The sequence below is a fragment of the Telmatherina bonti genome (genome assembly GCF_933228915.1).
Source record: "Telmatherina bonti genome assembly, chromosome: 10".
Taxonomy (NCBI): Eukaryota; Metazoa; Chordata; class Actinopteri; order Atheriniformes; family Telmatherinidae; genus Telmatherina; species Telmatherina bonti.
In genome coordinates, this window is record NC_136628.1 from 28,257,999 (window position 1) to 28,313,322 (window position 55,324).

The 55,324-nt window shown below is 39.0% G+C and overlaps 1 protein-coding gene across 1 annotated transcript; it reads right to left on the bottom strand.

Moving 5' to 3' along the window:
* Positions 1-25,659: 25,659 nt before the first annotated feature.
* slc8a4a (solute carrier family 8 member 4a) lies at positions 25,660-45,361 on the bottom strand (the record flags this gene model as incomplete). The annotated part of the gene is made up of 7 exons (XM_079247557.1): positions 25,660-26,039; positions 28,774-29,046; positions 31,025-31,124; positions 32,655-32,773; positions 33,297-33,403; positions 43,337-43,854; positions 44,018-45,361. The coding sequence occupies 7 exons, from the start codon at positions 45,359-45,361 to the stop codon at positions 25,660-25,662; spliced, it is 2,841 nt and encodes a 946-aa protein (XP_079103683.1).
* Between the last annotated feature and the right edge of the window lie 9,963 nt (positions 45,362-55,324).

The following is a 55,324-nucleotide window of genomic DNA, read 5'->3' on the forward strand; positions in this document are numbered from 1 at the left end:
GGAAAGCCCTGTGATTATCTGAAATTAAACAACTACTGCCCCCATCAGTTCAGTTTGTTCATTCTGCCTCTGGTGCAAACAGAATTAACCTAATCCTTTGGGCCAATTAGAAGCAAGCATTTGTCCAGGCTGTGGCATAAACAGAAGGTCACCACATACACAACAATACAACAGAGCTGGAGAGAAAAGGTTCACATCATGATCCTGCAAAAAGAGATACCTATTTATAAGTAAATTATACAAGCACTTGAACAATGAATGTTAGTATTATTAAATTATTTCTTTTACTTTTGCTATGATTAAAAGTTATAAAAAAAAAAAAAAAACAGGTTCCTGCAAAATATTGTTGTCATTACTGGGCTGTTCTATAAAATTAAAATATTTATTTATTTATTGTTGCTAGGATAAAAATCCACCCTTTGGTACAAGTTTTATTATTTTCAATCAATCTGAAATGTTTGGTTGGCCAAAAGTGTGTTTTAATCCTCATTTCACTGTTGGGAAGCTGCTGGTATGCTAATGTTAGAATTAAATTAGGCTAGCAGGGTACTTTGTTAAATAGTGTAATTTTCCTTTTTTCTGTCGCTATTTTTGTTTATTGTCAGAATACATTTAATTTCTGTTTTTCTTTCAAGGTCATGTACTCAATGGTCTACACCGTCTGTAATGCTTTTAATGTTTTATGTAAAGCATCTTAAATTTTCTTGCAAGAAAGGCGCTATACAAATAAAAATGCCTTGCCTATAGTCCTACAAACTAATTTAGGGTTCAGGTATCCAAATAAAACTTTATTGTTACATCATTAATTTTAACTTGAGAAGACACTAATTTGACTAGAAGAACTCTATAAGAGGGTTGAATATCAGCAAAATATTGAACTGAGAAATATAGCACCCATAAATATTGAACCTTGGTATATATTTCTAATATTATTGGGATATAATAGTGAAAAAAATATTTTTTCTTAAAATTGACTTATTTCAAAATCAAACACTTAAAAAAAATTACCTTTAAACTACTGTAGCAGAAAACACATTTCAGGATGGCAGTCAGTATTTTAGTCCAGGATAAAACAAAAAGTGACTGCTGATTCTTAAAACATTTTGTGAAAACATCCATGGCCCTAAAAGTGTTAAATCATTGTAAAATATGGTATTTCCACCATTCCTTACAGCTGTAATTTGCATTCAGTGTACAACATAAGTATGCTTTGGAAACAAAGCATACTTATGCCGGCATTAGAGCAATACAAGTGTGAACATGTTAGCATGCTAGCACTAGCATATTGCTCATAGCCTTCCTGCTAATTTAAACAGCTAACATTAAGGATTAATTCTCAATGCATTTATGCACTTATTCAAATTAATTTATACATTTTATGTTATTTTAGTTGCATGGGATGCCATTATTTAAGTATTACACTTTAACTTTTATACAGCTACTTGCCCCAAAGACCTCAATAAGACTCCATTGTCTTCACTTAGATTTTACTGAAAGCCAGTTGTTTACATTAAAAATGAGAAAAATGGCACACCATATTTTTTTATTTGAAACAGTATGTCAAGGTGAATTTTCATTTTTAACTTGCATTTTTGTGGACATACTTTTAAGGAATATTGAAGGGAGTGGGAGACCACTATATAAAAACCAGATACTCGTGACAACACTGGCTGACAGAAACAAAAATGGGTAGAGATAAAATACATTGGGACAGTATATAACATGACTCTGCAAACCACAGGCTACAGGGGAGGAAGGATCACGTCAAAACAATCTCAAGATGCCTTTAGTCTTAACACAACACAGTTACCAACCCTTCGAGAAAGAGCACCACGCTCCAGTGTCCCCATGCTTATTTCCACGCACAGAGTCTGGTGATGGAATCCTCATCTTTTTTTTTCCTTTTTCAGCTTTGCCTGTGGTGGAGGGGGTGGGGGTTACATTGACCCAGTTTTATCATGGTGGAAGTCACTATCACTCTGATCACTTTTCTCTCACACACAGTCTGTGACACAAAGTGCAGGCTGGCCACTGGCATAGCCAGTCACCCATAGTCATAGCTTAGGCCAAAGAGAGACGTGGAAAACATTCAAAAAGTGATAATTTCACTGTTTAATATTGACATGGTACTTTGCAGTAAGAAAATAAACATGCACTGAAGTGAAAAGTTGAATCCCTACTATGGGGATGTCTGATGGTTGATCTGTTTTGTTAATTTATCTTAGAGATGTTCAAGTTACAGATTACGCCTGATATCAATCAATATAATTTTTACTAGTAAAAATTCTTAAGAATAACAAACATTATTTATAAAGTTATAATTTTTTCCCCCCATGCATGTGTCTGCCTAAACTGTAACTATTTGTGTAACAAGTTAACGCAAAAACTGAAAAAGCAATTTCAGAGCAAATTAAAAAAAAAAAAAAAGTACAGTAATAACATTTATGAAGCTATAAAATAGAATAATTAATTTTACTTGTGATTTTGAGCACTACTGCAACTGGCTGTTATGTTGGCAGATCTTTTGCTTCACAGCACTTAAATAAGTAGAGTTATTAATCTAAATATCCTCTTCCCTGTGCATTTATTCTCTGGATTTCATAACAACCTGCTTTGAAATTAAAATGGTCAAATGCTCTCTGATCAGAAAGTGAATAAAAAACATGCTTAATTAAATTAAGCATGGTGTCATTTCAGGTATGCAACATAGTCAAGCTCCGTCCACACATCAGCCGGCCCTTTGGCTGTTTCCCCTTTTCACATTCACTTGGTAAATTTCATGCATTTAAATCCTCCTCCTTATTTATGAAGTTTATGAAGTTTCTGCTTGTTTCCCAGCCTTACCTTTAGAGTTTTTATCAGTTATTATATGTCCAGAAACTTGCCATTATATTGGCCAACTTTATATACTAAGATCTTATTGAGCATCTGCCATTTGAGAGTAGGCTCACTTTTGGAAGGAAAAGGTCAATCACTAACTTCTATGATTCTATACTGGATTAATTCAGTTTGAGCGGAAACAAATCAATGAAGCAGTTTTATTTTAACCCAGCGTGAACTCTTAGTTTTTGCCTTAGGAGCTTGTAAGGATGTATCAGTGAGTACATGGGGGTGTAACCGTCTTATTCTAATGCAACAAACCTTTTCTCAACAACTAACTGGCACAACTTAGCCTGTTTACCTTTCCATTGTTCAAGGGGTTAAAATTAGGATGTAAACATATTACGTATTTACAGGACTCTAAATTAGCATTCACCAAGCCACCAAATTAAGTCCAAATGAATCTTCACAAGTATTAAATAAAAACTTATTGGCCAATTTGACAGGCAATGAATAACTAATTCTGATTGTTTGTCTTGACAGCACCATCACTTCATCTTTCATTAACATTGTTCCATGACGTATCAGACTTCCATTGGGTGTGTCCCTGGTGCCATTTATTGTGACTGCCCGCCTGAACAAAGTGCCGCTGAACGATGAGGGAAATTTACACGATGTAAATGACGTGAGGAACAATAAAACTAAATTGAGGGGGTGGTTGAACAGTGTTAAGGATGAAGCAGGTTATGAGAACAGAAAAGAGCGAGGGAAGAATGCCAACAAAAATTTAAAAAATGTGGGACTGCTTTAACATTTAAGTAATATCATAAATATGTACTAAGCTGAAATTGAAAGTAAAGCATTTAATATCTGTTAAGAGAAAAGGTTACTGTGTTCCTTGTTGGAAAAAATAATGTTATTGTTGGTCATTTTCATTCAAAAAAAAAAAAGAAGAAGAAGAAAAACAGCTAAAGAAATATATTTAATTCAGATTCTACCCCCAAAAACAAAACAAAACAAAATAAAACTTAAAGAGTCTACAGATCTGCAGATCCAAAAAAATTATTTTTGGACCATTTAGTGTTTCCCAATCCAGGTCCTCGGGGCCCCCTGTCCTGCATGTTTTAGTTCCTCACCCAAAACACCTGAGTCAGATTATTGAACTTTCTTTGCAGCCTGTTATTGAACCCTTTACTTCATTCAGGTGTGTTAAAGTAGGTTTACCTATACAACATGCAGTGCAGGGGGTTCCGATGGACCTGGAATGGGAAAAGCTGATTTAAAGAATGAACTATTAATGGTGAAAAGTTCCTATCATAAACACTACCCTTTAACATACTGAAGGACTACAGAATATAAAACTATCTTAAGCCGTTAAATGCAACAAAAAGTATCTTTTACATGTCTTATGATTAAACCTGAGTCTTAACTGAGTCAAAGTAAAAGACTATAAATTTCTGCCATGATTGCACATAGATATAATCATAATTCTGACATAAGTAGTCCAGCTTGAACTGTTTATATGAAATCCCTCCTGTTGGTCATGTAATCTAACACATTACAGTAATCAAATAAAAGGCTTTGTGCCTTGCACTGTCTGACCAGCCACAGTGCTTCGTGCTGCTGCTGTTACACGGCACATTTTCACTTGGAAGCCACATCCGGACAGCAGAGTGTACAAACTCTGTGAGGCCTGTTTGATACTTGTCAAATGAGGAAACTGTGACTGTTCTGATCAAAGAACCATCTCATTGTTTTTAGTTTGTGATTTGACAGTGTATCATTGTTTAACAGTTTAAGCTGCCAGATACCAGATTGCCTCTGAGGAGGCAGCCAAAAAAGAAAAACCAAAACAAGGCTTGCTCACATAACAGATCAGTGTGTTACTGCAAAGTGGCAGAAAACAAACCGAACTAGCTCAATGCTGATGGTGAAATATGGACCCACATCGATGTGTTACTAACTCAAGCCCACCAGACCATCTTTAAGGCTTACTCTCCTATCTATTGTAACTCCTTGCAGCTAGGCAACTCCTGATAATATATGAGAGGTCATAAAATAGCTTCTGCACATTCACTAACTTTCTTAGCCACTTAGTCCAATTAAGGGTTGCAGGGAAGCTGGAGCCTATCCCTGCAATCATTGGGCGAGAGGCAAGGTACACCCTGGACATCTCACTAGTCCATCGCAGGGCCAAAACAGAAAGTCAAACAACCATTCACGCTCACACACTCCTAGGGACAAAAGAGAGTAACCAATTAACCTCACACGCCTGTCTTTGGACTGTGTAGTTCTTCTGCACAAATCACATACAATATAATAAAACTAACTGTGGATCATGAAAGAGTTTTGAGCTTCTTTTCGAGTCACTAAGGAACCAACATTCCTTTAACATTATGACAGCGAGCTAATGGATGTGACAGGCTGGATCAAGGGGTGTGAAAGCAGATGAAAATGTATGCGTATGATCAGGTACAAATATTTAAAGGAAAAAATAAAAGTCTGCTATGCTTTGCAATCACATTAGCTGCTTTGGAACTGGAGCTCATGAAAGTGTGATGATTTCAAATCCAAACTCCCAGAGATTAAAAAACCGAAGAAGAGTGGTCCTCAGTTGCATTTAGTGAGAGCCTGCATAAGCCTGCAGGGAAGACGATGACGCCCTCCCTTGGCTCACACTCCACCAGTAGAAGAAAGATAACAGCTTTAGTGAGCCCGAAGGAAGTACAGCAATGTTTTTCCAGGAGATTTAACTCTCCAAAACACCTGAGCAAGACCTGTAATATCATGCATAATTAGGCTCTGCTTGACGTAAGTATGTATATAGATATCGAGAACTTTCAATAATTAAAACAGAGTCTGGCGTTAGTGATTCAGACATTTTACATAAAATAAAGAGCCAAAATAAAGTGTCATGCTAGGACCTAACAGTCACAACATAGGACTGTGTAAAATGTATCGTAGATCGGCAATCATTTAGATGCATGCTACAGTAATCAGTCACAGTGCTTGTTTATGCTGTGTGGTACATGTTCCTTTTCCAGATGCAGAGGCGGCGCAGTGAGTGTTTCAGGGACAAGCCATTGAGGGGGCTGGTGTTTTTGAGAGCAGATGGTTGTCTGGCTGTACAAGATTGATGGTAGTTCCTCCACTCCCTCTCCCGCCCCACTTCTATGCAGCTACTTCATCAAAAAACACCTCACAGCCAAAAAACGCCCACACAGCAGAGCGGACAACAGCACATAAAGCCCAGGCAATGATGTAGAGATGCTCAACTACAGCTTTGTCAAATTATTTGAATTGAAGAGTCTTTTCTCTCTGCATGGTAAAAAAAAAAAAAAAAACCTAACACAAAACACAATTTTTTTTTTTAGCTGTATTGCAGAAAGCCAAGGGTTCTCAAGCGTGCAGATGGCAGAAAAATTAGTCATCAGAGTGTCTTATTTCTACAGGCTGATGAGCAGAGCCCTTCAGTGAGAGGACAAGCCACATCTCTCTGTTTTTGTGGAGAAAGTACAAAAAAAGTAAATAAAAATATGTTTACACTTTCCTTCAGGTGCTACAAATGTTTGCATTTTGCAGCTGTTTTAGGTCAAATTTGACCGAAGCCGATTTGGATGGATTTTAGATCTAACACTCCAGGCCAAATCAGAGGAAATGGCTCTTTTAGGATCAGTGAAACTATCCAAATCATGTTAAATCATGTTGCATTAAATGTTGCGTTGGGGAGTGGTGACAGAGTACAAAAAAAGACCCTGACTCTGTCATGGGAACTGTCCTACCACATTAGCTCAGGTTCCTGCAGAGCCAGATCTGCTGATATTTGAAGGTTTTGGGGGAAATCTTGAGGCAGTGAAATGTTAAAACAGCATGGAAGTCATCATGTATGCTGTCCATAAGGAACAGAAGTCATCCAGAGGTTAGAGAATGCCCTGATACAGACACAAGATCTGCACAAAGGATATAAAAAATAGGGCTTTATCTAATTAATCAATTATACTGGTGGTGTGGGGTTCATAAAATTATAAGGGTAACATCAAATCAGCAAGAATTAATGCAGAACAAATCCTGAATCTGCTCTATCACGATGAAGGAGGTAGAAAACTGTTTAAAGAAGATGCACGTTCCAGTAATGTAAATTAATTATAACTTCCAAAGGTTTGAAAGTCTTCCTGTAGTTTTCAAATGCATTGATATGTGCATTCAAATCAGTACTGCTTTTATGTTTTATGTCTTTAAAAAAACAGGACATGATATTGTGTGATGGAAGATGTTTTTCTCCAAAAAAAAAAAACCCAAAACAAAACTCATTCAGCCACTTAGTCCGAAAAAAGGGTAAACTGGAGCCTACACCAGCTATCACTGGGGGAGAGGCAGGGTGCATCCTGGACATGTTGCCAGTTCATCACATGGGCCTAGACAAAAGTGGCTTCGTAAAAAATATATTAAAAAATAATCATAATCTATTGTTGTGAAATAGGTTACTTAGACATATGTTTTGAGACTTAAAAAAGCAGATTGCTGTAGAGATTATGTCTGAACCATGTGGGAAGTTCCGTAAAACCGCCACACAAAACGAAAACAAAGTTGCACAACATCCGCATGTTGCTGCCCATGTTGCTTTGTTTTGCTTCCATGCAAGTTGGAGAAGAGGCACGTCGGAGCAGGAAGAGCAATTCCTTCTAAACAAATGGATGAACTCATCCTTATCAGCTCTTTTTAATAGTTTTGCTGTTTAAACATAAATGACTTGGCATGATATTAATGCCTTTTAGTCGTCAGTGTGCAGGGGCCTGTAAAGAAAACCTTTTTTAATTCCAAATATATGGTCATGTTTATTTTCATTGTTCTAGTTTATTTTATGTCTCAAACAGCAATTATTCTGCTAAAGAGCAGCTGGAATCCTAGCTTTGTTTTTCCCTGTCTTTTAAAATACTCTACCCAGGTTGAGAAAAAAAATTCAAAAACATTATTATAATGTAATTAAAGAAAAACCCTTTCATGTCCAGGTATAAAGTCTTGTTGCATTTCCATCTGTTTTCACTAAGAGAATCCAGAGTTAATATTTTGTTTATTTTATGTTTATTTACTGTTTAAAGAGCAAAGATTATGGTTACATTGTTGATAAATAATTTTGTGAATCAGATTAAACTGTTAGACCCACAAGGAGTAATTTTACACATTCATATCATTGTGAAATAAGAACATAATAATCCTGATAACAGTAAAATTATAATTACTTCTTTGACAATAAACATACCAAATTAATCTATAATTCTGAGGCCCGGCACATAATAGACAGGACTCAATTACCTGTAGCTTAAAGCCTCCGTAGCCCTGTTTGCACCAAGCGGTAAATCATTTTAACCCTATAAAGCTAAATGTATCATATTTGATACAAACAGCTTCAGAGACATTTTGCACCACGGGAAAAACTTTACTCAAAATCCTGTTGAACAAAAATCTGTGTTCTGCCCCTAATAGATACCAGGAAGCTGGAGATGCTATCATAGTTTTTACACACACACACACACACACACACACACACACACACACACACACACACACACACACATGCGTACACACACACACATGCGTACACACACAAAGAAAATTCTATTTTTTAAAAAATCTTGTTTAAAAGACCTCAAACTACAAAAAAACAAAAAAAAAACAAAAAAAACCCAAAACAAAACAAAAAAATAGACTTTTCTTACCATTTTTTCATGGATTGGGCCTTAAAGGGTTAAAGCCTGGGATGAGATGAATTAAAGACTTATACTTGCATAAAAGACAACATTGCACACGCTCCAAATCAACCATATAAAAACTGACATGAAACAGATTACATCCTTGAAGTGAAAACTAGAAAACGTAGGAAAAAACTGATTTAAGTTGCACTTAAAGGCTGAGCCCACTGTACAGATACATTATCGTTGACACAGAGCAGAGGATGCTTTGGCTATGAGAAAATGTTGGCCTAATGAATCCACAGGAAAAACTCTCTGGCTTGCACAGATGATTTAGTAAATGACTAAATCATCACACAAAATAGCCACACTTGTGAAGATTTAGGCACTTAAATTTGCATCATTTGACAATCCAAACAGCAGTGAAATACCTCTTGGATGTGTTGCTCCTCTCTGAAAATGCATTTGGCTGAGCCTTGTGGTTAGCCAAGCGCGAGTCACACAAATTAGGTTCAAGTCTACTTGTAAGAAAAACAGATACTCAGCACAGCATCAGAGTGAGGCCCGACACTGATGTCACATCCCTCAGGGTGGAAATGTTAATTGTGGCCGTGGCAGAGTGGGTCATAGATGGTGGGAGGCAGCAGAGAGCTAAGCTGTACACTGTAAATATGATAAGAATGATAATGACAACTAAACCCCCATGTACGGTTAAATCATTCTCAAAATGGCTTAAAACACATCCTAATAAATTGATCAACCTAAACTAAACTAAACTAAAACTCATGAGAAAGTCCACATGAGGCTGTTTAAGCAAGATCCATTATGAGTTTACAAACCAGGTTTTTCATTATTACTTAAAGCAGTGTAAGCTTATAGCTTAAAGCAGATGAGTGTTAAAAACATAAAACGAGATGTTTAATTGTTATACTACATGCAAAACCAGTGTTCAGTATTGCAAACCAGCTCATAAAGCTTGTTGTGTAAATAATAATCAGCTTGAGCTGAGGTGTTCTGCATTCTCCATTCTGTCAGGATCGGTAGGCTGGACACTCATTCAATTTCTGACCAAACAGAACTTAATTCCCCCCCGGATCACATTGATATGTTGAGTAGATGAAAGCAGAAATGTTTTAATTCATCTTTCTTGTGTTTTATTTACATTTTGTTTTATTTCCTGTTCATCAGCTCACATGGTTTTCACTCCACCCCTCACACCTTAGCTGTCTTCCATTTATCATTAATATACCGCTTGGTGTCGGCCGGTGTTTTGTCCAATCAGCTGTTGGGTTTTCTCAGTTTCCTTCTGTGTAGTCTCTTGGTTTTGTTTTCATTAAACTTGCACCCGTGTTGTGTCTGACACTGGGTTGTGCTATTTATCACGACGCTCTCGTAACAGTTTAGGATTTTTCTGGGTTACCAGCCTGAGAAACACTCACCGTTTATTCATGACATTATGACTCACAGTCTAATCAGGCTGAAGTCCCACGTTTAACCATGCAAAATTAATGCCAGACAAAGGAAACAACAACTCGGTTTGATGCGATAATTTTGTCATAAAGTGTTGCCACAGTGAATAGCAAATTATTGTTTTTATCTGATTGCTTCACGTCTAAAACAATGTGCACTACTCTTTTTTTTATTTTTTTATTTTTTTTTTTTTATTAGCTGAAAAGGCAAATAAAAATGCAGGTTTACTGCTAGTCTGTCGTAGTCATTATGAATTTGCTTTTTTCTGCAATCTGTCTCATCAGAGCTCACGCCAGGGCAGGCTAGTAAGGAGAAGTCAAAACAATTCCATCACTTTATCTCCGCAGTCAGCGGACAGAAAGTGATGGGAGCTCCAGCACGCACTGGCCAATCAGTGAGCAGTGTGATAACAGCAAACATTCAGTCATTTCATCTCCCAACAGTTCAGTCAAACTGATTTAACGGGAGGACGAAGGGCTGACAGTGTCGTAATCCTCATCATCTGCAGAGAAGCAGTTCTTGTTTTTAGTTTTGTTTACTGGACTGGCTGTAGATTAAGATTTCTGACCGTTTTTTTTTTTTTTTTTAAAAGATGAGCTGGTATAAATAGCATGTTTATCAGCCTGCTGGCTTGGGTGACTGTTCATACAACGAACCATGCCTGGACAAAGTGATAGCTCACTATGATGCTGAAATAACGAATAATGTGCAGCTAAAGGCAGGCAAATAAAATGGCATCCAAAAATAGAAAACTCAGAATAGAAGCTGACAAATGCAATCTCACAGGAAACTTCCTAAAATATGTCTGATAAAAAAAAAAGAAAGAAAAATACAGTTAAAGCAAAAGCTGAACACACGTGGTGTAATTTTTTTGTTAACATGCCTTTATTTTTTAAATGTACATTTATGTAAGCTGGTTTGACAAACGTCTTTCATCTTTATCTTGAAGGCTCAGAGACACAAGAACCTCAAAGCCAACTGGTTTCCTGCAGGCTGTCCCACTTTGAAAGAAAACACCAAAACTTATCTGACACCATGCAACTATTATTTTCCAGGAAACTGCTCAACTCAAATAAAAAAAAAGAAAAAAAAAAAAAGGAAAGCAGCAACAGCAACATCTGTTAGTTTTAGGGCGCCAACAACAACCCGTTCCTTTTTCCCCTCTGGAGTTTGTGCCAGACCGTCCTTATCTTCGAAGAAAATCTCTGAGAAAAAAAAGTCTGTGTGCTTGAAAACAACAACACTGAACAACACCCCCCCCCCCCAGCTCAAAAACACAATCTCTCTCAGTCGCAGCAGGCCTGAGGCATCAACATTAAGAAGAACTTAATGACTTTATTATCATTAACAGTGGGAGTGACTCGAGGGTTATTTTTTGACTAAACTCAATCAAAGTTGAAACAACAAAACCTGAGCACACGATTAAATCATCGATCCGTCTGTTGCAGTTTTTTTTTCTTTAAACTGGACAATCTGGCGCATTATTACCTCATCTTATTCTTCGGCTTTGTTTTCTTGGTTTGCCACAACAAATGATATATATCCAGCATAAATTGACCTCACCTGCAATCACAATTTCTATCCAAAAACATGTGTGCGATTAAAGTGAATCTTTAATCGCACCACAACAACATTAACAAGTAACTCCCACACTGCCTACCTGCTGGTTCTGCTCAGCAACTGGCTCCAAACTCATCCAGTCCTCTCAGCAGCAGGGCTGCAGAGACTATTTATGCCTCAACACCAGCGACAGCCAGAGGCACTTTGTTTTCAAGTTGTCCTTCTGTGCATCAGTCTGTTACCTTCATATGAGCACAACATGGGTGGGAAGGTGGGTGGGGGTGTTGCAAACTTCCACTTGGATTCACAGGGTGAAGTGATTAGTTAAGCTGTGAAAGGTCAAAGTGGCTGAGACCTCACAGAACTAGCAAAAGGTCAGCTTCATGGTGACATCGTCATATTCAGCAAAAAAAACCCCACCTCTCTGGTCATCATCCAACACTACGATTCAGTCACAGAAACACGAAGCCGTCGCCATGTCTCACGTGTGGCCATAAACTTACTTGGTGACAGTAAAATTAATTGCCCACATATATAATAATTCTGACAGATGTGGACATAAACTGTAGCTTATCTCCATTTAAAACATTCATAGATTTTAAACTTAGCTGTTGGTTTACTATTTCTCGTCTATGACAACATTAAACTGTGTTACAGATTGTTGGAAGGCCTGATTAGTCTCATTTAAAACGGTGTCTGACTTGTGAAGATGATGATGCTCGCCCCTTAGAGCAAGGATCATTACTAAGGCTGTGACTATATGCTTTTCTTCCGATTCGATTCCGATCTTTTGGGTGCCGATTTGATTTAAATTGCGATTCTCACAATTCTTCAATATTACTGATTTTTGTAGATAAAAACAAAATAAATAAATAAAACTTTTTTCTTTTTTTTTTGCTTGTCAGTTTTCTTGATTTCAATTAGGAAAAAAACAACACAGTAGCCAGACCATCATTCTGCTGCTATAATGCCCAAGAAGACGAGTAAAAAGATCAATGAAAACACTAAAAATGACAAAAAAAATTATAATGGATTATTTTATTTATCTGGAAAAAAACAACAACTATTTTTTAACAAAAAAAAAAAAATTGATTTTAAAATTGTGAAGCAAAAAAAAAAATCCAGATTTTTTATTCTTTGATTTGTTGTTCCCACCACTAATCATTGCAGATAACCTCCAGAGTTTGGGAGTGAAGAGAAGGGGAAACCATGAGCCTAGACCGCAGTTACGGGTGGAGCTTGACCTGGATGTGCTATATTGTCAAACAAAACCACGCTGCTTGACCTCCAATAACTCCTGGTTGAGGAAAGGGATACTTGGTACTGCTTAATTTTTAGTTGTCTAATCAAATAATAACAGCTGGTTGCGCTTTTCTTTCATTTGTACGCACAAAAGGTAGGTTTGAAATATTAAGAACAATAAGTCATCTCAAATTCGGGCTGGCAGCTCAGATATTGACGGTTACACATATGTAGTGCAGTACAAATGAGATAAATAGGATTGATTTTGGACCCACTATGTGGAACAGGCTATCCCTGCGTGCACTGGGTAAGAAGGAGGGAAGCATTACAGCATCGTGTGAGCTACTAAAGGAAGATCAAAGCAAAACCATGAGAAAATCAATGCTAATTCCTCTTTCACCTTTTTCACTGTGACAACACTTTTCTTTGATGTTGGGTGCTGTCACTTCAACATCTCTAGTTAATATTGTCTATTAGTAACCGAAACTTTATATTTCATAAATACAGAGTCAAAAACAGTCTAACATCTAAAACACGCAGCAGGTCTACGTAGGTCTACAGCAGGTGTATCTAGCTCCGGTCCTTGAGGGCAACAAACCTGCAGGTTTTCCATGTATCCCTCCTTTAAAACACCACACTCAAATGAGTCACTCTTTGTGCAGAACTTCATTGGCTGTTGGATCCGTTTAACAGAAGCCAGGTGTGTTGGAACAGAGATGCAATAAAAACCTGCAGGATCGACTTTGGACATTCCTGGTCTCCAGTATAAGACTTAAAACCACAATTAAATTAAAAAAATGACAGAATTTTCTCAATTTCTGGGATAGTTTGCGCCCACATACAACTGTTTATGTTTTGGCAAGACATGTAATAATCGCTGTCATGTTATTAAGTTTTAACAATATAATCGTGGAGAAAGGTATTCTCTGTAAAGGTTTTATTCTGGTATCATGAGAATATTGTGTATTATTGTATACATAATTACATGTTCTTTTAAAAAGTGCAACTGACTTTCCTTTTCCTGCTCACTGTTCTTTAAATTTCACTATACGCATAGGATTAAATAATTATTTGACTGAAATAAGACAGTAGGAGGAAGTGGACAGTGGCATCACACAATGGGTTTGGACACCAGAGAATGAAAGTGTTTCCCATCCTAATAATTTCCAAAAACATCACACACTTCCACTGTGCGGTCACTTGCACTTGTTTAGGTTTAGGCATTAAAAATAAACACACGGTTTGGGTTAAAAGAGAACGACTGTGTCATGTGAATTGAACACCTTCCCCACACACAAAACAGGAGAAGTCTTCCATGTTTAATGTAAGGCCTCATTATATGCTCAACATTTACTGAGAGCATCACTGTCATTTTTAGCTTCATTTAAGTGAGACGTTGCATGTTCTCCGGAAATGGCTGCCCGTGGTTTTATATAAGCACTCAATCAACCCTATAGTGTGTAAAGGCAGCTTCAAACTGTGACCAGCCTGGCAGAATGATGACTCTCACTGGACTGATCAATACAAGTGACCCAGTCACATTAAAGACTCATATTAACATCTAAAATACTGCCTGCAGGAAATTTACAGTTGAAATGGGTTTGTCCCTATAAATCAGGCGGCCATGGCACTGCAGTCGTTCTTCTTTTGCATCAGAAAAAGCTGCACAAACCTGTTTAAAAGCCTTCAATCTTTGCATTTTCAAACAACTAATTAGCTTCAGGCAAACACCATGTGTGAGTTCCGAATGAACCATCTAAATACTTCTTCTTTGTTTAATTACATATCCTTTATCTGTGCAGCTGACTCCCAAATCACTGACTACTGCTGAGTCCAACAGCAGGCCCACATGCTGCACTCCTCTCCTCAGCACCAGCACAGGGGGAATAAATAAGCTAAGCATTCAGACATTCTTCCTATACTGCTGCTGATAAGGCTTTTTAGGCTGTCCTGCAGGTCAGTAAATGGAAAATCCTGTTTATAGAGTCGCTAGATGGCGCATTGCTTAATTTCCCCGTGTATTTCAACGCATCTTGGTATTCTTTGAACCTTTACCAAGATGACAAATAAAGCTGATATGGGCGATAGGCCCCCACGCCAGCAGGCCTGTCCCTTCACATCTTCACTTTGATTAGATGAGGACTTGTGTAATTATACTCCACCAGTTATGCTACACTTGGCACAATCACATGGTTGCAGTTGTTTATCTGTAGAAACGCCGCTTCTTGTGGGAAACACACTGCTGACATCCGCTCAGGCAGCAGAGGATAACAGGAGGCTTTGCTTTGTCGCTGCCTATGTTTAATTCGTTTATTGATGGAGCATCAACACAGACAAAGAGGATATTTCTCTGTTTTCGTTGCTGAACCTGACCAACACGTAGTGCTGCAAGCGGCTGCGCTCCATCTGATGAGGGGGGGGGGGGGAATCATCACTGGCTGCAGGCCGACCCGGACCGAGCGCCACCGTGAGTAACATCACCCAAAACAAACATCACTTACATCAAGAGTGGCAGTTCCGTGGTGAATTCATCCCTTTATGCACAGCGGAGATGACAAATCCTCGTGTCTGCGGCGTGGGCCGAGTCGCGCGAGCCGATGCGCTGGTATGATCCAGATGTGGAGGACCTTGCCGTGCCTGCTACATGTAGGCTTTTAGAGAAAAACATGGGAAAGCGAAAATAAATAAATAAAAGTAAAAAGAAAAAAAATGGAGGAGACCGGTTTGGAGTGACGTGGGTCCGCAGCTCGGAGTGAACACAGAGAAGAAGTGCTTGGCCAACTCAGCTGGCGTCACGTCCAAGCGTGTGTCACTCTGAGCTGCGATGCGTGTGTGAGGACACACTGACGGGGAGGTGGGCTCTATTGTCTCTGTGGATGACATCATCCCAGGCCAATGGCGAAACGCACGGGATGCAAGACTCAGGGGCGAGCACGCTGCACGTGCGGGCTGGTGGGGGAGGAGGAAGACAATATATCATAAAGTAGCCTAATATAGAAAGAAACAGCGAACAATTTGAGGGGAAATTGAAAAAAAAAACCCCAAAAAACTACAGACACAAGACCCACATGTTGTTTCATTCTGTCTATTTAAGCACCTTCATTGTGCATAGCACAAAATATGAATTAACTCTAAATTCAAATCCAGCAACATTTAAAGAAAATACATTTTGACCAGAAAACTATTAATAAGGTGCAAAAAAAAAAAAAGAATGATTACAAATAATGATTTACACATCCTAATAGAGTTAACCATATTTGATCCAAACAGTATCTGGGACATTTTGCATAATTTTATTTATTCAACTTTATTCAGTACACCATATTATGCTGGTCTGCACCCTGGTGGATTCCAAAAAGGACTACACTACAATAAATTTGAGCTATCCCATGGTAAGAAATGGTAAAAAAAAAAAAAACAAAAAAAAAAAAAAACAATGTAGGACGGTATATATATATATATATATATATATATATATATATATATATATATATATATATATATATATATATATATATATATATATATATATAATTGAAGAGTCAAATACTGGATGAAAAGAGTCTGGGAAAATCTTAAAATGACATGTTCACATGTGTCTTTCATGATATGTGCGCAACACGTAGTGCTGCAATACCATTTTCCAGGCAAACAGAGTTTTTCCTTGGTAACGTTGTAATTTTTGTTTGTTGAATTATTGTGCTTTTTTATTCTAGTCATTGTCTAAACAAATAAGTACACTATAATGCTAATTCTAGGCTCATTACATAAAATATGTTTTATGTTGTTGTTTATGATGTTGTTTGCATGTGTAAATGTAAGTGTGACTTCTTGTCTTCATACCAACTAACGCTGTTAGCAATATGTTGCTTCTTTTTCTTCCTTATTTTCCACAATTTACCTCTGACAAATATCACTGACTAGAATAACATGCAATGGTGCCTTTCTACAGTGCACGTGAATGTGCTACAAATATGGATATTTATATTGACCTATTTTCTTTTTGTTTGATCTGAAGTAACCCTTTTGCTGTTTTGCAGTCAGTTTTTTCCAGTTTTAATAGTCTTTCTGACCTTGCATTTTTTCCCTTCTGAAGATTTGAAATCACATGTACATCGAAGACCTTTTAGACATGTGGCTTTGTGTTGCCACCACTTTCAAACACAAAGTGACACTCTTGTATAAGGTTTACTTTTATTTTTACTTGACTTTATTGATTGCTGTTTGTAATTTAAAGTTAGCTTATTAGTGAACCATCTGTAGAGGAAAAGCTCTTTAGATACAGTACGGTTACAATTAATTCAGTCATATTCATTGATTCTTAGGAGAATTGCTTAAGCAAAATAAATAGTAATAAAGCAAACATTAAATTGTGATATTCTGTCAGCAACATATTTGTACATACTTATATAATCAGTAATGATTTCCAATTATGGATTGTATTTTCTTTGTATCCAGAGAGAAAAAATGTTGATGATGAAATACCAAAATGAACTTCTCGAAGATGTTCATGCATAGAATTACTCATCTTTGTTATTGCTCGACTTAAGCTCTCCATTAGCCTGAACAGAAAAATATAAATTTTCTCTGACAAAAGAATGGATGATTGACATGGATGTCATGCTTGCCAGGAAATTATCCTTTCATAATAGGAAATCATAAAGTCGAATGGAGCCACCAGTTCCAGACTAATTTTAGCTGTTAAAGCCTTTTTAGCCGTCACGGCTGCTGAGAAAGGCTGAGAGCAGCGACACTAAGCTGCGTCACGAGTTACACTTTCCATCTTTAACATAAGCTCACTTTTGTGCCACATGCTCCCCACTCCCAACTTGACTACAGCCATCACTCCTCTTTTTATTTACAATAATTGTGGAGATTTACATAAAAAGTCAATGTTAAAACTTTTAAACTACCCCCTCTGGTCTAAATGCACACCGTCAGCACTGGTATGGACCCCCTTTCCCCTTCTGAACTGTTAATTATTGATGTCATTGACTTAGCAAGATTATGAAAACGCCCTGCGATGGACTGGCGAGCTGTCCAGGGTGTACCCTGCCTGTCGCCCAAAGCCGGCTGGGATAGGCTCCAGCTTCCCCGCAACCCTGAATTGGAATAAGCGGTTCGGAAAATGAATGAATGAATGAATGATTATGAAAACATTCTTCTGATTTTGCTCCTTAGCATCACACAGTTGTTGCTGACTCGTCGACTTTATATCTACAATGAGACTCTGGTGAAGGTGAAGGCTACTGGAGTGCAATGAACTTCTTGTCATGTTCAAGAAACCAGTTGGAGATGATCTGAGCTTTATGATATGGTGCATTATTTTGCCGGAAGTAGCCAGAAGATGCTACTTTGTGACCATAAAGGGATGGACAAAGACCCTTTTTCAAACCATTCTATGTAAACTCAGTTGTGTGGGGAAAATCCCAGTAGATCAGCTGTCTCTAGAATATTCAAACAATTTATTATGCCACATTCAGAGTCGCTCAATATCCCCCCCTTTTTTTTTTTCACAAATTTTGAACTTCCAAAAATCATTTTGTTCAAGTCCATCCATCCATCCATCTATTTTCTTAGACGCCTAGCCCAATTAAGGGTTGTGGTGGAAAATACTCTGGTCTTGAGAAGTTGTAATACATCTAAGAGTCAACTGTCTTCTTACAATGAACATTTTATTATAAACTAATACAAGCACACGCTGGAGCTTGGAGAGAGAACCCTCTCTGCAGATGCTGAAGTAACACCCAATTATAAACCATGCTTAACTCCTCCTAGTTGCTGGGCAGACCATATGAAACAATCATTATCTCTTATTTAAGACTAAACTGAACTCACTAAGCATCAATCACTCACTATATTACTTTATTACCTTTAACCTCTAACCTTTAGACAACTGGTCAACCAAGCAGTTGACAAAAACAGATGCCCTACATGAAACTCTTCCTGTCTCAGACTTTGTCTGCACATTCCAGACAAGGATCATATAACTTAAAGAAAGCTTTGTGCATAGACACAAAACACAGCAGGATCACAGCAAATCAATGCATATATGTCTAATACTTAATTCAAACCAAACTCATAACAATTTTCCCCAACAGGGTCACTGGGAAGCTGGAGCCTAACCCAGCAATCATTGGGCGAGAGGCATGGTACACCCAGGACAGCTCACCTGTCCATCACAGAACCAAGACAAAGAGACAAACAACCATTTACACTTACAGTCACTCCAAGGGAGAATTTAGAGTAACCAGTTAACCTAACGTGCATGTGTTTGGACGGTGGGAGGAAGCTGGAGTACCTGGAAAGAACCCATACAGTGGGAGAACATGCAAACTCAAACCTCCCCTAAGCTGAGGCTCGAACCAGCAACCATCTAAACCAAGTCTACATGCCTATATGCATGATGTTGCTGCCACATGTTTGACTAATCAGTTATTTGCATTAACCAGAGGTGGTAATTCCTGGTTCAAAAAGTAAAAGTCCTGTCCGGCAGCTGTTCCGACCAGTCACCAAACAAGCTGAATTTAAAGAGGAGAGTTTATTCGCCAGGGAAAAGAGCCTGTTAGTGAAAACATCTGTTCTAAATGTACAGGTAGATCCAAAAATATGGCGGGACTTTTACTTTCTGGACCAGGAATTGCCACCTCTGGTGTTAACAAGTAATTGAAAAGGTATGTGTTGGCAGGTTCATATCTACCAACTTATTTTGCCCATTTAGAGAATTGGAGCGAAATCTCAGAGTATTGTATCGTACCACTACTATAACTTCATCATGCATCTTCTCTCAACACTGGAATCACTTCCCCCAGCAGCCTGCTTTCACAGCTGTGCTTGTAATGACTAAAGTCTGTCAGATTAACAGCATGAACCAGACAAGAGTTCGCATCCCAGTTGGAAAAGATTCTGCACCTGCTGCCCATGGTACAATTATGAGGTGTTAATCTGATAAATGAGAAGATTCACACTACAGAGTTTTTTTTTCGCATCTACATTCCAAATTACACAATGTGAGACAATCGTTTAAATGTTTTAAAGAGTTCTTGTGAAATACTTTAGCCTTCAGTTAGTTTCTGTAAACCTGTTATATTTACAATACACTATTGAATGATCCAAGTGAAGCTTGTTGGATCTGAGTCAATCTGTAAATGTAAATATAAATGAAAGGTAATGTATCCTTATGTAATGAGGGTACCGAAGTTACATTACTTACATTCATATATTGCTGAATGTAATGAATAATTGCTGCAGAATTGTTCACATCTGCATTGTAGAAATGATTAAATTCAACACCCCCAGTATCTCTACGCTCTGTCAGCAGTTTGATTGCTACCAGTGACTCTTCTTCTTCTGTTGTCTCCAGTTCAGACTGGACACTAAGGTGACTTATGTGCCATCTAATGGCACAAAATGGTATTACAGGTCTCCCCTTGTAAAATAAAGGGCTGATAATGTGGCAAACTTTGATTAGTAAGCTACTAGCTAAGGTACTATCAATAGCTTAGCTTAGCACAAATATTTGAATAATGTAAAATAATCTCCATTCAGCCCTCGAGCTATGAAAATGGTCAAACTCTATAATTCTCCATCCAGAATGTCAAATATACAAAACATAACATGCCATTTAGTGCCATTTTCAGGAAAAAAAGTTTTTTTTTAGTTTTTTTTTATAGAACAGAAATATAAGAATTTACCTTATTTAGACTTCAAGCTAATTAAAGTCAACTGCTGACTGATAATAGCTTTGTACTTTTGGTATATTAAGCCTCATATGGATTTGCTTATCAAACTTTCTGCAACAAAGGAAATAAAAGTATTTGACAAAATTTTGTGGAGAATTTTTTTTAGCAAACAGATACCATATCAACTTACTGGAAATGTTTCAGTTTAATAATCCTTCCAAACATAAACCTAATTGCATACATTCATTCATTATCATTGCTCAATCCAATGAAGGGTTGTGGGAAAGCTGGAGCCTATCCCAGCAGTTTTCGGGCAAAAGGCAGGGTTCACCCTGGACAGCTCGCCAGTCCAACTCAAGGCCACACAGAAACAAATAACCACTCACATTCACTCCTACGGGCAATTTAGAGTAACCAATTAACCCAACATTCATGTCTTTAGACAGTGGGAGGAAGCCGGAGTACCCGGAGAGAACATGTACACTCCACACAGAAAGGCCAATGTCCAAGCCTCACCCCAGTCGAGGATCAAACCAGCGACCTTCTTGCTGTGAGGTCACAGTGCTAACAACAATGCCACCACTAATTGCACACAGATAAAAATAATCTTTTGGACACTTACAAGAATATGGGACTAGGAGCTGTTGTAGTGGTAATAGTAGTTCCAAAATAACCACATTTGAGTAGACATCCATGATATGCAGTTTGGAGGGCAGAAAAAGGGGGGTCTTATTGACAGATATATAAATATTGCGTATAATCTGCCATAAACAACTTAACTTTAAAACTATATATTCAAACAAAGTCTAATAGCAAAACATTATCCATATGTTTGTTTTCTAATGACTGAGTTGCTATACCATAAGCCTGACAAAATTAGCAGATGCTCTGAAAAGTGAAGCTTGGAGAGAATAGCTGACGTGTCTCAATAATACTAGCATTATAAAAGGACCTCATTAGTTATTTTTGCTCCTGTTGTTTTACTGTATATGGAAATATTCTTGTTTGACTATATACAATATATCGATTTAACACATTAACTATAAAGTACTGTTAAAAAAACTATAAAGTACTGGTTGGAAAAGTGTGATAGCAACTTATTATGTCTGTTTATGGACATGAAATCTGATAACATTTTAATGAGGTGCCAGAAAACAAAGAGCAACATGAGAATTATAAACATCATTTATCATATTTCTAGCATCCTGGTCTCATGGGCTCTGTTTACTCCTGAGGGAAATTTCTTGGTCTTTAGCTCTAAACTGCTCTCCTCTCCTCTACAGCTATTGGAAATAATGTTGATATGAGCGTATGCATCTTTACCATTTTCTTTACCTGATTACTCCCTCTGAGGCAGCTGGAATATAGCCCAGTATAGTGTTGGCAGAAAGTAAAAAGCAAACAAACAAAAAATATGTAGCCTCAGGATGTGTCTGTATATTAGGTCCATGGCTCATTTCCTGCACAAAACATAAAAATAATAGAGCTGGGAAATATGGAAGGCAAGCAGTAATGCAATATTTGTAAGCATTGACGAAAGAAACGGTTATACAATTAGATTTTGGAGCACAGAAAATGATTGAGGCGCATAATCATATCACTGAGAATTAAGCTTATTTTGAGAAATAATCTCGGAAATATATTTAAAATAATCTTGTTTAGTGTGTCCTGTACTATCTCTGCTATGGTACAGATATTTATTGTTCAGCAGATGGGCCTACTCCTCCAGCTCAAACCAGCGTTTGGTCCATAGACCTTTGTTTTACACAGCAGGTATGAGCTTTTATATGGGCTTCATTAGCGAACTGGCAGCAAACTGTATTTTTTGTTGAGTACACAACATGAAAAATATCTTTATTTCTTTCTTCAGTCACTGAACAAAGAAATGAGTAATCTCAATGTATGCACCCACTCAAAATGATCATCTTTATTTATTTATTTTATCACATCGCAGGTTCATTTCTCAGTTAATTTGTTTACAATTAGTGGATCTTAACACAGCTATTAAGATGCAGTGTGAGCTGCAGTGAGGAAAGTGATAATGTTATTTTCAAACACTAAATCCTCTTTCCTCCTGCTTCTTTTATAAGATTTCTGCATTTCACTGTTCTAATGGCTAATTCTGAGCATCAGGCAATTATCATCATGATAAAATCTAAGTACTAATGCTGGTCCCCTTAAAAACCTAAATGAACCTCGCAGCTTAGGTCTTCTGAGAAGCAGCTGAGCTTCTCCACTTGCCTGGGAGGGGAGCTCTATAAAATATGAAATAGTCCACTTTCACATTATATTTTGTTGTATTTTTCATAAGATGCCGAATGTTTCTTCACTTAAAAGAATAAGGTTATTTATTACCTTTTTGTTCTATTCATTTATTAAACAAGTTTTCATGCAAATGCACTACTCTCTTAGTATTTCATTAACAGTGCCACCCATGCAACCCATTTGTGGCGTTCTGTTGAATGGATCAGAGCATATTTACTACTGTGGACAACTGTGATGAAGTAGTTTTACAGTCTAGGATGCTGTAGTCATTCCCAATTTAGGCTAACAAACAAGATTGATCTTAGTCATGTTTAACATTAGTGTATGTTATGATGTTGAGGGTCTTGGAAGCGTGTTCCGAACAAAGATGCAGGCCATTCTTTCTATTTCAAGAGACTGACTCATTACAAGAGCTGTTGTTTCAGCAGAAATGTTTGTTGTGTGCAGTGAGCCACCCAAGCAGTGAGTATTTAATTTGTTTGCTTTTTGTGGCTAAAAGAACTTTGCTGACCCTTATTTAGTTTTTTCTTTGTTGTTTTTGTTAAACTCAGCAGCTAAAAATTAAATGTCAAATGAAATAAATGAAGGGATAAGAACATTGAACAGCAAAGCAACAAAGAAAAAGAGTAAACCAAACCAACGACAGCTGTTTAATTGTGTGGTTTCATTTAGTTAACAAGTGTTCAGCTTTTTTATTCAAGGGATTTGTTGCTCTTGAAGGAAGAAAGTGTTAGACTGAATGTGTATCTGCTCTATTTCTTTATGTTTGCTCTTATTATTCTTTCATTCATAATCTGAACTGCTTAATCCAATCAAGGGTCGCGGGGGAGTTGGAGCCTTTCCCAGCAGCCTTCAGGCTAGAGGCAGGGTACAACCTGGATAGGTTGCCAGTCCATTGAAGGGTTTGCTCATATTAGACTATTAAAATTCTTGCATAATTTTTGCACTATTATCATACCTATCTGATCATATCAGCTGCATGCAGAGGTAGCCGAAATGTGTGTTAGGAACCGCTGCTCTGCACAAAATATGTGTGTGTGCCTGATTTGGAAAGGTGTGGTACGCTACTGACAATGAGGCTTCCCTAAAAGCCCTACTATAGTGTCATTTGATAGAAAAATACAGATTCAACATAACAGGGTAATTTGATTTGCTTTTTTTTTTTTTTGCAAGGAAGGACACTGTAATAATGGCTGAATCTGCTCCAAAAAGCAACTATTATATGATACCCATGCTATCCTGTATTTAAAATGAAATCCCATACTGCCATATATTAAAATGAAGCTTATTTTAGTTATTTAAAATAAAGTAAACAGAGTGGTCTTAAAGCCATCTGAACAAAGTGATTGAAAATAGTTGGAAAAAAAATCAAATTGTAGTGATTTTTGTACCATCAGGGAGAAGAAGAAGACTGCAGCTGTTACACAAACACTGTTTCTTACCAGAAAAAGAAATTACAGAAAAAAAAGACTTCTTTGGCATCATAAATGAGCAATATTTATTTCCACTTTTTATACATTAAACGTGCATATCAATAAAAGTAAAATCGATCATATAAATACTTCTACTGTTATACAGTTACAATAAATATGGCTATACACATTCGAGATTAAATAAAAAACATCCTCAGTCTTGTTTTTTTTCCCCCTTTTTTTTACACAAAGAGACACTCAAGAAATACTTTGTCTTCTCTCGCTGCACATTTTTCCAGGTTGAGCGATGGACCTGCGTGGTGATTGTGCTATAACAGATTCAACCTTGTCTCATTCACAATGCGTCCCCCTTGCTTGGTGCTGTGCTTTGTCTAAAAGCGATTCTGCTGAAAAGTGTTCACAGTGTCAGCATGACAGAAGTAAACAGGCTTCCTCTTTATATCTGCACACAGACGTCAACTTTGTTTTTTTTGCCATGAACAGCCCTGTACCATTTGTAGCATCAAAGAAGAGACAGTGCCAAGCATTTTTACTAATTTGTGCCGGAGTGAGGAGGCACACTCACTCACTATACACACTCACTCACATCCAGAAGTCAAATTAATAAATGTAATCAAAGAATATGTACAATTAGAAGTGAGCATCCTGGTCTGGGTTGACTGTCTTTAAGAAAAACAGAAACGTGGCTATCTCAAACTGATTGAGAAGGCTTTGTGGGTAAGGGCAGTGAAGAGTGTATGATACAGCTGTTTTCTCACATGTACAGGAACACGTCAACACTTCAACAGCCATGTCAAGATATTACAAACAGCACTTTAAAATAGATTACCAAGAAACTGTTAATCTGAGAACGTGCAAAAAAAAAAAAAAATTAACACACCTAGTCTTTCACTAAACTCTCACGCACAATGTTCATCTTTTACATGATATACAATGAATAATTAATGTATAGACTGAGTACTAAATATCATCACGCAAATGTTTTACCTTCCACATCAGTCTTTCATCTTACAATACGTACGATACAATGTCATCCCATGCACCATCTTCCATTGTTTTTCTTTCTTTCACATCAATACTTACTACAATCTTGTGCTTTCTCAACACCTCAAACCCTAAACAACTGCTCACGCAAAGAGAGGAGGTGATGTCAGAAGTTGTATTTGTCACATGAACGTTGACAAATGGGTGTTGATGCAATTTGTGCTGACAGCAATAATTAGATAAATGTCCTGTGCAACACAGTGTCTCAAAATATGGAAAACAAAGCTGAGAAAGGTTCAGTTTCATTGGCCAAAGCTAACTTTCACAGCATGAGTGGTAACAAAGTTCCAAAGTCTTTAGATTCATAATCAATTAGATATTGTGCTGTATTAATAATAATTAATGGTACAAATAGTTATAAACTTTGTGAAAATAGACAAAAACAGAGAAAAAACATGTTCATTGAACTGTAAAAACAAGGAGAGGAGTTGTTTCTGTGCACTTTCCTCGCTCTCAGAAGCCAGGCACATGACAGTACGCCTCCAAGGAGGACAACAGGATGTAGATGAACCAGAGGGAGAGGAACAGGAAGAAGGTGAGGAGCTTGGCTGTCCGTGGGCCCCCGAGCTCTCCGCCTGATATGCCGGGACGTCGGCGGTAGAGCAGCACCAGCACACAAACCAGCGCCATGATGGTGAAGAGGGTGACAGAGAAGGCCAGCGAGCCTGGGTCCACCTTGAACGCCTTGCCTTTGGTGTGCCAGAAAATTGCTGCAATGGTCCACGCCACCCCGATGCCCAGGAAGACGTTCACTGCATTGCTGCCTGTCACATTTCCAATTGAAGCGTCAGCATATTGATCCTGGATTGCAGCCACCTTGCTTGCAAATGTGTCTGTAACGGAAAGAAAAGCATGTGGATTTGTTGAGTTGCTGATGGAGATTAGTGGCGTTTGACTATACAAGGAGGAGACAGAAAAAAAACCAACAAAGTCCACTCTGATTCTACAAATTTATGGAAAAACTATGGAAAGCTACTTGGGGGTTGTAAAATCATCCTTCTAAAAGATTTGTGCACGATTGGTGCTTTAATGAGCAGTGTCTAACCCTCTGGTTCTGATTCTTTTATAAGTGTAAAGCTGGAAGCTGAGCAGGCCACAGCAAATAATTCTCACCTCTTTTAAAGTCATGACAGGCTTCAGAGAAGCCCAATGGCCTATCAATAGGGACACAACTCCCACAAGGATAGAACTCCATCATCGGATAAAAGTGATCGCAGAAAAGAACTTTGGATTTATTTGCTGTCACACTAAAGAGACAAATGGATCCAACCGTGTCCACATAAGGATATACATTTCTTTTTATTTTGTCTTCTCTTTTTACTAGGGACATAATAATACAGGCTACATGGCAATGCAAGCTACATGAAACATAGAAATATAAGTGCTTTATTATTATTATCATCATCATTATTATTATTGTTAATACTTTTTGGCTCTGATTAATCTGATCAAATACATTAAAAACTTTTCAAATTGGTCCACACATCTGTTGCAGGTTCCTAAGAGATGATGGGGACCACAGTTTTCATATTGGGAGGGAAGTAATCCATCCATCCATCTATCCATCCATCCATCCATCCATCCATCCATCCATCCATCCATCCATCCATCCATCCATCCATCCATCCATCTATCCATCCATCCATCCATCCATCCATCCATCCATCTGTCTATCCATCCATCCATCCATCCATCCATCTGTCCATCCATCCATCCATCCATCCACCCATCCATCCATCCATCTCTCTATCCATCTATCCATCCATCCATCCATCCATCTCTCTATCCATCCATCCATCCATCCATCTGTCCATCCATCCATCCATCCACCCATCCATCCATCCATCCATCTCTCTATCCATCTATCCATCCATCCATCTATCCATCCATCCATCCATCCATCCATCTGTCCATCCATCCATCCATCCACCCATCCATCCATCCATCTCTCTATCCATCTATCCATCCATCCATCCATCCATCTGTCCATCCATCCATCTGTCCATCCATCCATCCATCCACCCATCCATCCATCCATCTCTCTATCCATCTATCCATCCATCCATCCATCCATCTCTCTATCCATCCATCTGTCCATCCATCCATCCATCCACCCATCCATCCATCCATCTCTCTATCCATCTATCCATCCATCCATCTATCCATCCATCCATCCATCCATCTGTCCATCCATCCATCCATCCACCCATCCATCCATCCATCTCTCTATCCATCTATCCATCCATCCATCCATCCATCTGTCCATCCAGCCATCCATCCATCCATCCATCCATCCATCCATCCATCCATCCATCCATCTGTCCATCCATCCATCCATCCATCCATCCATCCATCCATCCATCCATCCATCCATCCATCCATCCATCCAATAAAACAAAAACCTATTACGAAAAGAAAAGAAGAAGAAGATCTTGAATAACCTTGTGTCTTTGCATGCAGTTGTTTTTTCCTGCAGATATCCAAACAAAGAGCCTTTTAAAACAACAAAAAAAAAAAATCACTTAACATTGTGTGTTTTGTGTGTTGGCCTGTAAAGAACAACATGCTATTAGCCTGTAGCTGCCATCTCTCTAACAGGTGTTGGTAAAAAAAAATGCCAGAAAACATGAATTTGTTCAGCAGTTTTTGTCGGAGTTAAATAAAAAACATAAATATTCATCAAAGAATTCCCTGTTGCTTTGGGGGATTAAGAGGTTCTAAGCTTAGCTTATTATTAAATCATCTATATAGTCAGCAGTCTAAGTTGCAGTAACTTTCTCTTATTGGCGAATACAGCAAGACTGTTATCACCCTTCTTTTAACTCTTTCCAAAAGCCAGAGACCATTTTCCAAATGTACTAATTATTCATTTAAGATTGTTGCTATTGACCTTTTTTTCTCAGCAGGCTTACACTATCATAGAACTATCTGTAGACATTAAATATTGGTGGGGATTAAAAAAAAAAAAAAAAAAAAGCAAAATTAAAGCCTTAGCATTGCTAGAGCAATTGACTTTTCTGAGTGTATTTTCTCATATGGTAGGAGACCACAAAAAGGTTAGGTTAAGATATTACAGAGGGATTTACAGCAGGTTGCTCTCGAAAATAGCTTCTATGTCAAAAGAAAGTGTCTGTCAAGCAGCATAACCCTTCTGTACATCACTGGCCAAGACTGGAATGAGCTGTTGCTGAATACATGAAGTCCCTCCAATTGATAAATGCAGTTGGAGGCTTGTCACATGCTTGAAAAGGAGTGTGTGAGGTTTAAAGAGCTACAATCTGTCAAAACCCGTTTTAAAAACTCCCTTTGTGCCTATTTGTGTCAATGTTTAGGATGTAGTGGAATGGAAATCCACGCTGACAGTAACAAGCGAAACCGTGTTTTTCTTTGTTTACACCTTGTTAATGTGCTAGACGAGAGCTTTGGAGATAATTCCTCTGACAGCACAGAGGGGAGGAAGAGGTTATGCAAGTCTCCCCAAGCAGCTGCTTCTACAGCGCAGGCAAAGCCCAGAGGGAATAAAGGGCAGGTATAATATCTGAGTGGATTTACAACACATGCACCCACCTGGAACAGAAGTGCCAAGGGCCACAAACACCACAGCAGTGACCGAGTCTTTGAGACCGACGGTGCAGCCGAAATGTGAGGCCAAGTCTCCTGTCACAGCTGTCAGAACACCAATAAGGGAAATAGAGACGAAGAAGCAGGCCCAGCCGTTCCAGTACTCGGTTGGTGGTACAAACGCGAAAAGCACTTTCCAGAACACTGTCAGGAAATGCATGATGTAATCAAAGCAGGATGGCAATCGTTCTTCCCCACTCTCCTCTTCATCATCATCACCTAGTAGAGACACGGAGGAGATGCAGTTTAATACTTTATATTGTACATTTCTGTTCATTTCTCTGCTAATTCAATACTCCTGCTCTTTGCTGGCTGTAGACCTTGTTGTCTGTGGAAGTGTAGTTACAATTGTGCTTTATTGCTTTTTAACATTGCTATGGCAGCTGCACCACACATGACCAATGTGTTACCAACAAACTGCATGAGGTCAGATGCATTGGTTTTAAATACAATGCTCAGCCCTTGCAATTATGTCAATTCACTGCGTGTACATTCACACAACCCCGGCATAATCTCACACCCTTTAAAACCAGTGGATTACTCTGAACCTAACGAGCAAACCATAACTGGAACCATAATCAGTGAAAATTAAAATACCCCCTGCTTTGCCGTCCATCCATTCTCCGCCACTTATCCATGGTCGGGTTGCGGTGACGGCAGCCTAAACAGGGAAGCCCAGACTTCCCTCTCCCCAGCCACATTTGCTAACTCTGCGAGGGGGATCCCGAGGCGTTCCCAGACCAGCCGAGAGATATAATCCCTTCAGCGTGTCCTGGGTCTTCCCCAGGGTCTCCTCCCTCAAGGACGTGCCTTGAACACCTCACCAGGGAGGCGTCCAGGAGGCATCCTGACCAGATGCCCGAGCCACCTCAACTGGTACCTCTCGATGCGGAGGAGCAGCGGCTCTACTCTGAGCCCCTCCCGGATGACTGAGCTCCTCATCCTATCTCTAAGGGAGAGCCCGGCCACCCTGCGGAGGAAACTCATTTCAGCCGCCTGTATACAAGATCTCGTTCTTTTGGTCACGACCCACAGCTCATGACCATAGGTGAGGGTAGGAACGTAGATCGACTGGTAAATCGAGAGCTTCGCCTTCTGGCTCAGCTCCTTCTTCACAGACCACCGCACCGATCCATCTGTCAATCTCACACTCCATCCTTCCCTCACTCGTGAACAAGACCCCGAGATATTTAATCTCCTCCACTTGAGGCAGGACCTCACTCCCGACCCGGGGAGGGGAAAACCACCCTGTTCCGGCGGAGGACCATGGTTTCTGATTTGGAAGCACTGATTCAGCTGATTCTGTTTAAATGCTTTGACTAGCAAGAAATAGAAGAAACCAATACCAAGTGATCATTTTCCTAGTGGAAAACTGCTGCAAACAGTTATTTTGTTGATTTTCCATCTGTTTGTGACTGCATGGCAGCATAATGGCTAAGTTGAGCACTTCGGTGGACACAGTTAAGTTGTGGTGGTTTTCCAGATACCAGTTACATTTTTTCTCACCCAATAATGGACCAATTCCACCCATCAAACCTTTCAAAGTAATTACATTAGATTTATAAACACAGCCGACTGACTGAATTTTTGTGCCGCTACAATACAGATAATGTGAATTCTCCAGCCATGTATGCACTCTGCATGCAAATCTAAGTGATGTCGACCAAATAGAGGAAGAAAATGAGAAAATAAAGAGCCTATTACCAAAGTGACATATTTTATTTTTATGCCAGCTTTTAGCTTAAATGCTTTGTGCACTAGTGCAAATCTAAAAGGTTCACAAAGCCAAACAAATTGCTTTGAAAGGGGAAAATAAAAAGGATGACTGTCGTCATGAATTCTTCAGAGCCATTAATTGTTCAGGCTGAGCTGGCTAGTTTAGCTTTTATGGTAAGCCTCATGTTTAAGCAACTGTCAGGATTAAACAGATGCAGCAAATAAAGTCAGAATTGCCTAAATGTGTTAAAAAGGATTTTTTTTTTAAAGAAGCTCTTTATGTTGTTAGATGAGAGATTTGGCTCTTTCTATAATTAAGCTAATATCAAACTGGAACATAAGGGATTTTAATGAAAAAGTGTCCAAAAGAACATTCTCAACAGGGAGCTGGTTGGCCAGATTTAAACAGCATGCTTAATCCTCAATTGGTCTGGTCTCAAGGGAATGAACAGATGAAACATTTCAGGATGCTGCGACTCACCTGCACTGACAGTGACAGCACTAACAAACTGCTCCCTCCAGCTGCTGCTCCCCACCACCAGAGCCAGGTTGGTCTTCTTGATCAGCTTGTCCACTGTGCTCTGGAGACCACAAAGGCAAAGTAAGCAGAACGGAGCCGCATTTACAGGTATGGGATTTACAGCATTAGTGTCATCTTAGCAGAGGATGCCATGGGGGACTCTGATGTGGTGTGGTGGTACAATTAACGAAATCTCTCCTCCCACTGTGGTGCACAATGAATCATGGAAATGGAGGGGGCACAAACCCCACTATCCCTTAGGTGTAAGGCACTTTGCCAGCATAAAACTGATTTACACTAGAGGAGGTATAGAGTGAGCACAGAGAGCTGGTGCTGGAAGTCTCAGTGCAATATCATGTTGCAGCTTATGTTCTTAAATTGCCTTAAAGGGGTACATCATCGTTTTACACTGGGAGGGATGGGTTCAGCCTAGAAGACAGTGGAAATATGAAGCTGTGGAAATTGGTTGAAAATGTGTTTTGTGGCTGTAATTGTAGTATAATTTAGGATAATGTCATTTTGATGATAAGTGTTATCACAGAGTGGATTTGGAGGGTGCACAACAAAACAAGAGGTTACAATCCTGACAAGGACAACCTAAAGACAAAAATGCTGAAATTACTGACACCAAATTTTATTGATTTGTTCATTTAATGGTTTCTTTGTTCATGTTTAGGACACAATATGTCAGCCTATACTGACTAGGGCTGTGACGATATGCTTTTGTCCTGATTTGATTCGATTCCAATTTTTTGGGTCCCGATTGAATTTAAATTGCTATTCTCACAATTCTTTGATATTGCTGATTTTTGTAGATTAAAAACTTTTTAAAAAATGTATAAAATTTCTTTTGCTGGTAATTTTTCTTTTATTTCAATTAGGACAAAACAAGACAGTAGCCAGACCGTCATTCTGCTGCTATAAAGCCCAAGAAGACAAGTAAAAAGATCAATAAAAACAACAAAAATTGCAAAAATTTTATAATGGATTATTTTTATTTATTTAAAAAAAATTAACAAAAAAATTAAAAGATTTTAAAATTGTGAAGCAAAAAAAATCTAGATTTTTATTTTTTGATTCAATTTCCCCACCCCTAATACTGACCTAAGTTTTATTCAGTTTACAACCAAACATTTAGTTATGTTATAATTGCTCCATTATGTTAAATGATACAATTTTCTTCACTTAGCATACAGTTAAACATGTATGTAATATTGAGTGAATGATTTTAGTGGCTGATGAATTCGTTTAAAGAGCATGATTTATAATTAATGACACATCCCTGCTTACGTTAAATATTAATCTCTGGCTGTCAAACAGAAAATACTGTGACATAACTAAAACTGGAGTGAAATTTTTATTCTGTAGTCATCCTCTCCCAGTGTCTCTGAGCTGTTTGGGTTTTCTATGTACTCTAATAGAGTATGATTTAGTTCAGAGATCTAAAAGTTGAGGCTCGATCAACTTTAGTGAATGTATTTTATACAGCTGGATGCTCAACACACTGGTGTTTATAACTGGTGAGAAACTCCAGAATAAAGATTGTGCTGGATTAGTGCGATTAAAGTCAAACACTCCCTATTTGACTTACCTTGAATTCATAGGACTCCTCAATGACCACCTCTAGTTTAGTGTGTTCTCCCAGAGAGGGGCAGCCCATCTTCGACACATCCTCTGGTCCCACCGCTGTCTTGTTATCATTGGAGTCTCCTGCATTGTGGAAAAATCATCACAATTTCCAACATGATGATATTAAGGGAATTGTTGCCTAGTATAATAGAGAAATAATTTGCAAAGAAATCTAGTTTTCCATGCATGATGCGTTCTGTTAATCTGACTCAATTTTTATTCTGCATGAATCTCAGCCACTGATAACTGTAAAGCCTCTCTGCAGATGTAGATAAAAAAGACAATTAGATGTGAAAGCAAACAAAAACATCTTTTTAAAAGATATAATTAACTGTGAAAATCACCTTATAAATATTTAATTATAGCCCTGTAATTCTGTTTAGAAATATACAAATGGTCATTTAACAATTTTATTCATTTATATATATAAACCCAGTTTTAACTTGTTCTATTGAACTCCAGCAATTCCTCCTCCAGTTCACATTTTTGCCAAGAAATATGGCAAGAAGTTGTGTTTAGGGATAAAAACTGAAAAGATGCACATTTAAACAGATTTATAAAGAGGAACATCACCGCTGCTGTGGCACAAGCTTCTTCAACTCACCGTGCCTCTGTCCCACCTCCAGCAGTATAGGCTCCTCCAACACTATGGTGAACGTTTTATTTTTCTCGTATTCTTCGTCATCGATGATCTTCACATTCAGCAGCTTCCTGAGGGCAGATGGGGTCAAAGAGAAGAAAGAGCCAAAGAAAGAGGCGTCAAATGAGCTCATGCAGAAAAAAAAGACAGGTGTTAATGTGGATAAACTGGATGTGAGACACTCTCAACTTAATTCTTTAATCACAAGAGTACTTTTCAATGCTACCTCCATGCTTTTGCAGACTTTCATATAAAACCAGTTTAGCCAAGGTAGCCTGCCTACACAATGAGTCACCAAACAGATGTGTTAGATAAGAGGATGGTTGCTCAGGAGATCTACAAACATACAAATATCCTGCAGAACAAAATGAAAGAATAAAGTAAATTCTTTTTCCAGCACTCCACAAGAGGGCAGACTCCTTCTACTTGATTAAGTGCGTTAAAAGTGTAGCGAAACAGTCTCCAGTCCTCCCACACACATCAAATTAAAAACTGAATTATCATCTAGTTCTCAGTGGAAATTAAGAGCCGGCTATCTAGGAATCTGCTGGGGTTAAAACAAACTCTTCAGGCTCATTTAGAAATGCATTTTGAGCTCAAAGTGTTACAGAAGCACGTGAGGCTGCAGCATCAAACTGAGTCCACCATATTTTTTCAGCTTGTTTTATTCTCCTACACTGTCACAGCCAGTCTCTGTCTCTCTCTCTCTCTCTCTCTCTGTCTCTCCCGCTATGTCCCTAATGATATGTGGGTGGCTGTCTATTTCTGTCTACACATATACACTCAGGATCTGACAACGGGAGAGCGTTTGCTTGGAGAAGAGAAGGATTTTATTTTAAACACCAGTGATACGTCATCCGCTGTCTAATGTCAGGGAGAGTCATGCAGGTGGGAGCAAAGTGAATTGCGGTATAGCCTAGAGTCCTCGCAATGGAAACAGAGCAGTTTATGTACTTGGTGAGCTTACTTTGAAGCTTCCTGTTAGGGTCTTAAAATAAAATGTGAAGGTTCAGTTGCTATACAGTGTGCTCATGCAGCAGCATTGCAGCCTACTTAGATGGAAAAAATAGCAGCGTTTAAAATCAGGGAAGCATTTACATTTGTGCAGAATTTCCACTTACTGTACAAATGACAAATGAAAAGTTGTCTAAAGACATGAGCAAAGCTGCTTTGTATAATGTATCAGGGTGATTAGCTTATGACATCAGTCTGATGCTTTTTTTTTAACACTCGTGTCAGACTAAACGGACTCCAGCTTGGAAAATACATAGAAAATGTGAAATGAACCAAAGTATTTTGTTATTTCATAACAAATTCCAAATAACTGAACTTGAAAAACTTGTTTTCTGAACTTTGTGGTCTCTCACAAAAGCTGACTGAGTATCTGTATTGTATCCTGTCTCTTCTCTGAGCTTTCTTCAGAGAGTAAAGATCAGTCTAATATTGACTCTTGTTTTATCTCTTCATCTATCAGTCTCTTTTTTCTTTTCATCACATCTACCAATAATGTCCCATTGGCTCAATCGCTTTTGACCAACAATAATTCTTCTTATGTAGTGTTGCGATGTGTCCACATTAGATCAGCATTAACTGTAAGGCTTAAAAGCGTCAGTGTGTATGATGTTCAAAGCCACAAGTCATGACTTCCTAATACTAAAGAGGAAACTGCAAACAAAACTACTCAATTTAACCAAATAAAAGCCTAATAGTTTTTTATTTTGTTAAATTGAGTAGTTTTGTTTGCAGTTTCCTCTTCCTCTTTTTCTCTTCTCGTTATTTTGGTTTCACTTGACAGTCTTTGGTTTCATTTCTGACACAAACCTTTCATGGGGGGGCTCTTTCAGGGGCGCATTTAGATTAGCCTAATAGTTTTCATGATGATTAATAATTTTTGATTTTGAGATAATTTATTTTACTTAAGTTTTAGAAAGTTTTGGTTTCAATTGTTGTTTTTTTGCTTGAGTTTTAAAAAGTTTTGCTTGGAGATTCTGAAACAAATCTGATTCCATATCTTACCACGGCGCACCTGAATCAGATCTATGGATCAAAGTGTTTTGGAGGAACTTGACAACAAGCTGTTGGGGAGAGCAATGTAATTTGAATCAGGTGTTTCAGAGCATGGAAACATCTAAACCTGAGGACTCCAGCCCTTAAGGAATATAGTTGGAGATCCTATTTTTAAAAGAAGACAGCAAATGTCAAAATTATTATAATAAGGACCAGTTATAATTAGCACCACCCAGTCCTTCTTTGTTACAGCTGTTGTTTATTTTTATTAAGACTTACTGCACATCATATTTCATTGGGTTTTGGTCACCTCTCCCTGCCTGTCGCTTGCATTGCTGGGGGAATTTCTGAAAAGCCACAGCACAGCACCCAGCTGACGCATCTGTCACAGACATGTATTGTCTGCACTCTGAGAATTGATCTGTTCCACACTGCAGCCTGGCTGGCTCCTTTTGGAAGTCAAAATAAATCTGCAGAGTGTCTCACAATGTCTGAGAATCTGTTGGATGTAAGAAAATTAATTAACCAGATTAAACTAAGAAAATTAAGAATCATCCGGGGCCTCTGGGGTGGTGTGGCTGTGTAGTTAAGACTATCAAACTTCAGAAAGAAGTTATATGCTGAGGTGATTTCTAAAGCAGCTCCCAGGTTATTTTAGAGTCTGCATTGGTTTGTGAAGGATATTTTACCATCCTCCCACAGTCCAAAGACATATATTAAGACAGGAAACCCCAAACTGCCCACAAGTATTACATTGAGTGACTTTATGTCTGTGTATTCACCTGATGAAATTTTCTTTGAATTCTGCATGCTGGCAAACTGGAGGTTCCAGCAACATGACAAATAAAAAAGGATCCAGCAGCCATTGCAAGTGGATGTATGATAGCAGGTCAAAATCTCATGACTTAACCTGGCACCACCATTCAGTTAAAATGCTGTGAGTCAAACCAGTGTCCCTGTGTTTAGCAACATCGCTCAAGTGTTTTTGAGCCTGATGCTCCAGTGAGTGCAGTGTGGAATACTGTATGGACACAAAGCGACTTTATTGTGAGAAAATATGCTTTCCAGATCTTCACACATAAAACATTAATATAATATATTAACTGGTGATCAGTGACCCCCCACCACACCTCCCCAAAAACTATCTTGTTATAGCTAAATGTGTGAAGAAACTAACAAAGAAAAGCTCCTCAATGACATCTTAACTACAAGTGAAAATGATATAAATGAATTTCTATATCTGTGCTACTATAGTAGTATACGCTAACAGTGGATACACTGCTTGATTCTGATATGCTGATGTAAAGAACATGTTCGCTCATTTCAGCATCTCAGCATTAAATGTGCTCATTAGCAGTGAACACAAAGTACAGCTGGCTGGAGGGAACGACACAATCTCAGAGACATGTGAAACAATCTGGAAATCCTCAACAACAAATCATGTGGTGACCATCAGCGGAAAGAGCAGAGAGGAGTGGGAGAGGGTGAGGGGGGTTAACATGGTCCACTACAGGCCGCTCACCATCCCCTCCTGACGTTCCGCAGGAGATATTTGTTTGTAGTGTTTGTGCTTTCTGGCTAGCAAAATGCACCAGTGTTGCTTTTTCACTTTTTTTTTTTTTTGTTGTTGTTCAAATGACTCAGTTAGCAAAATCTGCCTGATAAATATCTGCACTAAAACAGAGACACTTGACCTTTTGTGCAAAGTAATGTTTCTCAATCCTTTTCCTTGGGATCCACTACTCTGCATGTCCAACACACTTGATTCAGATTAATGAATTATCCAGGATCGGAGTGGCACACAGGAGCAGCAAGACAATTCCTAGTGAACTGAGACATAAGTGACCTGATGGACCTGCTTGTCATAATTAAAAAATAATAAAAATAGAATAAAATCGCTGTACATTCCATCAGTCTGGCTCCTTGGCTCACCTTTGTAGACAAAACTATATGTGCTCATCAGTTGTCACCATCATGGTGTTTGGTCGAAATGAAGGTAATGTGTGTTTTTTTAATGATCAACACATGCAAAGCAGGCAGAAGAACAGCTGAGATGCAGCAGAACATGGAATAAGACAAATGGAATAAAGAGATGAATGGGGCAGCAGAAAGATGCCTTATGAGAAAAGAAAGGCAGGTGGGGACCAAGGCAAGGGTCGCAATATTTCTGACATTTTCAAATCACCAGCAGCGATATCATGCAAATTCGCCACCTGATGAACGGATGATACAAGAAAGGTAAGTGATGTGTTATGGGCTGTAAACCTTAATCTGAATGTAACATGATAATGGATTGTTGAGACTCTCCATCACCATTTTTTATGTGTTAATGACCCTGATGCTACTTATTACCAAACTTCACTCTACTGCAGACGTTGCGGTGGTTTGTCACTGTAGTTGCTAACATCTCATATCTAACGTCAGTCATTCCCACCTTAAAACAACTCTGGCTGTAAACAATGTAATTGCATCGTTTTATGCTTGTTTAGGTGTTTAGTTTCTGTTTACATGACAAAGACATGGCTTATTTCACTGCGTGATATCACTGCCTACCCCCCAGGTGGGCTGCTGAACTGAATATGACTATAGGAGTCCTGCTGTGACTTTTGTATTGGCTCTTTTTACAAGAGCAGAGGACAAAAAACAACTTGTTGCTCATAGTTGTGTATGAATGTCTGTCTTTGGAATAATAAGTTTTAATGATTACTAACCCTCTTGTGTGCATGTATGTGAGCACATGCAGTATACAAGCTGTGGTAGTGAGTTTGTGACTCCTGGCCTGAGATTTTGTCCCAGTCTGGCCCAGTCCACTTCAAATTCTTGGAAAGCGTCTTAATGAGCCAGTTATTTGATTCAGGTGTGTTAACGTAGGCAGTGGGCCCTGAGGAGCAGGACAGAGAAACACTGGATCAAAGTGTATCAACCGTCATACTAACAATACAAATTTATATGCTGCTGGTGATATACACAGCCGGTACTTTATGTCCCAGTGTTTTTCAGTCCTCGTCCTTGTACCACTGTCCTGACTTGCAAAGAACTTGATGAGGAAGTTCATTATTCTGATCAATTGTAGGAGTAGGAACACGTCTATGACATGCAGGGCACTGGAACTTGAGGATCCAGCATCAGGTCATCATCGTTGAAACCACTGCATTCAGTGTCATTACGGGACGTTCGCCACTAAAATTATTTGCCTAATACAAATGGAAGAATACTTGACGGTATTAACCCTTGCACTAAACAGAGCGATTAACCCTTTATGGGGTAAGTGACCATTTTTGATCACTTTGTTTTCTTTCATATTCAGCATGAAACTGTTTTTTTTTTTTAAATTTTTTTAAATGTAACAACAGAATGGAGGTCTTGGTACATACCAGGACAATTTTAGGTTAAAAATTCTAATTTCAAGGTATTTTATTGAGTGACCTATGAAGGGTTAATCATAGGTAAGTGACTATGAGATTATATTAAATGCCCTTTAAGCAGATTTCCTTTTTTATTTGTGAGGAACAGAAAGATCGCATTATGGCGGCCTATAGGACATCATATAATCATGAGTTCATTGGCGTATGTAAACTTGCCACCAAACAGGAAAGTGCTTACAAAACTTTAGGGAAAAAGCATTATAATTAATTCATGCATAACCCTAGTGCACAGATTAGCTGTACATGCACATGTATGGTCAAGCAGGGGTGTGCTGATACTCTAACAGCACAACACTGGCTGTAGGTAACTACTTTATGAAGGCAAATTAAAACAAAGCTGGCAAAACATCAAACATTCTGCTTTGCTTCAAGTAAAACATCTTTACCATTGTTCCCACTCAACTTTATTTTTTTAATCTTCATTAAATTGCAACTGAATCATCTGTTTCAGAGGGAGCCAATTCTGCAGATTGTGTTGGTAGCAAAAACTGAAACGGATATACCTTGTTCAGTTTTTAACAGATTTTCAAGCAGTTATTTACAACCCCAGTTCAATAGTTTTGTGGTAATAGTGGTTCTCTAACAAGGTTACTGTGTTAATTCATATTTTTCACACTCCATTAGATGGCCATCATTCTGTCATTTTTAAAATGATTTTTTGAAAGAAAGTCACAATCCATTAAAGCTAAATAATCATAACTGGATAACGGATCAGTTCTGGATACGTTGAAAGCATTTTAGACCTTTATGACAGACCAGAAACAGAAATATTACCTCTCTTACCTCAAATAAAAAATTCTCAGGAAAATTTAACAAAATGCTTGTAGACAGTTTATGTCTATGCAGAAATGTCTTTTTCTTGCCAATTATTACATTTATTTTCTGTCACTTTGTGTTGGTCTGCAGCTCAAGTCATCACCATGGTAACCAAAAAGACTGGTCAGATGGACATGACATGAAGATCCATTTCTTACATCCTTAATCATGATTAATAAAAAAAAAAAAATAAATAAAAATAAAAAATCAAGGACTTTTTGACGGAAAACTACATCTTCTCAGTTTAATGGGAAAACAATTATGAAGCAAATGGGAAACATCATTAGGCCATTAGCCACTCCACTATCAGTTGATGATGTCTTATTTTCCAATAGAGCAATAGAAGTCATCGAGCTGAATATTTGCTGATATTAGGCTGACTGATAACTGTGCATTACTAATAACCATATAAAACCCCACTATGTTACAAATGAGCGAAGTAAAGCCAATTAGTACTCTGAAAATCTGACAAATGGATTCATGAAGAAAATGAGATGTGACTGTAAGTGTGATACAGATGACAAATATAGAAATATATCTCACGTATCTGTGAAAGAGGCTTGATGGAAATGAGTTCTGACCTGATGTTGAAGTGACATTAAAAATGAAGCCCTCACGGTGATTGAGGTTCATTTTTACATGGGGTGTGAATGGATGTACCAAATTCCAAGTTCATTCATTTATAAGTATCACTCAAAACCATTAATGTCAGCCTCATGTTGGTCATAAACGAAAGGTCAAGATATCAATGCTTTAGGATTTCTCCTCGGGGCAACATTAGCAAAAATATTTTTCAGTTCAATCTAATGTTGTTGAGGGATTTCACACCCTCACACACGCACACACACACACACACACACAAAAAAAATCCTTCCAGCGATGCTCGAAAATATGAATGTTTGCAGCCAAAGAGATATGTGAGTGTGTATAAAGCACTAACTCTACCCTCCGAGACGTGTTTCTCATGTGGAGTAACTCTATCAAGAATTAAGCTAAGATTGCTTTGAGCACAAATAATATGAATGGATGCCTCACATTAGTGCAGCAAAATGAAGCAAAACGTTCTTTCTATCCTCGATGAGTCGAGAAGAAACATGTTATTTCTGAGGTGCAAACGGTTCTTACTCTGCTGCTCCCTTCCATCCGAATTCTCCAGGAAGTTCAGGAGATTATTGATCCTGACTACATTAGGCGTGAGAAATGAACAATATCAAAGTATAGATTTTCCTTTTCAGAGGTGATCCCCTCACATCTCTTTCATCTTCGCTTATGCAACTGCCCCCATTATCCACTTCAGCCTCAACCACAGTATTGCCACACATTTTGAGGCACTAACAAAAACAGATACAAGCTTATGTTGCGCACAACCATCAAAGGGTCTGTGCAAATCTTCCTCTAATCCATAAACAGGAAATGTGAAGTGGTTCTCTGTGTCAGCCTGTTTATTTTGGCAAAGAGGTTTGTGTCTGTACATCATGATCTATTTACTGCAGAGACGAATTTAGATGGTAAATTGTTATTCAACTGCATGCAGAGATTTTAAACCATCCTCTTGGCTTCGTGTCAAAGTCTTAGATTTTTGGCTTCGCCCTCAGCTGCTCCTCCTTGTGCTTAAAAACATCGGCAGGAAAAAGGCTAATATACACAGACAAAAAAGACACACAGAGCCTGAGACGCTGTAACTAACACATATAGAGGTGCCTGGAGGCCGGCTGCAGAGTGTCAGCTCTTTGTCCCAATTGTCCAGGGAATCACTCTGTTAAGAAAAGCCATCTCTCTTTGAAAGATGAACTTTGGCAGCCCGCTAGAGCAACAAGGAACACAAATGCATTTACCACTGAGTGTGTGCAATTTTATCTGATTCCCCGAAACAACACATTCAAGACACAAAGCTCACATGCTTTAAAGTAACAGCACAAAGACACCTACAGTGCTGCAGCGATGAGGCTTCACCTCCATGTGAAACGGGACTGACTGGATGATTCACATTAGACAACCTCATGAAAAATTCAGCCTCGCTCGAGCATCGCAGTGAAGACGGGTTCGTGAAAAAATGGCAAACTTTAACGACATGAACAGCTGCTAAACATGCCACACAAAAGTTTATACTGTTCAGGAAAAAAATAGAATTAAAATGATATAATTTTTCTTCTTCTTTAAGGACGTGTGGATGGCGAGGACTAGATATGGCAAGATCTAAGTTGAGCCACTTCCACCCATGATCAAAGCAGTCCTGCCTTTCCCTTCAAGTCATTGCTTGCTATTTAATCCACGGAGCACAGAAGAAGCTGAGGCAGCTTTGGCACTTTCCTTCACATCTGCAACTTGCTCTCCTCTCATGACTCCCTGATAGCAGGCTGTCCCGCCTTGCTGGATGCTTTTCCCTGCGCTCCTTCCTTCGCTGCTGCATAACAAACAGTGAAAGAATCATGATTCCTACATAAAGTGTGCAGATGCTTGTGTCACCGAGGGCTTGCTACAGTCTGATGAGCAGGATCTTGGCTCAGTCTCTCCGTCTCCATTTGAATGCAGATAGGAATTTGCTTGCTTTCTCTTCTCATATTTTTTATACACAACTGACTCATTATCTGCAGTCTCTGTAGCGGCCTGCGCTGTGCAGAGAACTTCTGGGACTCCTTTAACCCCTCTTCAATCTCTTTAATTGCTGTGGATGCAAAAGAAGTTCTTTTTAATTCCCACTTGGAGCGACATTATGTTTGATGTAGTGGATTCACCACAAGTACCCCCTCAATAATACGCACACACTGTGCAAACAGCAAGCAAATACAGAGGTAAGTGTCTATGATCCAACTAATAAACACAAAACTCGATGTATTCATATCTCACCTCCACCATGAAGGCAAAATAGACAAATATGGAGATCTGCATCCTCTTTGACACCATGTATTCACCTGCCTTCCCTCCCACTCGACCAACCCACGCATCCCACCTACACATGGGCCCTGAAATTCTCCTCTCGCAGACAGCTTCATCTGACACATTTTATTCAGTTTTTTTTTTTTTCCTTTTCTTTGTCCTTTGGTTTGCAGTAAATAATTCTGTAAAGAGTTTGACAAATTTGAAGGTTTTTGTTGTTTGTAAGTAGAGAAAAAAAAAAAGACAGCTGTGGGCAACTGTCACTAGGATAGCACTACACATGTACTCATCATTCAGCCAACCTTGCTATATAATGTAAAAGAAAAGAAACCTGGAAAACAACACACTTTCAGTTCTCTCTCCGAAGGTTCCAACTCCCCGATCTTTTCATCTTCCTTTCTGTCGGTGCATCCAAGAATACTTTTGTTCAACTAATCTCACAGGCAGCATTTCATGCACCTGTTTCAGAAGTTGCTCAGACCTCATCCCTTCATCACTTGTCTGATTCTCTTTCTACTGTTATCTGCAGGGGAATGTACTCTGCAGAACACAATGAAGAATATAACCCCAGCACATGTACTTAAAGAGCTGCATTTTACATTTTTGTATTCATTCACAGCGCTGTTCCCTGCATCTTTCCTTCTTTTTTTTTCTACATCAGCAACAATGTGTCATTATCTGCTCCACAATTATATTCTCTTATCCTCCCACGTCATCCCCTGAAAGATCTAAACTTTTCAGAGCGAACGCATCTGTGACTTATAAAAAATATAAAAAATAACCCATTACCAGAATAGCTCACTGACAGTACTCCAGCAGGCCTGTTTAATGTAACCAGTGTGCGTGAGCTGGGATGTAGGTTTAAAGGTGGGCACTTACATGGTCTCATCATTCTGAAACTCCAGCTTGCCGGACACTTCTTCGTAGTCCTCTCCTGCTTTAGCCGTGCCCTCGACGGTGTGGAAGGGTACGGCAACCTTCCCCCTTGCCCCGGACGTCCGGTGAACCTTCACCTGCATGTTTCCCACGCTCTCACTGACCTTAGTGGATTTGCTCTCAAATGTGAAAATGCCAGCATGGTCATCGTCGTAGATGGTAACCGTGGCGATGTGAGCGCTGCCCAGGGCTGCCTTTGGAGGAACGTGGGAGGAGATGCCCACCGTGCTGTTGCTGGAAGTGATAGAGTTTGGCTCTAGAATGGAGACTTCCGCTCGGTGCACGATGCGTGGGTTACTGAGGCGCACGTAGAAGTGCTCATCTTCTTCAAAAATGTCATCGTCGATAACTCCAACGGTGAACTCTTTTGTCGTCTCGCCGGGTTTGAAGACCAAAGTGCCCTCGGCAAACTCGTAGTCTGAGCCTGCATTGGCGGTCCCGTCCTCCGTCCGGTAGTCCACCTGTGCAGCACGGGAGGAAAAGAAACTTTATTAAATATTTAGGGAATAGATTTATGAGAAAAATGCTGACCTGTTAATATTTCATGCACCAAGCAGTTATATTATTGTGGATTTTAAACCCACCTTTGAGCATGAACAATATTTCTATTATTTTCCCTCTCACCTTAACAGTGCAGCCACTTTCTCCACCATGGCGGCTGACTGACAGCTTCAGAGAGCCACAGTTCTCAAAGCACTGGTAGTGAGAAGGGTCAAACTGCAGATAGATGGTGTTGGGATCTTCCTCCTGCCCACTGGCCTCATGACAGCTCACCACCTTCCTGGCCTGGTCAGCAGCGTGCTTTTTGAGAATATTCCCTGCTCCAATCATCATGCGTGTAGCTTGAATGCGATAGAAGGCTCGACTCTTCTGCTGCTGGACCAGCACTTGGTAGTTGGCCATCTCAATCAGTTGCTCCATGTCCTTCTCTGGATGCCTCTGTTTTAATTCTTTCAAGGTACGTGCCATCTCCCGACGGGCCTCTTCCTCTTGATCTTGCTCTGCGCTCATCCCTCCACCTTCCTCCACCCCCTCCAGCATCCCATCCAGAGCTTCTTTGGGGTGAGTGTGGGAGTTGGTGCCCTGCCCATCCATCTCCAGGTCCATTTTAGTGAACATGGCATCTCCTTCTGATTCGATGATAATGCCACGGGTCTTGTCAGCACGGTAACGCTTGTGGACGTACTTGTAGAAGAGTAAGCGGCGGTCCGCAATCCAGGCTTGCAGCACACAGAGAGGGAAGAACAAGAAGGTGAGGACTGCCTCCCATACCTCCACCTCTCCGGGGGAGAACACAGACAGGATGAGGTACAGCCAGATGTAGGCAAACACACTCCAGGCAGCAGTGACAAAAAACACCCGCAGGTGCTTTATCTTGCGAGTTTCATTTTCAGGCACCACGTAGACACAGATGGCGATGATGATGAACATGTTGAATGCTGCACTGCCTACGATGGTGCTGGGCCCCAGAGCTCCTGCCTCAAAGTTATGGCCAATGACCTCTATGACCGAGAGCATTATCTCTGGCGCCGATGATCCCAGTGCCATCAGGGTCAGGTTGGATACCGTCTCATTCCAGATGCGCACAGTAGTTGTTGTTGTTTCACCGTTTGGCTTTTTTATAGTGATTTCCTTTTCCTGAGAGGTGATTACCTCGATTGAAGACATGAAACGATCGGCGATGATGGACATGCCCAGGAACATGTATACGAGAGCTGCAAAGTAAACAATGGCACGCGCCACCTTGTCACCCACTGCAGGGTTCTGGGGGTTCCACATGGGCAGCACGACACCCTCTGAGCAGTTATCCTCACTGGAGCAGTTGCCATGGGTGCTGCCGGTATCTTCATGGCTGGCACTGCCGTGGGAGAAATGAGTGACTCCCGGGAGGAGAAGCAGCAGAAGAGAGATGAACACGCACGGGGTGACAGAGGGAGTGAGGTTCAAGACACACTTGTGCAAAATCATGGTGCTGTGATGATGTCAGAAGTCTTCTAATGCTGGAGATCAAACGATGTGATGTTCCAAGGTTAGTTCTCACCCCTGAAAGAGAAGAAAAAAGATTTTAAGAAATGGACAAAACAGCCAGATTCATCACATCAACTGCTTATTACCCTATGTAAATCTATTCTCTATAAAGAAAAAAAAACTTTCAGGGGGAGGTTTAACATCCCAAAAGCACTCACAGTCATGCTCTTTTGTATGCAAATTATGTGGGATCCAACAGTTTGGTCAGTCCGAGTTTGGGGAGCCAGAAATATTGGCACCTACTTATGGTTGAGTCATTGGTATTGAACAATCTGGTCCGACTCCCACACACATAATGTGGTCATTGTGTGCAAAGCAGCAGTGAAAATGTTACCCTCTGCACCTGTAGTATCGAAGGAAAACTGACTCAGTCCGCTGCGTACTGTCAAGTTAGATCAGGCACCAAAAATAATCTTTGCTGGCAACAGAAATGACAAGAAAAGGCCAGTTTTTCAGGTCTCTTTATCAGAATATTGACAGAGGAAATTGTTCTTAAATATACTGACATGTGTTTTTGGTGTAGCATAGAGGATACAGTTTAATGCTAAAATTAAGTAAATGCCTCTTTTTGCAGTTTACACAAGCAATATGAGGGGAAAACTTGAAATATGTCCACATTGCTTTTCTTGGTGGTGACATTTTACCAGCTTTGAGTGAACAATTCAGGCTACAGAGTCAATACGATCCAAAAGATTAACATCTGCAGCTATATGAATATTGAGCAAGATGGAGGAGAAATGCCAAGTAATGTAATCTGGAGCCACCCAATTAAAATTTAAAGACAAATTCTATCTTAAAAATGGTTTTCTTCCGGCAGGGGAGCTCTGACCATGGGGGTGGGGGTGTAAAACAGATGCAGAAATTAAGTTTTCATCATTCTTTTTCTTGTTAGTTCACAAAAAAAAGAAAAAAAAAGAAAGAAAAAGAAACCGGTTGTTTTTGTGCAACAGCAGGACACCTATCACAAAGAAACAGTGAGATCAGCACCATGGACAGCGACCAACAAGTCCACCCAAAAGAAAGAAAAGGAAAAAAATAAAAACATAAATTAGTATTTAATACTCAAGAGAATGAGGTATTTTGCAATACTGCCATGGGAGAAATGTATGGACATTTCATCACTGCATATGAATACAACACAATAGAATTGATTTCATTTGGCACACAACCCTGCACAAATGTGTGAGTGGGTGATGTTTCTATGGCAAAAGCAGGCTCTCCAACTGAAGAAGGAATGAAACATTTCTTCTGACTACACTATATATAGAGTAAAAGTGAGAGCGCCTCGCCATCTCCAATGCTGGTGTCACAAAGTGCTCGGTGACATGCTTTCCTCATGTAGCAGCAGATACTGTACCTCTTTAAAATGTCTCTGTTTTCCCTGGAAAATTGCAGGGTTTTTCCAATTGATGCAAATACTGAAACACTTCACCTTGCTTTCTTTTTATTCATATGCTGATGAACACCACTGACCTTTACAAAACTACAGCTGACTGTTTCTAGCATTATATGTTATTAAAACCCAGTTTAACATGTAGCGTTCATCCACTGCTGACAAACCCAACAAGGTGCCACCTTTGTGTTTCATAATTTTCTTCATTTGGAATTTTTTTAAAAAAAGAAAAAAAAAAACTTTGGTAAGAATTAAAGTAATAATCATCATCATCATCATCTGACCCAAATAACATTCTGTTGATTTAATCATCAGGTATTTTCCTGTCTGTTAAGCATAAGTCTAAGGTTAACATTTGTGCATAATGAGTCACACTTTCAATGCCAGCCACTGTTTTCAGTGTTTGTGTGTGAATGTGAGCAGGTATGTGTGTTTGTTTAAACAACAGCAGTCCAAGTTTGAAGTGAAATAGCATCTCTGCTCGTGAACAGAGAAGTCATTACACTGATGAACAGAAGGAAAACAAAGACCTCGTTGAACCGAATTCATGAACAGATGAAAGTCTGCGAACTTGCTCATATGAACATTACAGGACAGAAAACTGAAGAAAAACAAGCTACCAATACACCCACCCACACACACACACACACACACACACACACACACACACACACACACACACACACATATATATATACATATATATATATATATATATATATATATATATATATATATATATATATATATATATATATATATATATATATATATATATATATATATATATATGTATATATATATATATATATATACATATATATATATATATATATATATATATATATATATATATATATATATATATATATATATATATATATATATATATATATATATATATACTAAGCAACTGTATTACTCACCTGGTGCAGCTGTCAGTGAGTCAGCCCAATGTGGAAGTTGTGGCCTCTGGAGATGTACTTAACTCTCAGGTAACTCTGTGGAAAGGCAAGTTATATGTAATTAACAAATTATAAGGAAGTTTTGTCCCTGCCATTAAAACCAGATGGACAGCAGTCCATGTTACTGAGTCTTGAAAAAGAAGCTAATGAATAAGCGGACCCACTGATGGACTAAAAGAAAAATACAAGAAATTCACAATTTCAGATGCTACAAAGGAGGTACTGAGCGAACTCGATCACACATGCAGACAAAAACCGATTATCCCATCATAGACTGTGCAAGAAGGACAAATGAACTGGTTCATTTGGTGCGCACAGCAGTCCCACAGATACTCACAGAAAGCCCAGAACCTCAGCTGGAACCTCTTCACAGCGTGGCTTCCCTGCACCAGCTCAAAAGAAGAAGACACCCAGCGTGCCATTCACACAGTGGGTTGGTATAATGGTCCTGGCTTGTTGCGCTGGTCTTGGATATGACGCGTAGCTTTCCACTGTGCTTCTCCTCAATTTTTCGGACAGGTCTCATACCTCAGCAAACTTGCCTCAGTCTGATTAGTCCCTCTTATTGAATCCTCTCTGTAGCATCACCGCGACATCTTCCACCGAGCTAAGTGGTCTCTCAAACCCAGAATGTGTGTCCAGCTTTCTCCTCTCAGACTACGTGCGATTGTTGACGCGTAAAATAATCAATTAAATGACTGTCTTCATCCTCATTCGCTCCCCTTGTATCAGTAGGAATTTCTTCCAACCAGTAAATGAAAACAAAACAAAAAAAAAGGCTTTCGGTTGTTGTTGTTTTTTTTCTCTTTTGTTTCCGAAAAAATGAACAGTGAGAAGATTCCCTGGCTCTTCTGTCTGAGCTGGATAACGCAAGGAGAAGAAACAGGGTCTGCACATGAGAGTAGGCGTGAATGAATGGTGAAGAATTGAGAGGACGCAAACCACACACAGTACACGGATCAGGACAAGATGGACATCAAGCAGAGGGATGGTGGCAGACAAGAAAAGAGGAGTGTGGTGCTATGCAAATGGAAGTCTTGTCTTACTCTTTTGCGGTGTGGGCAGCATTGGCACAAGAAACGATGAGCGAGAAGGAAGAGCAGTAACACTGCAGAAACAGGGGAGGTGACGTTCAGAAGCAGCGCTCCACGCACGGCTGGTCCTCCTGACTGCGCATCAGGAGTCCAGGATGGATGAACATTTCACCCCGAAATGCTCATAGTTTGCTTACTGATACCTCCCAGAAAGCCCACTGTGAAACACAGAAGGGGATGTTCGCTTTTCAACCCCCAGATGTTGGTGGCTGTGGGTCTGCTGTGGCTGATGTCAAATTCTGGAAGGTTATATATAGCACAGAGAAAACCCAAAGTCTGAATCCCACCTTTAAATAGCCAAATCTTTAAATATGCTGCAAACACAAGCTCTCCAAATAAAGCATGAAAGAGGGTCTTTACTCATTACAACTCACCTGCAAACAGTAGTTTGCAGTTCTGCTCTTTATCTCCTTTTCGACTAAGTGGTGAGAAATGTTTAGTGAGGTTAAAAGCCAGGATTTAAGGGATTAAGATCAGCAGTTTACTTTAGCTTCACACTTAATGGCATCCCTGATAATGTCGGACTGATATCATTAAGGTTTTTTTGTTTTAGGTTTGTGACTCAATTGTTATAAATAAATAAATAAATAAAAAAAAGAGAGAGTAAAAAAAAAAAAAATCTAAGAGGATGTTTATTCTTTTTTTTTTTTTTAAAGGCCAGCAATATCTTCATAGCTCTAAAAATGACAGTGGTCTCTATTGACTGGCTGGATTTAAGGGAAAGCAGGAGAACATTTGACCCTTAGAGAGGAGATCAACACAAACAATAAACAATGGTGTGGTTGATTAGACCAGCAATCAGAGATAATGGCAGAAAAGTGCTGGAAGAGATACCAGTAAATAAAAAAAAAAAATAAAAAAAAAAAGCTGAGCAACAAAACTGCAGCAAGAATTGAAACAATACAGCAAAAAAAAAGGAGTGTATACGTTTATTGATTAAACAGAGAAAAATATGGGGATCCTAAAATAGGAGTTGAGGTAAAGCTAACAAAGATGTGCAAGAACAAAACATTTAAAAATATCATATGAAGTGGCAGCAATGCTATTAATTCAGACTTTTCTGAAGGCTTTCTGTGTGTTTGTGTATCATCAGACCTCGATCAGCCTTGTTACATCAAATTTTCTGTAAATTCCTCATGCCACAAAGTAACATGACTGAATTCTAGATGTGTATTTATAGGTAGCTGATGTAAAAAACATAATTATATTTACATAAATATCTGCATCTGGGGCCACCTGTTTGTTTTTAACTCTGGTACGCTGGGCTGCGATACCCCAAAATTATTGCTTTCATTTCTATAATTTCATTTCGTTTTACTGGTGCATGATTGCTGAATGCAGGCCTGAAGGGATGGTTCCAGAAAAACCTTGGAGTTAAATAAGACAGATTAAACTGGGAAGTTCCCAGAAGAAGAACACACCGAACATCACGAGGAAAAGGAGCACCTCAGCAGAGACCTGTGCTCCTGCTGAGATAAGTCAGAATAAAACTCACATGCTGACACCGGTGGAAAGGTTGTGTTGTCACCTGGGGAGATGCTTCTAAAGCAGGCTACCACACACTTTGTTATTAACATACTGACTCGAATAAAGCACAAACTACTATTATTATTAGTAGTAGACTCATGTCAAGTGATTGGTGTGCCTGTCTGAGATGTACATGTCTGTGATCTGCAGGCAAATGTTAATTAAACTATTTTACACTTCTAATGATTTGAATCAGGTCTGACATCTGATTTTCCCCATAGTTTTCATGGCCCATAAGAATTCACTGTATTATTGCTCAAAACAGGTTATGAGGAGTTTTAAATTGATACAAAGTTTAATCATATGTATTTTGTAAACAAATCAAAGTCAGTAACATGATATCTAAAAATGATTAATTCATAGCTTGTATTTTCCTCTTAGCATAATGTTTCTTGTGAGTCATTTAACATCACCAGTTTAATTGGTTTATTCTCGATCTAGGTGGAAGCAGATGGGGATATGTGTGCCTTTAGCCTTGAAGAGAAGAAGGTGTTGCTCAGGGTAAACTGTGACTGATGCAAATATTTTTTATTTTACAGTTTTTTTTCAGACGTCCCACTTACACCATCGCATTCTTCAGCTTTTTCTATATTATCAGTCAGCTTGAACAACGCTGCCATTATTTATCACTGTTGTTCAGCTCCTCAGAGTTGTTCTGACACTGAAAAATAGATCTTCCCAGGCAATGGGTGCTGTCATGTTTGCACCCACAGCCTAAGGTCCATAGCTACACACAAGAGTCCCATGTAGGTTTGTCTGGAGTGTCCATCCCCAACGTTTGCTCATGTGTGTTTCAGATTGGTTCTGACTGGGTTCAGCTGGGGCCCAACATGGTGAGTTGCACATGACCCATGAAGGCTTCATATCCTAACCACCATGTCCCATAATGGTTAAATTCAGGCTATGTGGGTATTGAGTGGGCGTGGGGTTAAAATGGGCAAATTTTGGAGGTCCCATGTGGTTTTGGTTACGTTTATGGGTGCTTTATGTGAAGCTCATATTGGCTGGCTGCATGAGCCCTGATGTAGATGCACAAATGGACCTCAAGTAGATGGGGCCATTTGGGCCTCCAATGCGCCCGCTACACATGACAAAAGGCCAGTATACTGAGATACTTTCAGTGTAACTATTGTAATGAAGTACAGGACAGATAGAAAAGACATGAAAAAAAAAAAAACAACTCATCAGGTAATCTACATTTCTGCTCATCCTCATGGTGTGTCCCGGATGAAAAGCTTCAGCCATGCAAGATTAAGACTAAACACCTCTGTCCTTTCTGGTATTTTTGATTGGAAAAATAAATGTAAAATTGAATACACTTCTTTTATAGTCTGACATATTCAAATCAGATTTAGTTAGACATGAAAAGTTTCAGTATTTTGTTTTAGTGATATCATGGTCGGAACCAGAATATGTCAAGTTTGAGCAACAACAGCAAAACAAAACAAACTTTTACTACCTAGCAGGTGCTAATTTAGCTTCTCCTGACTTGTTTTCCAATGCAGGCAAATTAGCAAGGAACATATTTATCTTGTCTGTTCATTCATTCATTCATTCATTCTGCTTAGTCCAGTGAAGGGTTGAGGGGAATCTGGAGCTGATCCCAGCTATCATCAGGCAAGAGACGGGGCACACCCTGGACAGGTCGCCGGTTCATGTAAGTAATTTAAAAGTTTTGTCCTTTTCTTGTTTTGTTTTGGTTTTTTTTTGGCCTGTGGAGAAAAAACTGTCATTGAAACAAATCAATAAACATTTGTTTGTAAAAGAGATTTATTGTGTATTAGTATAAGTTTGTGCACCAAATACACCCACACACCATACACACGGATAAAACAAGCGGAGTGCTAAAAATCCCAGTGCTTCTGGCCATAACAGTCGCAGTGAAGTAAATACCAGTCCCACCTATATGTTTTATGTTTATTTGTTCCAGTGAATATTGCCTAATGTTTATGTGTTTCTATATGATGATATCCAGACAGGATGGGCTGCACCACAGTTAGCCAGCTACAGATCTGTGGGACTGGACCAAGGCACTGGTCTTTAGTTCAGTTTTATATGTTCCACTCACACCAACAAGTTACATAGGCGACATCAAAGGAAAAACCAGCTTAGTGATGTTTACAAAAGAGAGAGAGAGAATAAAAGATTAGACTGATTAATGGTTGAAGCAAAAAAGACTAACAAAGGAAATTCCAGGAGAAAACAAACTGAACTTTATGAGAATGTTGGACATTTATACTTTACATAATGTAGTAATATCTTACATTCACAGCAGTCTGGCTCCTCCATTTGGGACTTTTTATTTATTTTTAATATCTTACTTAAGTTGGATCATGAAAAATTTGAGTTTTATTATGTAATTTAAGAAAATATCACCTTCCAGGATAAGGACAAATCACACTTGTTTTGCTTGTTAGTTTTTTGCAAACCATGAACTCTTCTATGATTCTCTGCTCCACCTGTGACCCCACTGACTCCATTTAGATGGTGAATTTGTTTAAAAAAAAAAAAAAAAAAAAAAAAAACCTAACCTGAATCAGTTTCAGAGCTAATTTTGTTTTTTGTTTTTTGGGTTTTTTTAAAAAAAAAAAAAAAGCCTCCAATAAAACCTTTTGCTAAATATTTAAAAGCTACAAAATAAACAGCAAATATCTTCTTAAAAGTGTGCTAACCATGTCACCTTATAACATCTGCCTGTAACTGCCTTTTTAATTGCAAACATTTTCAAGCTTTTCATATGATAAAAAAGAGCTGTTATGGTTCACGAGTCTAGAGATTAGATCCTTTTTCCGCGTCTTTACATGCATATAGCTCACACTGGGGACTGAACATGCTTAGCAAGTACTCACCTGCTAGCGATAGTGATGCTAAATTCATTCCAACCTATGGCCTTGACTGAAGATTGCAGCCGTGACTTATGAGAAGTAAAACCTGATCAGCTTTAAATCAGCTTTATTAATCTGGTAAAGCAATGCAGCTACTGTGTATCACTTTAAAATAAAACACAGAATGACCAAATTTCTCAAATAATAATAATAATAATAGTAATAAAGACGCAAGCGGCATCCATCGGGCCCTCGCCTCATGCCGAACCCTCCACCCGAACTCGCCACAAAGCTTCCGGGTGGATGTGAAGTAAAAGGCACGAATCCAAAACTAGTTTGTTCAAAAACAATGCACATACAGTGCTAAATGGGCGTAAACGCCAAGATGGCGGAAACCCCATTGCCATGGTAACAGGTGGTCAATGCACTTTTTTACTGGCCTTGGGTTGTTACACATGTGTGCCAAATTTCGTAGCCATAGGTGAAAGTAGACGATCAGGCCCCTGAGGGCCCCCCCCCCAAAAAGTGCCCCCCCCCCACAATACATTCTATAATGTGTTAAGGACCTACCAAATATGAATAGTTACAGTTTTGGTGCACATCGCATGAATTTGTGCAAAGCTATAAGCAAACCATGTTTCATGGTGAGAAGGTTTTTTTCCAAGATGGCGGACACTCCGGTGCCATGGTAACAGGTGCTTAATATAGTTTTTTGCTTGTCTAGGGTTGATACACATGTGTGTCGAATTTCGTAGCCCTAGGTCAAAGTAGACTATCGGGCCCCTAGGGGCCCCCCCCAGAATGCACCCCCCCCCCACAATACATATTACAATGCGTTAAGGACCTACCAAACATGAATTATTTTAATTTTGGTTCCGATCAGATGTATTTCTGCGAAGATATGAGTGAACCGTCTTTCATGGCGAGATCGCTTTTTTCCATGGGTTGCCACGGTAACACGCTTTCTCCTATCAAAAAGATTTGAATAACTTTTGGTCCCCATCTTGTCACGAAGCTCCATGGCGAATGTGGAGCCAATAGCATGTATCGCCTCAGACTAGTTCATTCAAATGCGATGCGCCCAAATTGACAAAAACGGGCAAAAAAATGGCCGCAAACGCCAAGATGGCGGACAGCCCGTTGCCATGACAACAGGCGTTTCAATGACTTTTTTACTTGTCTTGATGTGAAAGACGTGTACCGAATTTCGTCGTCCTACGTCAAACTAAAAATTTTTTACCCCATTCTAGAGGCCATTTTTGGCGTTTCTAGGGGGCGCTGTCGAGGCATTTTTTGCATTGGCGTGCATACAAACGCCAGATTATTGAAATTTTCACCGGACGTGAGGTGTGTGCCAAGTTTCGCAACTTTTCACGGGGTCTAAGGGGGTCAAAATTGAGCGAGTTGTGCTTAGAACGAGAAGGAGAATAATAAACATTTGGAAAACAATAGGGCCTTGCCATACTTCGTATGGCTCGGACCCCAATAAAAAATAAGTGGATGAAGAAAATCTTTTGCCCTGGATTATATTTCAAATCAGCAATGTGGATGGAAAGTGAAACTGAACTGACACTCCTTTGCGCCGCACAGCACATGAATTTTGCACCGACGCTCTTTCTTACAGAGATGCAACTACTGAACTATGTTTTATTGCATCATTATGCAAAGCATTGTGCAGTCTATTCATATTTAATGCATTTTCTATTGTTTTTCTTCCAGCCAACTAATCACACAGCTATTTAAAAACCGCACAGTGAGTGCATTCAGAAACAGGCAACAAGTGTTTCACATCAGACATGATCATTCCTAAAGACATTTACATGAAGCAACTGGCTTTCACTAAAGAAAAACATAAAAGAGTTTCCCTAGATTGATCTGAACTGTCTTTTAAAATATCTGATTTGTGGTATGAAACTGGAAAAAATACCAACCTTACAGTTTATTTTTGTTGCCACGGCAACTGTTGCTGCTCCTATGTATCCATGGATGCTTGAGTCGTCTTCATGACTGTGGCCACACTGAGCCATTTAAAAAAACCAAAAAAAAAAAACCAAGGAGGGATGTGTTGGGGGATGGCAGATGCAATGGTTCATGTTTAA